This window comes from Solanum dulcamara, chromosome 2, assembly GCF_947179165.1.
Source record: "Solanum dulcamara chromosome 2, daSolDulc1.2, whole genome shotgun sequence".
Taxonomy (NCBI): Eukaryota; Viridiplantae; Streptophyta; class Magnoliopsida; order Solanales; family Solanaceae; genus Solanum; species Solanum dulcamara.
In genome coordinates, this window is record NC_077238.1 from 11,068,208 (window position 1) to 11,138,568 (window position 70,361).

Consider the following 70,361-nt stretch of genomic DNA (forward strand, 5'->3'; position numbering starts at 1 on the left):
CTATGATCAACTTCAAATAATAAAATGATAAATATTAAGTGAAACTCAATAAAAAATAAAATAAAGATTATATTATTAAACAAAAAATATTATATATTTTTAATAAATTAAAAAAAATGTCACGTAAATTAAAATAAATTCGAATCTAAGTAGAAATAATATGGCAGAACAGTAGAGAAAATAGACTAGCACTATAACTATTGTTTACATATGGCAAATGGGGTCCCAAATCTCAGTAAAATTGAATTTGGCTTCACGACATAGAGATTTTATATTGGCATTTAAAAAGAAAAATACATTGTCAGTTACTCTAGAAGGAAATTATAAGTAATCATTCATAAAAAAAAATATGATTAATAAAATATAAAAAAAATAATTAAAAGTACAATAATAGGTTACCCCCCCATGAGAAATGGTTTGAAGCCAGTAACCTATAATAACATGTAAAAATGATCCGATAATATTGTTAGTATATATAAATTAAATTTTAAAAAATATAAATAAATTATTTACTGTAATATGTCAAAATATACTGACACTAAAAAGCAGAGCTAGTGTTTTGGTTATGAATTCGTTCGAATTCGATAACTCTGATTCAAATATTATATTTTATATTAAGAATTTATCTTATAACTTATTAATTTAAAATTTATTAACTTTAAAAGTTTAATATTCCTAACTTATAAACTTTTAATGTTGATTTTGACTCAATTAACAATACAAATTTGTTTTTTCCATCGTTAGCACTATATGAATATAAATAAATCATTTTAAATAGATGGGATTTGAAGAGGAAAAAAAAAAGAGTATTGGAAACCGGGCAGGCAAAAGCGTGTGGCCTTGTGCACTTCATTTTGGTATAGTCTTGAAAAAAAAACTTCTCTCATATTATTAATCATTATTTAGGGGGCAGAACTTGGGCAAGTTATATATTTAATGGATTGCATGAAATAATTATATTTGATAATTAAATATATATTATTTTTATATTAAAATTATATATTTTATATATTAATTATAATACTATATATATATATATATATTAATTATTATTTTGAGTAGCGAATATACAGTGTAATTTTATTTTTTTTGAAAATAAGTGTCTCACATAAAAGTGAGTCTATTTTTTGTGAGATAAAAAGAATTTTCACACAATTAGTTTCAGTTGCGTGAGATTCATATATAATACTTTTTTTGTCCTAATTTATATAACAAAAAATCGTTTTAATTCATTCTAAATAGAATATCATATTTCTATAATTAGGAATAATTTTACTTTAAAATTTTACCTTTGCCTATTTTTTCCATTTCCAAAATAATGACCTACTTTTCTTTTTGGTCTTTTTCTAAAAGAATGGCTCTTTTTTTTTTTTGGCAACACTTTATTTCAGTTTTCCACGTGGCATGATCAAGATTAAATGACATTTTGGACGCATTTGACATAACTTTAATTCAAAACCAAAAGATTGATAAGTCTTCTTTATTTTCTGAAATTTTGTATCAAGTCAAACTATGTTATTTTTTTTAAAATGGAGGAATAATTTATTTCACACACAAAGTCAAGAAGAATTATAGATCATAAATTTCAAAATTCTTCATTTTTTTAAAAAAAAATTATATCAAATCAAAGATGACACGTAAAAAATTACATCAGAGAGAAGTTTTCTCTTTTCTATGAGAGAGAAGGAACATGTATAAATGTGATGGATACTATTTTCTTAGGTGGTGGCCTTATATAAAGCAACTAAAGGATGTTATGTCTTTGCTTCTTCTTATAAAAAACTAATTATAGAAGAGAAAGAAAAGAAAGAAAAAAACTATTGTGTGATATTCTTCTAACAATGGAAGAACAACTAAACTCTTTAGCTGTTACTCATCTTCTTCAACACTCTCTAAGAAGTTTATGTATTCATGAAAACTCTCAATGGGTTTATGCTGTCTTTTGGAGAATCTTGCCTAGAAATTACCCTCCTCCAAAGTAATTAAATCATATCGATATCTGAAATTTATTGGTCTGACTAATTTAGATTTTTGAGTAGACTAATTGTTTTTATCATATCGATATCTGAAATTTACTTGTGTGACTAATTCAGATTCGCGACGAGACTAATTGTTTTCCTTTTTTTTTTGTCAATTAGATGGGATAGTCAAGGAGGAGCATATGATAGGTCAAGAGGGAATAGAAGGAATTGGTAAATATTTTGTTCATATCATATGCCAAATATATTCTTTTTTCTTTTTTGGAAATTTTTGCTAGATGGAATTTTTTTTTATTTTAAATGATAGGATATTGGTATGGGAAGATGGTTTTTGCAATTTTGCAGCATCAACGGCTGAGATGAATGGAAATGAATGTCCAGGATCATCGTCTAATAATTATGGAGAATATCAACAATATCAAGGCCTTCAACCTGAACTTTTTTTCAAGATGTCACATGAAATTTACAACTATGAAGAAGGGTAATAAAAGAAAAACTTATGCAAACTTTTATTTCTCATCATGGGGTTGTTTTATTTTTTTATATAATATACTTTTTATAAATATTTTTTTGCAGTATAATTGGAAAAGTAGCAGCAGATCATAGTCATAAATGGATCTATAAAGAACCAAATGAACAAGAAATCAATTTCTTGTCTGCATGGCATAACTCTGCTGATTCTGTAAGCTTAATTAATTATTTCATTATTTTGTGTTTAATAATAATAATAACAAGGAAATATTTAGTGAAATCTCACAAGTGTAATCTGAGAAAGCAGTGCGTACGCAGCCTTACCTCTATCTTGTGATTAAAGGTAAAGAGTTGTTTCTGATACACCCTCGACTCGGAACAAGATGTTTTCTTATGCATTTTCTTTCTTTTTATAAACAGCACCCTAGAACTTGGGAAGCTCAATTCCGTTCTGGTATTAAGGTAATGTTTCTAAACTTAATTTTATATTATAGCCCAAAAAATTAACCATATATCTTCCATAACATTATATTATATTTCACTTGTATCAAATTAAAATATTGTTAGTATTCTTCAGACTATAGCCTTGATTGCTGTGAGAGAAGGTGTCATTCAATTAGGAGCTGTTCACAAGGTATAATATCTTTCATTCCCTTCTCTCCAAAATCCTTAAAGACCGATCAACGAGAACATAGAGTTTATATTTTGTACATTGACAGTATAAAAAAGAAAATATATTATTGAGTACTTATGTTGACTTATAACAACATGTGATTTTTGTGCATTGTTAGTGCAAAGGTCATTTAAATTATCAGTTTGTATAATTTAAAATCATGATATATAGCATACTTGAAAGATTATTTATATGTTCTTATTGTAATTATTTATATTTGAAGTTTATTGGCTCGACTAATTATGTAGGTTATTGAAGACCTAAGCTATGTGGTGCTACTAAGAAAGAAGTTTAGTTACATAGAAAGCATTCCAGGAGTGTTATTGCCACATCCATCTTCCTCACCATATCCTTTCAAGGCGGACGGATACGGCCCGTCCCCGGATGCGTGGCATTTTCAGACCAATTTACCAGCACCAACACCAACACCGGCTGAATTATACGAGCATTTCAATCAATATCAACATATGAAGATCACGCCTTCAATGAGTAGCTTGGAAGCACTTCTTTCCAAGCTACCCTCCGTCATTCCAGCAGATGCTGCTGGAATGACGGCGGGTTCAATACCTACTACCTATTGCGAGTACCAACAACAACCCCAATATAGACCTAATGTTGAAATGTTGGGGTTGGAGAAAGTTGCAAAAGAAGAGTATGAGGACGAGGAGGAGGAGAATAATAATAATAAAGAGAAAACTAGGAACAATAATAATAATAATCATAGTAATGAGAGATTAGATCATAATGGTGGTGAGAGTAGTAGTTCAATGTCATCTTATAGTCAACACCATCAACATTATCATCATTATGGTTATCATAATGATTTGAATGTAAGTAGTAGCATGCCTAATAATGGATATTAGAGGGACATGATGGTAAATTAATTAAGGGTATTGTTTTATGTAATGTACTATTTAGATTTGTGTTGGGAAGAATTTGATCTTCCCTTCGCTACGTACTTTCTTCTGCCTACACTAAACAACTTTTACCTACTTTTATTTTAACATCTCCAGCTTTACCAAAGTCTAATTATTATTTTTTATCCCGGTGACTCGAACTCAATTACCATCCGAGCAATATTTGGCACTTTTAATTGATTAACACTCATTAAAAAGAAAAAAGGAACCCAAGGGAAGAGAGAAAAATGAACACTCGATGGGAAAAATAAGGAAAATGATTACTCTTTTTAAAAGACAAAAGGAAAAGGGAGTGAATACGTGAGTATGGGGGTAGGTAAAAGAGCATCAACCGTACACAAAGGGGACCATTCGAAAAGATTCATTTGGAATTGAACCTTTTGAAGGAGTTGATTGTATTGCAATGGCAAAAATGAGTTCCCATATGATATGACCATAAATAGTAAAGTAAATAATCATTTCAATAAGAAGATGAAATAATGCAATTGAGTTGTAATTTATTTGCCTCACCAAATATAGGTGATATACATCCATTAACAAGGCTCTCTTTAGAAAGAGTTTTAAGATTGATATATCAAATATGAGGACTCCATATGATCTTAGATCTTTTCTTTTCTTTTTCCTGGAAAATGGTACCGCAAGACTGAAACCCCAACTAAGACAATCAAGTACAACGAAAACATTCATGGAGTACTGCTAACCTATTTTGGAAAAACAAGTAAACTCACAAATCAATACTTTAACTGTCAATTACAACGAAGACCAATTACCATCCAGATAGTGAAAAATGAAATAAGGGTACAGTACAAAAGTTCCCTGAATCTATATATTAGCAATGTAATACAAATGGCTTTTGATTGCTGAAGAACAAAATTGTGTTGGCATGCATCACATTCTCACACAATGTAAGACAATTGAACCTTGATTGTAGACGACATTTCTTCAGTGATATAATGCAAGAGAAACAATGACTTCTACTGAAATGTTGCGACCAGATCTTTGAAGTGAGTGAGGAGGCTGTCAACTGTCATGACTTCATGATCAGGCTTGCTTCTCACTCGAACGCTCACCTATGTGACATCATTTACATATAAGGAAGATCAGATTTTTTACAGCAAGAATAAAGCAGTTGAATGTTGGCTGCGAGATTTAAAATGAGAAATTATGGAGAATGCATGAAGAATTTACATAAAGAAACCAAGAAAACCGTGAATAGAGCATAAATGGTGAACTACATTACTCCCTGCAGCAAGAGCTATTGTACAGAAAGTAAAAAGGAAATTGCTGCAGAATATTTCAAATGAACACCCCCCACCCCCACCTTTTTCCACTTGAATACCAGAGGTTTGTTTGTGTCAAAGTTTGAACCCATAGCGCGTGCCTAACCCACACATCACGCGTTGACTGTTGAGGTCTTACCATTATACCAAAATTCTTTTTTCAAGCAAATCAATCAATGTCTCAGAAGAAGCATCTTGCCAAGGAAAATCAGAGAGTTGTCAAGCCAGGAGGCCAGCTGATTGGCCACCAAAATGTAAAATGTATTAAATACTTTAAAGTTCTCTACAAGCTCCTTCATGTTCAATTCGCAATTACTTTCAATTGTGTAATGGCTTCTGAAGATCTTTCTAGATGCCAGAAGTCCATGACCACTGTATGCTCTCCTTTCTAGCCTTAACTTTCTAGTTTTCAAATGGGGTTGGATAAAGACAAACCAGTAATTTATAGAAAGTTAAGCATATTATATAGGGGCAATTTCAAATATATACAATAAACTAATTAGTTTACAACAAATATAGCCATGTTTTATTTACATAAAAAATAGCCAAAATCATAGAAAATATACAGTGATTATACACTGACTATACAATATAGATTACTTATACATGAGCTATACACTAAATATACATTATGATACACTCAAAAACTGAATATAGCTTAACTATACATGAAATATACACCGACTATACATGCCTATACAGCGGAATGACCATTTTTTTGGTAATTAATTTGGCCGAATGGTCACTGGGTGTAATTTGCCCTATTATACATTAGAAAATAATAGGAGTTTGAAGAAGATAACAAGAAGAAAGAATACAAGTGAACCACAAAACATCCAGATCAATACCAATGTTACATAAAGGAAATGATGATGGCTTTTGACCAATTTATTTATCAGTACGAACTTAGAGAGATCACTAGTGTAATGGGGCCAGATAAAAGTGATTAGATACTTCTTGTTCTCATTTTGTTCAATTACAACAACATATCCAGGGTAATCCACAAGTGGAGCCTAGGGAGGGTGGTGTGTATGCAGGTTTACCCCTACCTACCTTGTGAAGGTAGAGAGGTTGTTTCCGATAGACCCTCAGCTCAAGTAAAGCATTTCAAAGCACTTTGTTCAGTTACACATTATAAAAAGATCACATAGCAAGTGCATGTTGCGGGATTTTTTATTTTTTTTTGCATGTTGTACAATATAGAAGTGCAAGTTGGGGAACAGTGTAGATACCTGCCCACTACCGGCTTCCGCTTCTCCAACAACTAGAATATAGTTATATTGTGCCATTTGAGCCTCTCGTACCTGCATATACATTAACAGCCATAAACAAGCATTTCTTTCTAGCAGGGCAAGAAGAATTTTGAATTTGAGATTAAACTTGTATTGCTTAAAGAGAAATTTATCAGATCTTCAACATATATAGCTTCAAAGCTGAAAGCATCACGTTGATTCAATCTCAGTCATGCATGCTTTCAGCAGTTCAGAGTACATTTCCACATTAAACTGTTACTCTGCGGTCATAATGTTACCACCTTCTTTCTATTTCTCAAACCAATAGTAAGCTTTTCTGAAACCAGATGTAGCTTTAGAAATTCAGGAGAATAGAAGTCTGTACCAATCCTTAATATGCCACCAGTCCAGTCACAAAAGTAGGTAACCATTATTGACTTTAGTTGATACATCAAAACAAGGACTTAAAAACATAATGTTTGTTATTGGAAAGATCTGCCTTTTATGCCCAAGTAAATCTCCAAATAAACTTAGCCTATGTCACACCCCATAGATGTAGGTAGATCCACTATAAAGAAGATGAATTGATAAAATTGACCATCATTGAATTTGCTAAAATTTGAAGGCCAGTATAGTCTTTTTTCAGTTACAAATTATAAGATCAAGTTGACCATCTTAATGATTTCAACGGTGCTTTGCACAGACCTGTGAAACCAAGGTCATAAACTCGCCAGGTTTTGTGGACTAGCTATGGCAATAGTGCCTTTATTTCCTTATAAACTTTCCCAACAAACAGGGGAAATCATTGCTACTTTGTCCTTAGGCCTAAATACCGCTGAGAATTCACGATATTTTCATATAAAAAATTGCTAAATGACCTTGAACTAGCGCGAATTAGACATGCATTCTACCTGATACACTACATTGCACAAACCTTTTTCTGGATTGTAGAATTAACGATAAGTTCATATAAAAATTGCCAATTGACTTTGAACTAGCATGAACCAGACATACATTCTACCTGACAAGCTACATTACACTTACCTTTTTCTGGATTGTCCTGTCACTGGTATCAACATCAACATAATAACCAGCATCATGTATCCGCTCCCGGAGCTGAATAAAAGACGAGCAAAAGGTTAACGCAATTTCATAATGGATGAACTACAGAGGAAACAATAATTCATGAAAATGCTATTCGTTAGATGAAGTACGTTAATGTAACTACCTCAAATGCATACGACAGAGATTTGTCCGAAACAGGGCAGACCATCGCTTGACGTGGACTAAGCCAGAAAGGCCATTTCCCCTTGAAATGCTCCAAGAGAATAGCGAACATGCGTTCAACTGATCCAAGTATAGCTCTATGTATCATAACTGGTCTCTCCCTCTTACTTTCATCTTCTGCTGAGTATGATAGGTTGAATCGTTGAGGAAGTTGGAAATCAAGCTGAAAAGGAAAGCATTCAGATGATATTTCCAACTTGGTGCAAAAGATCTTGCTAAGAGCATGGAGGTAAATGAAATTTCATAGGTGAATGGTCTTGCTTCTGGAAATGAAACAAGGAAATTAAGACCAAATCTAACCTGCAATGTTGCACACTGGAATTTCCTTTTCATTGCATCAGAAACAGTGATATCAATTTTTGGACCGTAAAATGCTCCATCTCCTTCATTGATCTGGTTGAATGGAATTCTTTTAGTAAAAGGGAATATTAAAGCAATCACAAAAAGAAACAGACAAAAATAGTGACACAACAGGGTGACTACCTCATTTTTTTCATACATAGACAGAAAAATTGTGCGCCCCACCCCACCCCATGCTTTTTCTGTTGTGTTACCCAAAAAACTAATCCATTATGTCTCATTTTATTAGACGCTATTTGATTGCACAAGAGTTTAAGATATTACTTTATATAGTAAAAGAGTAAATATAAGAAAATTAGAATTGCTAGAATTAGTGAAACTCTGTAAACTAATTTATAGTAGATGGTGTCAGTATTAAGTGGACTGACAAATAAATTAGAATGGAGCAAATACAAAAGAAGCACAAAATAATCACAATAAATGATGTCTAAAAGTGTCTTTTTAATGAAGTAATAAGAAATTTCATTGATGGCATCAAAAAGATGCAGAATAATACTAAAGTTAGAAAGATAACAAAACTTCGTTAGCTCAATCACACAAAAGACTAAACTAACTTTGTTAGCTCAGTCACAAAAAAGACTAAATTAGTACCAGGGACAAAACTCATTAACTCAACTTTTTACAATCCAAAAAATATTGATAACAAACCTCCCATGGCTTCCCGAACTCCTTCAATGCTTCTGCAAGAGCAGCTTCAGCCTTCTCCCAACTTTCCAAGTCTCCAAGATATTTTTCAGGCCTCTGCAAGTCAGAAATATGAGTGGGTATACACGGAGACAAAATGAATGCTCCATATGTGCAAAATGTGGAAACAATCATAAAATGCATCTTACATCACATCAAAAAACAGCCCAATATAAGATAAATGGAAAATACAACTGCACTTGCACTTCACTTTCCGGACAAGTACAAAACAGTGAAGAATGTTAGATAAGTGCAACTATCTCTAATCTAGGACCTATATTTAGCAGAAATCGCTAATAACAAATTTGATCAATGATTCAAAAGACAGAAATCGTACCGTTGATAACTTCAGGTCAAAAGTGAAACCAAATATCTTATACACATAGCTAATGAAATCTAAGACACCCTTGACTTCATCCTTAATCTGCATTGTGAAGAATATAGGTCAAGCTAGTATTCCGATAACGTAGGTTTACTGCATATATAAATCTTAACCAACCTGTGACTCCCTGCAAAAGATGTGGGCATCATCCTGCAAAGTAATTGTAACACCCCATAAATATTATTGATTCATGGATCCTTTCTTTCATGAAGTCCAAATAAATTATCAGAGTTTTCTATTTAATTCAAGCATGAAACTTTATGGATTTTTCATATCATAATTCCAAATGCATAGATTATTAAATATATGAAATTTAATTACCTATCTTATATTAACTTATATTGGCTTTTAAATGCATTAAATTGTTGATTTATCAAAAGTCCTTATATGAAGGCATGAAAAGATTTTGATCATGTTCTAAAGTATTTTGATCATGTTCTAAAGTATTTTGATCATGTTCTAAAAGTATTTTGATCATGTTCTCTCATGCCTAAAGATTTTGATCATGTTCTAAAGAATTTTGATCATGTTCTAAAGTATTTTGATCATGTTCTAAAAGTATTTTGATTATGTTCTCTCATGCCTAAAGTAATTTGGGCATAACTTTTTATAGGATGGTCCAAATTAGGTGATTCAAATTTCTGAGTAACCACAACATCATTACCTACAACTTTCATGAAGAACATATCTTAAGATTCGGAGTTTAAATAGATCAAATAAATTAATCTTTGTAAGACATAGTGCTGTGACGGAATGAAGTATTTGTAGAATAAAATTCATATCTCGATGTAGAATGCTCCAAATTAGATGATTCTTGAACTAATTGAAACTAGACTTCTATATCTACAATTCTTATGAAGACATCGAATCCTAATAAGGAATTTATCTTATTCAAACGCAGCTTCGAAAACGGATATTCCGTTAAAAGAGATTTCATCTCACCTACCATAGAAAGATCTAGAACCATTTGACATCATCCATGACATCAAAATTCTCCATTGAATTTTCAAGATCATCCTTTATGATTATGTTTATTTATTGTTAGGTCCCTCCTCCACACCTATAAATACCCACCTTATTTCCTCATTTTATTCACCAAGCTTTCTTAAGCAACTCTTCTCTCTATATACTTCTTTACTCCTTCTCAAATATAGTTTTAGTTTTAGTAGTATAAAAATACTACTCTGGTGATTTTTATACTCCGGGTAGTACACAAAACAAACCGGCGAGAAGAAAAGGCTAGGGGTCCAAGAGTGTTCCAATTCGAAGTAAAGCTTCCGATTTAAGGTATGTAAGGCTTTCATAGCATTGGATTGAGTTCGTCCATGCGCCCAATATTTAAATTTATTATAATTGAGTTATAGTTGAGTTTTATCCAAATCTTGAATTCTAAATGAAATAATTCTTCTTCTATTGAGTTTGATATATTTATGCATTAATATTATTATTATTATTGTTATCTCTCATATTATTGAAATTATTGTTCATGGCTACTTTCCCATGAATCCTAATTGATTTGATGTTCATAAATATTTTTACACATATTTTGAGTAAAGATGTTGGCTTTTTAATATTTTCATTGATAAAAAGAGTGATATAAATTAATACTATATATGTATTTTATTGAGTTTTGAAAGAGCAAAAGAATTGAGTTTAAATGATGTTTTGAGCAAGATGTTTTGATGAGATGTAAATGATGTTTTCGAAGTATAATAATTGATGAAGAGGTAATGAGATGAGTTTGATGATTTAAATTAAAGTCCAATGAGACTAGATGATGAGTTTAATATGAGTACATATTTTGGGAGTAGTATTGAGCACCGAGTTGGGTAAGAGTTTAATTGACTCAAACCCCAGAACTACGTAGCCAGCGTAGGATGGAGGCTATGCCTCTTAAGTCCCAAAAAGAGGACTTTGATGAGTGGATCCAAGATGGTGATGTCCTTTACCCTGGCAAGGTATTGGATGGATGTGGCAACGACATCGCTTCGTTGTATCATCGCTAGCTCATAAGTGATGGTTGTCGGTTAGAGAAACTCCCAATTGAGTAAGCATTGCTTGTTACTATTATTTTTATTATTATATTTTAAACTTGCATTACATATTGATGTTGAGATGATGTTGAGTTCTGAGCTGAGTTTTCTTGAGAGAAGTTTCTTGATATTTGTCCTTACCTTCCTGACATTTTACATACTCGTACATTCCACGTACTGACGTCATTCGACCTGCATCGTTTTATGATGCAGATACAGGTGTTAGAGATCCTCAACAGGCGCTTCGTTGAAGATCATTATTTTTCAGCTATTTGGTGAGTCCTTCTTATATTCGGAGGAACTCTTTATCCTTTAATTATTGTTGAGTATTATGTTTCTTTTAAGGTAGCCATGGATATGTCATTGGCACCATCTAAGAGTATTAGAGGCTTCATAGACAGAGTTTAATGATGTAATTGGAGTAGTTCTCCTTTGAAACTACTCCTTCTAAAAAAATTTCTTCTTTCATTAGATGTTGTTAATGGAGAGCCCATATAAGTATTCTTATTAAGTCTTCCGCTGATGAATGAATAAGTGATGAGACCAAGTGGTTCTCTCAGAGGCCAGAGATGGTTTCTGAGTGCCGGCCACGCCTAGGGTACCCTCTCGGGGCGTGACAGTAATAGGGATAAAATTAAAGGTTGCCTAGCAACAGAGTTGGTAATAAGGTTTTCATAGGCACAGATTCTTCAGGAAGACACGTGGCAAATTTCGTGTATGAAACAAACAATTATTGCTCCTTAAGAAAACACTTACATGATCTTCTATAAAAGATAAAAGGAAATAAAAGGATGCAACGATACCTGCTGGAATCTCCTGACGCGCGTTAAGCCAGTGAGTGCACCACTGGCCTCATTCCTGTGTAGAACTCCAAAGTCAGCCAGACGAAGTGGTAGCTCTGCATTGTTGAACTGCTGGTTAACCATTAAGGTGTTGCTTGCAGTTGTAACGACATCAACCAGAAAGACAGAAGTACTATAAATACTAACAAAAAGTCACCATTTGAATTATGGTGCAGAAGCTATAGGATTTTACTAATGAGTACTAATGAGAACCAATGGAGTTTAATGAAAGAAGAATATTTGAAGTGAGCATGTTGTACGTTTAAACAGCCATCCTTTAAGATAACAAAATTTCCATGAAATTACAGCCCTAAAGGTGCACTGAGATTCTTTGAAATTTGATAATCTGACTTAGCATGAATATCATAAGCAAGCCAACAGTTGCTTTAAAGTTACTAGTAGCACCAACACTTCACATGGTCAAGCATCCTCTACATTATCATGATAACATCAGATTAGGAATACCTTAGTTTCAACAAGCTGCAGGCCAGAACAATAGTAAATCAAAACCATACAAGTAGAGCAAGAATGGCAAAAAGTAACTCTTGGAAAAGCTCACCCCTGTAAGAACGAACTCTGTGATCAAATATCAAACAATGACCTGGGCAATTCATTGGCTTCAACCCAAATTCTTGCTTTTCAATCTGCAGCATGAAGAAGAAAGAAACATTACACAAAATATGGCTAGAAAAATCTGATCATCCAGAGGCAGCACTTCTTACAAGACGACAAACTACTGCTATGGCTAGAACCTATCCAATTTTAATGTAAACAATCCTCCAACAAAAAGGAAGAAGGTAAAAAAACAACACAGATCTGGATTATTTGTCTGAACTAAATATCTCAAACAAGTGAAGATTTTTTTTCTACTGTACAACCTGCCATTTTCTATACTAACCTACCCTTTGATCAGTTATCCAAAGTAAATAGCCTGCATGTCAATTTATGAGCACTGTAAGATATATGGAGACATACACGTCTTCTCTTCAGTTATCAAGTCAAGATTTGCAAGCACATTAACAGAACTACTAAAGTTTGTATGCAACACTTTAATATATGGAAAAGAATTGGAATTAATAGATATTTTGTAGTTAATTTATTATCCCTTTTTACCCCTATTTTAGGAATATATTCTTTTTTCCTAATTATACTATTACTCACTGATGTTTATTGAATTTAAACTAATTATCCTAGTCTCCTGGATAAACTATAACTCTTTTCAAGCCCTTTATTAATAAAACTGATTTCAAAATCTTATAAGCATGCGACATGGCCATAGATCTTCAACTAAATAGGGACTAATATGATGCCTATTAAGACAAAACTGAACAAGAGGAAACTTCAAAAAGCTATGTAATATAACTATCTTTGGCTACCCAAAAAGCACTTCTTCCATTCCAATTTATGTAAAACTTTTCCATTTTGAAATGTTCCAAAATGTTTTAAACCATTTGGGACTTTCACAACTTTCAAAAATTTAAATTCATTAGACTATTCACCTTTGACTTTCACGCAATGATTTCTCTTTTTTCAACCACTAGTAAATATTTGCTTCCAATTTAAATAATACTCTTTCCATTTTGAAATGTTTGATAATGTTTCATACCATTTGTAGCTTTCACAAATTTCAAGAAATTCATTAGACCATTCACATTTTAACCTTCACGCATAGTTTCCCTATTTTTAACTACTTCGATATTTTTTTCCATTATCACTAACATATTATATAAGTCAACTTAACAACTCACAGTCCATACCCAGTCAAACACAATCATATATAATGGAAAACTGTCACACAAAATGTAGTGAATGGAGAAAAAAACAGATTGAAGTTAAGCAGAAAGTGTTTCACAGTTCCGTTACTCCTTTTCAACAATTGAATACTTTCTGCAGTTTACAATACTCCATATGTGTTATACTAGAAATGAAGAAATTGGAATCAGTCGACAGAAGGAACAACATGTTTCAGCTTATCCAGAACAAATTACATCTGCCTGACATATAAGCTCTAGTGCAAAAACCACAGAGTTTTGTCACCACATATTTCACAACCAAGTATGATAACTATCTGCTTTGATATTTGTGCCTCACCATATGTCTTGAACCTGTAATAATTCATCTTCAGTAAATTGCTCACCAAATTGGACCATTTTCTTGGGAAATTATTTGAAGTGTTGTGCCCAGTGGAAACAGTTCTCTGTCGTATAGCACCCAACTTGATCCATCATATGCAGAAAAAACATCAGGAGTTTTTCATGTGTTTATTCATATGACTTTTGAGTTCAAATTCCAGCGATAGGATCCATTCTCCAAAAGCTTTTTTCCCAAAAAAACAAGGATGCCTATTCTTTCTCCGGTATGACCTTTAGAAGATTAGTTTACTCCATCTACTTAAATCAGAACCCAATTATAGAGTTCTATGATACTCATAATTATACCTCACTCATTTGTATATATATGGGTTGTACCCCTCTTACCAACATATTACTCCCTACTTCAAGTATCTATATTCCAGAAATTAGAGGTTTTCAAAAGAGTAGAAAACACATTGAAATGCACCGTAATATCAAAGCAGCTAGTAGTGTACAAAAAATTTACCTCAAACAAAAACATGTTCTCCTTGTAATTTGCAGCATGACCAGATGTTTCCCACAATTGCATATTGTACATATTTGGACTCCAAACCTGCATAACTCACGTATCAAGACAAGCACTCATAAACAGAATAACACATAACTCTATGGATTGAGGTTCAACAGTACCCTTTGCCCCAATTCCTACATCGAGGAGAGGGAGAAAGGAAAAAGGAGAAAACGAGGAGGCAACTCATAGGCCAAGAGGAGAAAAAAATTATCTTGTCATATGAACCATTGATGCAAAGACAACATTGCATGGATACAGGAGCGAGCATGTCAGGCACATTTTTTATTGTTCTGCATTTATTATTTAAGGTCACGTGAGTCCTCCAATTACAAGTGTCCCTTTATCAAGCAATGAGTATCTGATTTTCAGACACCAGTATGCCTAATCCCTGACAAGAAATATCGAAGCCCATGTAATTAAAAAGTTCGAAATAAAATTATTAAGGGCCAACACACTGCCAAAGCTTCCACATTCACCATCTTTGGAGCTCAATAATGATAGAAAACACAAAATTGAACTCAAAGAACAACCATGATTCATACTAGAAGTAGAAGAAGCAAAGAACCTGGCTCAATGAAGAAAAGAACTTCTTCCACCTTTATGGAACCCCTACTTCGCTTTGTTGTTTCCCAGAATTACAATGTCCTATTTAAGTTATGATTTTTTTTGCCCTCATTCTTTGCTTTGTTCTAACAGCTGCTCTATTTCCTTCCCTCTATAATATTTTGATTCCTACTACACTTCTTTCCAATATATTGGTTATTCGGTGCTATTAGGATATTCTTAAAGAAAAATTATCTGAATTTTTATTTTTTTTCGGAATTTTGCAGTTACTGATACTTTTTGCAACTTCCATTTAGGCCTACATAGTATTACAACCTTTATCTATAATAGTGTTTCATTCGAGTTGTGCCCCTTCCCCCTTTCTTTAAAACTAGTGTATTTGTGCAAAAATTTGTGCCCAACATTACCCACGTGTCTGCATCCTTGCTACATTTAAGGATGTATTGCAAGTTAATAACTTAGGAACCACATGAGGATCTCTTCGTCCAGAGGTCGGAAGGCATTCAGTCCACTAGCAATTAGGAGTGAACTATATCCCTCTCAAATGAAATCAAGAAATAAATGCAATTTTAAAAAAAGGAAACAGTTTCTGCAACTGTCAAGAGTGAACTCAACCAGCCAATAATCCGTGCAGTCCGAAACTAAACTTCCATTGTTCATGTCTGAATTTCAAAAAGTCCTTGCAACCAATATACTTAAGCACAAGTGAATTACCTCCTCGTAGCCTCTCTTCCAATACTGACTCTTTATGAATTCCAGCAGTTTGTTGCAAATTCGAGCACCATGTGGAAGAAAGAAGCAACTTCCAGGGCTGAAACACATAAATCTCATTTAAATATGATGAAATATTTTTCACCTATATTGGTAACTACAAGAAATTTCAAGGTTTACCTTAATGGGTGAAAAAAGAAAAGCTCCTGCTTCTTAGTCAGCTCTCTGTGATCGTATTTCTTTGCTTCCGCCAGCATTGCTAGGTATTCCTATAATAAAGATTGTTTCATTAAAAACTCCTCACAGGAAGCAGTTCTATAACCCTTTTCTCTTTCCTCAAGACAGCACTAACACTAGGCATCTTTTGCTTTTACTGATAGATCAAAATATTTGTTCACTAATTCATCAAGCTAGAAATCAAATAACTTACAATGTTATGTGAGCTACTCTTGATCTCCAATCAAGACTACTCAAACTCTCTATGAAAAAAGTTCTACGCTCACCAAAATACGGATGAAATAAAACGGATTTCTTTAAATTCCTTAGATTGTTCTAAAATATTCACCAATTACTCCCGTTTCATATAATCCAAAGAGAAAAGCATAATGCACTTGTTTTCCATGCTTGAAAGGCCTTGAATACATACAAGAAAAAGCATCAGAAAAAGACTAAAGACTTGGTAAACAAGCTAGACAAAACAAATTCTAAAGAGTTGGGGCAAAACGTAACAAGTTACGAGTCACAAGAGGTGACATCTGATGCATTTGGTGGATTCCACATTGCAACATTGGGCACTTTAAAAATGAGCAAGCCATTTGTCAAATATTATCACTCAAAAACAATTTTGAGAACATCTCACATTTAATAAGGGATTATTTCCTCTTTTTTCTCCATCTATTTTCCTTTCCTTTTTCTTTTGTCAAAAGGGAAGCAGATATGGAAGTATATGAAAATTAAGTGGTCTGCAGTTCCATAAGTAGTTTTTTAAAGTCACCTTCAACTGTTTCTGGTCTGGAAAAGATATTCCATAAACTCTTTGCAAGCTTTCACGGTCCTTATCTCCTCTCCAATATGCTGATGAAGCCTACATTCATTAGCTTGATCAGAAAATATGGAATCAACACATATAAGCTTACTCTTTCTTCTATGAGAATATGCAGCACCTCACCTTTGTACAGGCTAGTGCTTTAACAAAAGATGTATTCGGTATATGGGGACCACGGCACAGATCAACCAACGGTCCACATCTGTATACTGTGATTGTTTTATCTTCAGGTAAATCCTTAATGATTTCAACCTGATTAAAAGACAGAAAAATAAATTAAGATGTGAACTTCCTGAAAAATGTTGCACAGAGGAAAAGCCTGGGAGGATAAAGACTACAAATCGTAGCAACCCAACCTTAAACCTATTATCAGAGAACATATCAAGAGCTTGTTGCCGTGAAACTTCGATGCGTTCAAAAGGTTGTTTCTCCTGATAAATAAGGGAAAGTTAGCCTGTTGAATATAATGCAGGAAAATCAAACAAAATACTGCACCAACTGGAAGAGCGCCTTAGCAATTGCTTAGGAGCAGAAAGGAGAAAATAAACTGTAGAGGTGCTCACTAGGTGATGATAAAGATCTCTAAAAGCTCCTATCAGTCTTATATCTATATCCTACAATTTGCTACAACATTATGGTTGCATCCTTGATTAGGCATGTATGAAGGATCTTAAAAGAAAGAAGATTTCATTTAAGGTAGGGGTACATTCAAGACCAATCCAAATAATTGACCGTGTCTAGTTGTGTCCACCACATGTATAGATAGTGGTCCTGCTTTGGTTAATATCCTAATACTGGGTCGGACAGACTCCAATGACTATCTTAACTAAAGAGTTTCTCTTAATTCAGTAATTAGCAAAGCCTGTTCTTACATGAATTTATTTGAAAAGAGATCGGCATAAATCATTTGAATCTGCTGAATGTATTTTCCTTATTACCAACTTCCTAAACATACAGCAAGAAAAAAGAAACGATTCATGTAGCAATCAAGAGAAACGTTCTTGCCCTTACATAAAATTTATTTGAAATTTGAAAAGAGACCGGCACAAACCATTTTTTTGATGAAGAAAGAATATTATTAACAAAAGGGCATTAACTACCCCGTATACAAGAAGTATACCAAAATGTAGAAAATCTTACACAAATACATGATTTTCTACAAATGTCACCCAATCAGCTATACACAAAGTACCTCATGGGTGCACCAAAAAGAAATAAGGGAAAAGAGGCAATTTCTCAAGTGTACAAAATCTTTCTTTATTCCATCAAAAGCTCTCATATTACTCTCTCTCCATACAATCCACATCAATGCTAAAGGGGTAACTTCACATGCCCTGCATCCCCCCCTCCATCTTCTACGAGTCCAACTAAACAAAGTCTCTTTCACAATACTTGGCATTACAACAACAACAACAACATAACCAGTGAAATCCCACAAGTGGGGTCTGGGGATAGTAGAGTGTTCGCAGACCTTATCACTACCTCGTGAAAGTGGAGAGGTTGTTTCCGAAAGACACTCGGCTCAAGTGCAACAAAACCAAGTAAAAGAAGAAGAAAACAGTGAAGCAAGCATAACAATTGATAAGGAAACTAGTGCAAAGCCTACAAGAAAGGAACAATAACAACAATAAAATAATGTGATAATCGAAACACAATAAACAATATATGATAATAGATATCAAAAGTAAGAACTACAAGAATACGACTAGTACTACGACAGACGCCAACAATCCTAAACCTTCGAACAACAAGACATCACTCCACGACCTACTAATCTTCTACCTTAATACACGGCCTCCACATCTTCCTATCTAAAGTCATATCCTAGGTAATATGAAGTTGTTTCATGTCCTGTCTAATCATCTCTCCCCATTACTCTTTTGGTCTACCTTTACCTCTCATCGTACCCCTTATATTCAACCTCTAGCACCCCTCATCATGGCGTCTGCGCATTGCTTCTTCACATGCCCCAACCATCTCAATCTCACCTCCCTCATCTTGTCTACCACGGAGATCATTCCACGTTGTCGGGAATATCGTCATTCCTAATCTTATCGCTCCTAGTATGTCTGCACATCAATCTAAGCATCCTCATTTTCGCAACTTTCTCTTCTGAACATGGAAGTTCTTCATTGGCCAACACTATATCTCATACAACAAAGATGATCTAAACACCACTTTGTAAAACTTAAGTTTAAGTTTAGGTGGTACATTTTTATCACACAAGTCTCTGAAGGCAAGCCTCCACTTCATTCATGCCGCACAAATGCGATTTATGACATCATAATCATCGATGTCCCTACTTCCTTGGATCACAATCCCAAGATACCTAAATCTGTCATTTTTTGGAGATAGTCTGTGTGTCAAGCCTCACTTCCACGCCTACCTCATGGATATTTTGATCCTGCTCAACTGGACCCTATAGACTTTAGAGTTTGTCTCTAAAACCTCCAACCTAGCATTAGCTCTGTTGTGTGTCTCATCAATCAATCGTCGGTACTATATAAACTACTTATAACATACAATATGTCACCTCATCCTGAATATACCGCGTCAACTCATCCATCACCAAGGCAAATAGCAACGAGCTAAGAATTGATCCCTAGTGCAACCAAATCTCAAATAGGAAGTGCTCTGAGTCTCTTCCCATAGCTCTAACCCAAGTCGTGACTATATGTCCTTCATCACCTTATGTAAGCCACCGGTACATAAGCCTCCAACATCCTCCAAAGGACTTCCCTCACGACTTTGTCATAAGTCTTTTCAAGGTTAATGAACACCATATGTAAGTCCCTTTTTTTTTCTCTATATTTCTCCACAAGTCTCCTCACAAGATGGATAGATTTAGTAGTCGATCGCCTCGACATGAATCTAAACTGGTTCTCGAAAATGGACACCCTTCTCCTCACCCTTATCTCTACCACTCTCTCCAAACTCTCATAATGTGGCTTAGCAACTTGATACCCCAATAATTGTTACAGTTTTGGTTATCACCCTTGTTCTTGTACAATGGAACCATTGTACTACACCTCCATTCTTCGGGCATTTTTGTCGACATAAAAATAACATTAAACAACCCAATTAACTACTTAATACATGCGCTGCCTGTGCTCTTTCAAAATCTCATTTGGTCCGATCATTCTTCCCCTACTTATCCTACTAATAGCATGTTTAACCTCCTTAATCTTAATATACCTACAGTACCCAAAGTCTTAGTGTCTCTCAGAGTGCCCCAAATTACCCAACATAGTTCTTCGCATTACCCACTCAATATCAAACCATCTCAACAACTCACCCCATAACGAAGAAACTATCCAACAATGTAAGAGGAGATGATCCACATCTGCCCCTGATTCTTTGCACATGAAGGACCAATTTACACAAGTAATCTTCCTCTTACTCAAGTTCTCCATTGGCAAGATCACCCCCTCGTAGCTAGCAAAGTGAAGAAGTACACCTTTCATGGTACTCTAGGGATCCATATCAAGGTATGTGGGAAAACAGTCTCCTCTCTCACCAAAAGCTTCAGATAAGAAAAGACGTTTCCCAGCATTTCCCATTTCCAAGCATCCAGGCAATCCATAGTAATTTTTTTTGGCGAAGCAAACCAATCAAGCTTTGAAATTCTCCAACTTCCCAATCTTGTAAGTTTCTCCTAAATCTTAAATCCCACAACACTTCTCCCCCTTGTAAACTCCATAATTGGATAATCAACATCTTTTTTGGCAAGAAATTCTATACACATTAGGGAAAGTGAGTTTCAAAGAATTGTTTCCACACCACCTATGATCCCAAAACTCACCCTACTCCCCTCACAGGCATAAATCATTAGAATCTCTCGAATGTATTTTCCTTTTTACCAACTTCCTAATGATACAACAAGAAAACTGAAACTTTTTACAAGAGGAACGTGATACTCTACCATAAAAAATTCAATTGCTTTTTAAAAACAACCAGAAAGAGACTCCAAAAGTAAAAAAAGAGAAAAAAATAGTGGAAAATAAAATCAAAGTGGCAATAAGCATTTGCACTTTATGCTCATCAGATTGAAGGCAATTCTGACAGATAAATAAGTAATACCGAAACAGCTTTTTCTGCCTCCTGCTTAATCCGTATAAAATGATCCTCATTTAATCCCAGATCACCATAAAAGGCATCATAATAGAACCCCTGCAGTAGAAGTTTAGACATGTCATAACAGGTTGGAAGCAATATGAACTGGCGACAGAATAAACTATAATGACATAGAGCCCTGCCACCAAACTGTGGTCCAGGAGGAGAGAGGGAGTGCAACACTATTAATCTAATTTTGTTTCATTCAAGGAATATTGCTTCCTTAGAATTTGGTCCATCAGAAAAAATTTAAGTTCAAATGATAGTACTGAGGTTAAAGCTTCATGGCCTTTTCCTTATGATGGCTCTTTCATATGGAAAATCAACATATGGTGTGGCCGCAGTGAAGGCAATAACAAAAGGCGAGATTTAGAATTGTCCCAAGGTTCTGAGCAGGATATCAACTATTAGATAAAGTGGTCAGGCAATAAATAGCAACTGAAGTTAAATTATTTTTTGGGAAACTAGCAAATGTATCATTAGCTAGTTAGCTGGATGTTTTCACTTTAATCGATTCCCAAGGTAGAAAGTAATAACTTTGCCGAGCCAAAAGCCATGTAAGGAGACTAAAAAGTTCATGCCACGACTTAGACTGCAGAACTAATTAGTCAACCAATCAACTATGCCTCTAAGCCATTGACTATATTTATCCTCCATATTCAACTCGCTGTTCGGGCTCATTTCACTCCAATACTAAATAATTGTCTCACATTTCAGAATGCCTAAACTCTCCAAGAAAAACTTTGATATTTAATATATACCTCTCCTCTTGTTGTACATGGTCCAATACACAATTTGCATCCAAATGTCCTCTCCAACGACTAAGAAAACCACAAAAAAGAACATAAACAAAAGTAAATATGAGCATAGAAAATATTTCAGCAATAATAATTTCTGAAAATCACAAAATGATGAAGAAAGAACGACAATGCAGTAGAAAAAAGCTTGAAACCTCTCCAAGAATGTGAGCACTCGAGTGCCAAAATGTGTCACGGCCCTCATCACTGTCAAATTTAAAGATCTCTAGCTTACAATCGCCTTCCAACGGCCTCAACAAATCCCAAAGCACCCCGTTCACCTTCGCAATCAACGCATTTCCAGCCAAGCTCTTTGATATCTCCTTTGCTATATCCAATGGTGTAGTATTCCATTTCTTTCCCTCCTTCATTGTCCCATCAACTAACTCGATCCTAATTAAATAGGATCATAATCCACATTCAAAAACTTAACTTAGAAGAAAATACTATAGTTAACCCCAAAAAAAATGACTTTTTTCTATATTGAGTAACAATTTAACTTCAAACTTTCCATTTTACCCTAATAAGATGATTTATAGCCACATAAACTACAACATTCAAAGGTCTTACTTTTATTCTTAAAATTCATGTTCAGTCAACCACATTCACATAAATTGGGAGTATCAAATTGATTGTTCCCATTGTCAAAAGGAAATGTCGCACAAGGTACTAGTTTGCAGTGTAAATTCATACATCGACCCCAATTTCTATAAAAGATGCTTGATAAATACGCAATAAAAGCAGTTAAAACGACTCTCCAAGTAGTGATCATGTCCTTTTTCTTTTTAAGACAATTTAAGTAAGAAATAAACTTTACTTGATAGGATCAGGGGAGAGTGAAAGTCGTTGAAGTCGTTGCTGATTCTGGATAGATTCGAAGAGTGCGATACGTTTAGGAATAACATTCTGTAGATAACTTTCGTCTTTGGGGATTGATGTACTAGAGTTAGCTTCGGAACTTTTCGCAGCCTTTCCCATTGGTGGCGGAGATGAAAAGCAGCGGCGGAGGAGGGAAAAGTTCTTACACGGCGGAGGACGGCGGATAGATTGGGTGAAGAGGCGCCAACAGACTGGTGAAGCCAATAGCATATAGACGGAGTTTGAGGGGTTTGGGAACTTGTTTCAGGGTTTTAATTGGTAATTGTTCTTCACGACGTCGTTTTTAGTGTTACAAATATGTTTGTAATAACAATGCGGGGTTTCACCCTTAATTAAAAAATTTGGATTCGAACTCTGAATATAAAAAAAATTGTTGGAGTACTACCCTCGAATGAATCTTGCAGTGCGCAATCTGAATTTAGTTGGGACTCCAATATGAACGTTGAACACTAAGTGGAAAACCCAAAAAAAATACAGACTAGTCATTTTCAATTCTATAATTTAAAATGTTCATTTATGATAATATCATGAAGTTGCTCGGTAAAATGAGATGTTTCATAATAATGATTATTTTCAGTGACAATGAGCCCGTTTGAATTGGCTTTAAGTTGGTCAAAATCAACTTAAAGTCCCTTTTTAGCTTTTGGACGTGTTTGTCTAATGCTGACTTTAAGCCATAAAGTTCTTAAAGTCAGTCAAAAATGAAAAGTTAGGATTCCTAACTTTTTTTTCCAAAGTGCTTAAAGTCATTTTTTTTACCATGAAAATTATTTTTATATCCCTTATATTTTAACTAAATTCTCAAACTACCTTTTTTTATTCTTTTAACCCTAAAATTCACATCATAAGCACTTTTATCCAAACACTCAACTGCTTATTTATAAAAATAACTTTCAGCACTTCAAAGTTCTAAGAGCACTTCATACATAAAAGTTACTTTTTTTAAGCTCATCCAAACGGGCTCAATGACTAAAAAATAATTATTTGAAAATTGTGTCTCATATTTTTAGGAACTAAGATCTCTTGATCACTTATAAATAGACACAAGAAAATGGCATTTTTAAATCTCTTATGGTTGTTTTCAATTGAGTCGAGGGTCTCCAGGAAATAATCGTCCTATCTTGGTAGAAGTAAGTTCTGCGTACACTCTACCCTCCCCAGACCCCATGTTGTGGGATTTCACTGGGTTGTTATTGTTGTTGTTATTTTTATGATTGTTCTCAATGACATTTGTTCCCTCTTGAATTATTAGAAGTCATTTGGACCAACATAATTTGTATCTCTGCCACTCTCACATCTTGTGCTTCCATATGATCCATTTATGAACCTTTGCTGAGTGGCGAGAAGTATCAAAGCTTCTTTGAGCTCATCCAAATCAATTCGACCTTTATCTCTTCATGACTCCACTTCTTCGGGGAAAAAAAATTAAACTTTTTTTGCACATTAATTTTGATCAGGTTCAAATTCCAGCATCAAACTTTATTTCATCAATCAAAGGGTCCCACTCATCTCGAAGATCTACTAGATCTTCTATCTCATTAGGAGTTATGTCCTGATCACATTTTCGTTGTTTTGATTCTCGTTTGTCATGAGTGATTCAGGTAAAACAAATAGTATCTAAGCTAACAAGAAGGTAAATTAGTCACGAGTTAAGCCAACACAAAATTGTCTTGACCCCATAGTGGGTGCCAAACTATTTACCTGAAAAATGATACAGTTGAATTTGTAATGAGGGAAAGGATACACATCTTGATTTAATTCATTAAATTCAATTATTAACAGTTAAATATATCCATGAAGATAAGTAAAAATAAGACGAAGATAGTAAAACAAGTAAAGAAAGTCTTATGAAGCAGTTTAGCTCCGGTGACAAATGTTTGCACTGGATGCGGCGATGCTCGAGCAATTTTAGCTTCAATATGGAATCGTTTGAACAAGTAAATTCTATTAAGTAAAGACTCAATGAAATATAAAAAAATTGAAGCACAAGAATGTAAGTATTTTGCTCTCGTAATGTTTAGTATCGTATGTCTTCTAGTTTTGTTAAAACTATTATTTATAGATTAGAAAGGTAATACATTTATCAATAAAAAGTTTACTCGAGCCTCAAAGTACTATGGCTCATGGCTGCCATCCACGTGGAAATATCATTAGTTGTGACACCTAATATTCCTATATTGCGGACAATATAATTGTATATCATATCTAAGTGTATTCATCTTTTTGGCCACATTACCAGAACACGAATCCTTCCAGTAAATTTAGTAGTGTGCAGTCTGAAAAAGATAGCTATACTCACACATTACCCCTTAAATCACAAAAATTATGTGTGTTCTTGTGTGTGCTGGTGCGCATATCATATTGCAGATCGAAGCCAGTTGATTTTGTAATCTTTTATTGGGCCCCTGCTGTACTCATTTAGTCTTCCCACATCCAACAGCAATTTTCAATCTAGAAGAAGAAAAACACTCTGTAACCTCAAAAAAAACCTAATAAGCAGGAGGGTAAAATCGTATTTTCAAAAGAGATCTTTTGCTTCTCTGTGTTCTGTGTTCTTTGTTTTTTTTATTTATTTATTTTTGTTGGATGTTTGATATTCCCATTAGAATTTGACTAATTTAAATTCGTGCCGCCGCCGGAACCCCATTTCAGGGTAAGCACTCACTAAGGAGGATTTTTTGACATCCATTGTTTTCTTTGTTACTTATTAAAGTTAAAAAAAAATACGACTAAATGCCCTCAAAGGTCTAGGTTGTTCTTTTGACCTTTTTTCGGAACCTACTTAAATACTACTGCCAAGTGACTATTTGTTTGTTGCCATCATTTAGTCATTTTTGAAAAAGTTGAGAAATTTAGAATAAGGTAAGGTACAAATTACCCAAGATTTCTTTCTTTTCAACTTCCTGCTGAAAAAGGGCTTCTATCAAATCCAGCTCAAGATTTCATCTTTTTTCTTTCTTGAGTAATTTTGGGTTGAAGTTGAATTTGGGTTTCTTGTAAATGTAAAGAAAATGTGGGTCTATTTCTTGTACTCCTCAATATATATGAGCTGGCTTTGTCTTTGTATGCCACCAGCAGCAGAAGTGAAATTGCTGTATGATTCTTGAAAAGGTATGAGCAAAGTATTGTCTTTTTAGTGCCAAAAAAATGCCTTGGGTTCAATCTCAAATCAGGGAAAAATATGTTCTTTTGAATCATATTCATCTTCTTTCATCTCCCCAGAAAGAATCCTCTGCCCCATCATCATCATCTGGAAACAAAATTAGTCCAGCTGTTCTTTTTATCATAGTAATACTAGCTATCATTTTCTTTATTTCTGGTGTTTTACATTTGTTAGTTAGGTATTTGATGAAACATAGGTGGTCCTCTTCTTCATCTAATAGAGACCCTGAAATGTCTGATTCTGGTGCTTATCAAAGGCAGTTACAACAGCTTTTTCATCTTCATGACTCAGGTTTAGATCAGGCTTTTATTGATGCTCTCCCTGTGTTTCTTTACAAAGAAATTGTGGGTTTGAAGGAGCCTTTCGATTGTGCTGTTTGTCTTTGTGAGTTTTCAGAACAAGATGAATTGAGGCTTCTCCCTTTATGTAGTCATGCCTTTCATGTAACTTGTATAGATACATGGTTGTTGTCAAATTCAACTTGTCCACTTTGTAGAGGAATCCTTTTCACACCTGGTTTCTGTGTTGAAAATCCAATCTTTTGCTTTGATGATTCAATAAGAGATGAATGTGGTGGTGGTGGGGTTTCAGAACATGGAAGTGTTGTTGTTGGTGTTTCTCCTGGTGTAAAACCACATGAGGATTTAGATAGTACTATTAGTTCAAGAAGGGTGTTTTCTGTGAGACTTGGCAAATTCAAGAACACAAACAATGGTCTTCTGGAAAATGGGAAAAGGGAAATGGGAGAGACTAGTAACAGTAATTTGGACTCAAGGAGGTGTTTTTCAATGGGGTCTTTCCAATATGTGGTGGATGATTCAGAATTGCAAGTGGCATTGTGTCCCGATAGTGCTAAAAATCATGGTGTAGATGGTGGTGGACAATTGATGAGGGGAATTGTGAAAGGGAAAAGTGGACACAATGGAAATTCTGCAAATGATGGAGATAATTATGGGAAAAGGATTGGAAATAAAGGGGAGAGTTTTTCTGTTTCCAAGATTTGGCTGTGGTCTAAGAAGGATAAATTTCATAATTCTGTAGACAATGTAAGTTTGCCATGGACTGATGATCATAGAGCTCAACCTGTTTGAAGATAGTTATACAAATCTTTTGCTTTTTTTTTTTTTTGTCTTTCTTCAATTGCCTTGTAGTTTGGTTAATTAAAATTTGATTATTCAGTTGCCAAAGTTCTTTTGGAGCTTTTGCTTTTCACTTTCTCTTTATTGCTTTCTATGCACTATTCTTTAAATGATGCTTCTTTCCAATTTCCACTTTTGTGGAAGAAGGATAACATGTTCCACTTTAACTTTTTTTCAATTCAAAACCCATAAAATTCACCCAAGATTTGAGAAAGTTCTTTTTCCCGTCAACTCTGAAACTTAACAACAATGACAACAACATAAAATTAAGGAAGGATTGTGTCTAAGCAAATCTTACCCCTAACTTAAAACTCGTGGTTGAAAGTATAGTCTATAGACTTTTTACACTTAAAGGGACCACTTGGGGTTGCTGAAAAGTTTAAACCTTTGAATAATGTACTACAATTCTCCTGCTATGGCATTTTCAAACTCAAATGAGTGCTGCAATCTCAAGAAAAAGAACCTGTTGGGACTCTCTCTCTTCCTATTATAATAAACTTGTTTGTGGCTCCCAAAAGATTCTCCACACTTTCAAATCCAATTACCACTATTATCCTGTTTTGTCTCTTTTGAACTCTATGGTGTTTAATTAATCAATGCCACATGAACAACAAATTGCTGGTTATATCTGTACTTAGACTAACTAAACTCTACTTCATTTAACAACTGGCTGAAAAAGTGAAGATGATACTTTATTAATGTCAAGCTCCTCCTATTTAAACAAAGTTGAAGTGCATGATTCTTGATCTACAACAAATTGTTTTACACTCCTTAGTAGTCAATAGGTAAAACCTTATGCAAATAGGTACGCAAGTTGACTTGGACACAACAATTATAAAAAGAAATAAAAAAATACATGAACCCGATATCTTACTCTCCCCCTCCCCTCCACCAAAAGAAAAAGAAGAGGACAATGAAAACCGTAGCAGGACCTACTAATGTTCTACAAGCTGACAATTTCTCTCTTCCAACTGATTTCTTTTTCAGAAATGGGTTGGTAGTCCCACCAACTATTTTCTTCTACAAGGTCCATTGTGTGGAGCTTCTGATAATGGTGGGATCAGTGAAAAGTGGTGTGGGAGACTTTAGTGATGAAATGGATGGTTTCCTAGCTGTGGGGACATTGAAGTTTTACCTCTTGCTCATGTTGTTGATGCACTCAATTACAAATAACTATGTTGGGTGTAGAAATAATGAAAAAAAATGTATACCTTCTTAATTATTTTGTTGACTAAGCTACTCACTCCATTGGGCTTTAATGAATAGTTAATAAACAATCAGATTAATATATGTCATTGACAAGTTAACAATGTTTTGAAGGTATAACAGATCATGAACTACAACTGAATGGGTACTTACTTCCAAGCGCAAGTTTGTGGACAGTTCATTCTGGTTGTCACATAGGATATTTAATTAAAGAAAGAAGCTCAATGGAAAAAAAAACACTAAGGGGTCGTTTGGTTTGAATACAAATTATGATGAGATTAGTTATGATGGGATTAATTATGCTGATGTGATTTTTTATTGGTTATTTGATTTGTTGTATTCAAATAATATGCATGACATAATTTCTAAGAATGAGTTATTTGCTTACAACAATACCCTTCATTTCATTTAGTTTTTTTACACTTTCTTTGCAAACTTTAGTTATTCACTCTTAAAAATAATTTTTTCATCTTATTTAACTTAATTAATTTTCTGTGTGCATTTTCATAATTATGCCGTGTGTTTTTAAATATAAAACATCCATATTATTTAGATTAAAAATAAATTTTTCATTTTAAGTTTGTTAAAGTAAAAGAGATTTTATTGTTGATGTCACTTCATTTAAGCACATATCACTCATATATTGTAACATATTAAAATTATCTTTATTTTAATTGATATATAAGATACAAATTTTCAAGTGATGACAAGACTATTTAATTAAAAATATGTAATTTAATAGTGGAGTGAACATTTTAAGAGAAATCAAAATAGAAATAAATATAAGGATCAATTAGATAAATTCAATGTATAATATATTCATAAATAAAAAATATATTTATATAGTGTAATTTTTTAATGAAAAAATATATAATCATAAAATAACGAGTAGTGAAGATTGTGAATGTTGTTATAAATGGTATTAAATTTTTTAAAATATAAATGTATATAAAAGTGATGTATAAAAGAGGGTTCAAGGGGTACTTTTGTTATTTTATATTTTTATCCCGGGATAAGTTATCTCGGGATTAGTATTCCACCCACAAGTAGGGATAACTTATCCCAGTCATAATTATTAATCCTGGGATAAGTTATCCCACACTTTATAACCAAACAAGCTATTGAGGGGTACTAAAAATTTATCCCAAAATTATTTTGCCTTATCCACCACACCAAACTACCCCTAATACATTAAACAGTTCCAAGTAATGAAGAAAATTATTAGCATAAAATGGCACTATAATTTTTCTTAAGAGCGCAGTTTAGCGATTGAGAGACTACAATTTCTAATCGTATTGCACGTTTCGAATCCTAACCACTTTCTATTAACTTCATATGAATTCTCACTTCTCTATTTAAGCTCAACTCATGTCATCTAACTTCGTACTTCCATTAAATGCGAAACTCAGTTCACCAACAAGGATTTGTGATGTAGGTCTGCCACCAAATTTGTACTACTTTTACTGTTAAAACTAGTCCAACATAGTAAACGATAGAGTTCATTTTAATCTTTGATACTCCCATTTGACACATAAGTTGTTTGAATCCTCTAGAAATGCCACCGTATGTATGTCAGATCTTTTGAAACGCATAATATTTGGATAATTCGACACTTGTGCAACAATATTTTTAGAGAATCAGAGCAACATAGTTTTGCCACGTAGGATAAACCTGGCTCTTTAGGTCCCACTTTATAATAAGTAGGACTTAAGGAAAACCAAGAATGTAAAGAAGAAGAGCATAAAAGTATAAAAAAGTGAGAAGGCACACACCAAAATCAAAATGTATCCCAAATACATGTGGAACAATAGGTCTTTGATGGTGGATAAAATTAAAAACAGCACATTTTATATTACTTGAAAAAGAAATGTCTAAAATATAACCAGGGTCCCAACTCAACCTATATTACATTTCTTGAAATTGATTACTCCAAAATCTAGAACAAATGAGACTTACATATATCAAAACTTTTAACGAGGCGTCCAGCAAGGTCTCCTGTATGTGCCTCAAAGCCAAAATTTGACTTCCACAATGGCATACTTAGGTAGTATCAGATCATAATGTACACTGGCTATCTTTTTTGAAGGTAGAAAGAGGCAAGCAAGTTGAGGCATCCAAGCAATTCCCCAAGTAAAGCCACTTGAAAACCAACCAGCACATGCTACATCTCCCAGAACAATTTAGCAAATTGATTGCACTAGGAAGTACAAACAACGAGTTGAAGCTTCCTCACAGTGAATAACAGATAAAAGCTCTCACAAATCAAACTCTTTTAGGTTCATTCGACTTCACAAATCACGAGGAAAATTGTTGACTTGGCCTTCCTCCAATACATCCTTATTATTCACCTTATAAGCTATCCGTATGCGCATGACAAGGGATTTCTGGGGAATGAGGAAAAAAATTAGATAGCTGTCACTATAAACCAAAAATGCAGAGGTGACAAGGTTCAAGGGACATAAATACTTAGGTTGTCTATAAACTTGCACTCAGTAAGTATTACAATGCTCGAAAATTTGTGGATGATGGATGTGCACACATATTGCAATAATAAAAGAGGAAATGAAAAAGTACTTATTTTTATAGTCAGGTTCACAAAAGAGTGATCATGCAAAGTGCTAGAAGATGCTCAGTCATCAAATGGATAATTCACCTACCTTGCCATGTTGGCTGTTTATGAGTTTCAACTTTTGTGTGATTGATCCATTACTATTTGCAGGTAGCATATTACCACTTGCTGGATCCAAGTGCAATTGAAGAAACTGCACCAGAATGACGAAATAAGCATAGTTGAGAGCTGATGAACATGGTACATGACTTAAAATTAGATTGGTTAAAGTTATCCCAGAAAACAATTACAAACGACAGTTGCAGTCATTGAAGAAATAGGTAAGCAAAAACGAAAAAACTACTCTGAAAAAATTCTCTTAAAGAACCCCAAAGAAGTGATTGTAATTTCCTAGAAAAGCACCTAACCTATCTACTAAAACCTCCAGCCTCAGAAGTCTCCACCATGAAGATATCACTAAAGAAGATTGATCTGTCTTCACCTGGGTTTAGATGATTTCATGATTTTTATGCTTGGATGCAATTACTAATTTCTGAAAGATGGAAGAAAACTGACAGATCAAAAATGTTTTTTACCATAAAAATTGATTTAGGATCATCACAGACAAGGGTTAGTTATTGATCAGTTCATATCATAAAACCAATCATTATATGCCAACTCTTCTTCCCAAGTGAAAAATAAAAACAAAAAAGTACAATTACCTTTGGAACTGCAGCTTGGAAAATAAAGTTTGTGAGAACTTCTCCTGACTTGTTTGTAAAACTAGCTTCAATAAGTGTTGTCTGTGGGTTTTCAGGCTGCTTTGAAAAGTTGAATGTTAATTTTAACGAGCTGCTCTCAAATGCAACTATTGATGGATATGCGGGACCATTGCCTTCTGTAACTGAAAAAAGAAAAATGTGTCAACTTTGAAGAAGCATTAGACTGTAACCAAGGTTAAAGCACAGAAAGAGACTGCACCAGCAATTGGTGAGCTGGAAGGGAACCCATTCAGTAAATCCAACATAGGAGAACTTCCAGCTGTAGTAGACACTTGAACTGAAGGAGCAGAAGGTGAGGACAATCTATCTAATAGATCCCCCGGACTTTTAGCGTCAACATTGGAGGGTGACATCTGAGTTGTAGATGGGCTGCTACTAGCAGGTGGTGTTCCAATTGACAGAAGATCCAGTAAAACATTGGTGCCACTCATTTGGGCCGGATTTGTACCTGAAATTCAAGGAGCAGAATGAGAATAACTGCAAGCTCATGTTTCACCTTTCCCCTCTCCCCCTTTCTTTTCTTTTTTACTGGTGATGGCCTTGGTAAAACAAGTTGGTGGGGTTGCCTAACTCAATCTAGTTTTACAGTAGAATAAAAAGCTTAAAGTTTAAATAGAACTTCAATATTCCCCCAACTTTAATCAAAGATATCATGCAGGAAGCAGAGTTTTAGAGACAATACAGTTCTGAAACACAAATCACTCCATATCTTGGAATGTTCAATTAAGGGATTTAACTTATTGTGCTCCTATATTCCACAATTTACTTGCAAAACTTTTTCTCACACAAGTTTGACTTGAACAGTATAATTCAGGGATCTAAATTATTGTGCTTCCGTTCTACAATTTACTAACAAAACTTTTCCACACACAATTGGACTTAATGAACAGTCTCAATTAAAAAAAAAGAATAATTGGACTTAATAACGGTAATTCAAAGTGCTTGTTATCTTTTTGTTGCATCAAATGTTGATATCTTTGCGCTAACGATATTACATGAAAATCGCTTGTATATGAAGGACCATATTCATTATCTAGCTCCCAACAAAAACACTTTTCTAGTTCCCACAAACTCAACCAATCAATTCATAAGAAATGGAGGCTTGTTTTGTGTGATAAGAATATGTCACCAAGACTTAAAGGTAAAGTTTTATAGAGTGGTTGTTAGACCAACTATGTTGATGGAGCAGAGTGTTGGCCGGTCAAGAACTCGCACATCCAAAAGATGAAAGTAGTGGAAATAAGGATGTTGAGATGGATGTGTGGTCATACTAGGAGAGATATGATTAGGAACAATGACATTCGGAACAAGGTGGGAGTGACCTCCGTGGTGGACAATATGAGGGAAGCAATGCTGAGATGGTTCGGACATGTGATTGATGAGGTGTGAGCAGTTGGCTATGGTGGGTCTGAGGATAGGTAGAGATAGGCCGAAAAGTATTGAAAAAAGGTGATTAGACAGGACATGACACACCTGCAGCTTACTGGGGACATGCCCCTGGATAGGAGAATATGAACAGCTCGGTGCACTAAGCACCCGTTATGCGGGGTCCAGGGAAGGGCCGGACTACCAAGGTATATTATACGCAGTTTTACGCTGCATTTCTGCAAGCAGTTGTTTCCCCAGCTAGAACCCATAACCTCCTGGTCATATGACAACCATAGATATGAGATAGGAAGGTATGGAGGACGAGAATTAGGGTAGAAGGTTAGTAGGTAGTCATGTTGATTCAAGTGACTCCAAAAAGGAGGAAAGAGTACAAGAAAGATAAACCATAGGTATTAGATTTAATTAGAGGTGGTTCTTGTTTGTACTAAGAATGGTCAAAGGATGCATATTGAACATTTAAATATGGTACAGGAGAAGATATGAATATGAACAAAATCAGAATAATAAATGCAAACATAAGGAAGAACTCAAGCAATGGAACATAGCAACACTAACCTGATTGTGAAGACACTGGCACCAGATCAACACCAAGAAGATCCTGAAGAAAGTCTCCACCAGAAGAGCTAGGTGCAGGAACATCATCTGAACTAAGATCAAGTAAGTCAACAAGAGGGGCTGCACTGGGCTTGGCAATTCCATTTGGAAGATTAACTGATACTCCTTGAGATGTTGACACAGCTGCTGGCACAGAACCAGCCTTCCTTCCGCTGTGGGTTGCTTCATCAAGAACTGGCATTCTTTCTACAAGTGAAGACCTAAAAACATACATACATAATCAGAAACTACTATGAGTGAGCTACAACAAAAGTAGGCATCGAACAACCTTCAATCTGAAATCAAACAAACCTGATATTCTGATGCCTCACAATTATTGTGTTAAATTCAATAGCTCTCTGCTGCAGTTCAAGCACAAAGCTCCCTTTGTACTGAACAATGATGTCATTTATCCTCCTACACCAAATTGGATATTCACACATTACTCATTATCCTGAAGAACTCATTGAGCAGTTGTTTACTCTTTGAGAGGCTATTAGTGAGTTAATTTTAAAAGAAAGAAGATTTAAGCAGGGAAAAATGGAAAATACCATGAGTGGGACACATGGGACAGTGGGAGAACAAATAGTGGGCTGTGCATAGATTTTATTTATTTATAGAGGTATGCCAAACTTGGTGGCATGTACCATAATGGAAAGAGACTTCCATAAAATGCAACATGACAGAAAATAACTTAGAGACGACGGGCAAAATAGATATTAAATTAAACAATGTGGGGTTAATTTGGCAGTAGTTTGTCAGCTGTGTTTAAGTAACTGTAAGTGCATGGGACAAAAAGCCAAGCATCTCCTAAACAGAATGAAAAAGAGCACATACTGTGAACAAGATGGAAAGCGACTTGACAGCTTTAGCAAAGCAATCAAACACATTGCCCGAGTAGTGAGATCAAATGAATGGCTCTTAAAGGAAGTCTCCACAACATCCACAGCATCAGATTCTGTTACCTGCTCCAAAGAACTATATCAGAGAACCTAGAAGTAGACAGTTCCAATGCAGAAATGATTTAAAATGATGACGTGCATGCGTCAATATCCAATAATCTTCACGGTTTTTTAAAAATTAAACACAGTGAAAAGGAGCAAATTGGATAGTGAGGACTCAGGCAGCTGACCCCAACTAACATGAGAAAGAGGCACAGCTATTGTAGTATTAATTCAAGGTTCAAGTCAAACTATAAACTATTACGACTTGTTTATCAGCATCTATCATTTCATTTTCGAAATCACATCTGTACTTCATTGAGTGCATTTGAATCTGCATATAACAAAAATTGTTCTTCATAGTACATCATCCTCAACTTCATGTCAACATGCACAGAGTGTGGAGTAGAGACGGATCTAGGATTTGATGACTACGGGTACCACCACTACTAAAAAGCTGAGTTCTTCCGAGAGACAATTTATGGACGCCGTCAGTATACTATTTAGTTGAGACAAACTAAAGGACAACATCGAAAACTCAATGAAATTATTTTTAAATTTTTTCTTAATGAAACTGACAGAACCGACGAAAGTCTGTCGGTTAATGAAATTATCATTTTTTTCTAATAATTTCTTCTTTTTAATTAATAAACGATAGAGGGGGACTCCATCGGTTTTTTGTTCTGAGATAATGATTTTTGATAAATAACTATTTGTCGGTCCTGACCCTCGGGAAAGGTGTGTTCTTAGTAGTGCACTGTCTTTAATGCAAACTTACCACTAGTTAATAAGATTGAATTAAGGTCTACGTTCAGTCGGCTCGATCCATTTTGAATTAATTCGGTTCAATTTGAATTAATTTAGTTTGGTTTAAAACTTTTGGTGCATAAATAAAAACATGATCACCAAAGCGAATAAGTTTTGTCCAATTCGACTATTTTTCTCAATTCAAATTCTATTGAATTATGAGAGTAAAATATAAATAAAATTTCAAACAAGCAAATACATCCCTTCAATGTACATATCGCTAGATTAATATTATGTCTCTTGATATCACCACTCTAAATAATTTTGGAAATTAAGAAAAGAGTAACATTAGAGGGATAAATAGAAAAATGATTAAAGTCATATTTAAATAAGAATTTCAAAATTCAGAAAAAGAAAATGAAGAAATACATAATTTAAATAAAATAATAAGATACAGTTCAGAAAGACAAAAGAAAATGAAAAAAAATTAAGAAAAAGAGTTGAAAAAAACAGGGGAAAGGTAACACTAAAGAAAGGCCACAAAGATAATAAACCCAAAAAAAGGCTTTGGAGTGTCGATCCTAGAATCAATCGCTTCAAACTTGACACCTTAGCCATGACACCCACCATCAATTTTTGACTTCGGTGCCACTTTTTATTTCTGTTAATATTTATGTATAAAATATCAGCACGTGTATTAAATTATACCAGAACGTCCGGTTGTCATGCCACCCAGTGTTGTCAAAGGCGCGCTTAAGCCCTGAAGCAAGGCTCAAAACGTGTTTAGCGCTTCGCCTCGCTTTATGTGCGCTTCAGTGTGGTCATCAAGGTTCTAAGGCAAACTTTTCCTTGCCAATGAGCCTCTTTTGAAGAAGTGACACTAAACAATTGATATTTCACTTTATCATACCTTTGTTTCAATTTCTGGTCATATATTTGTCATTCATATTTATAATTATTGGTCTTGGACTAAACATCTATATTTGTATCTTTTCCTCCCTCTGCGCCTTTTTTCATTAAAGCCCATACTTTATTTGTGCTTTGCGCTTAGAGCTTTTTTGCGCTTTTCGCCTTTGATAACACTGATGCCACCCCCAACCCACTATATAGATCCGCCCCTGGTGTGGAGTTTCCCAAGGTTTATGATTGCATTAGTAGAACCACATTACATTGAAATATTATTAGACTTTATGTGCTATAGTTCATACAAAGAATTAAAAATGCTAAAATTTTGTGGAATTTGTAAAATCCAGAAGAAACAACTTAAACAATGTTGTTTTTGTCTGAGAGGGGGTTGACGCAGGGAGATCCTATATCACTTTTTTTGTTTATCTTAGCTATGGAGGGGCTCAACCACATGATCAGGAGGGTAAGTGCAAATGGTTGGTTAAAGGGTCTCCAAGCTCAGGTGCAGCGACGTAGAGAAGATGAAAGGGGAGTCAGACATCTGCTTTATGCAGATGACTCACTTATATTTTGTGAAGCTGAAGTATCACAGATCAGACATATAAGGGCTATCCTCACTATTTTAGATGGCATTTCTGGTCTTCATGTTAATTGCCAAAAGAGTTGTCTTTACCCAGTGAACAAAGTTGATAATATGGAGATATTAGCAAGTAATCTTGGGTGCCAGGTAGCTGCCTTACCCACAAAGTACCTAGGGATTCCCCTAGGTGAAAAGAACAAAAAGATGGAGGTCTGGGGAGAAGTGCTAGAGAGATGTGACAGGAGATTGGCAAGATGGACGAGTCAATATTTGTCCTTAAGAGTGAGATTAACACTAGTCAAATCTGTGTTGGATTCCCTTCCTTCATATATGATGAGCCTATTTCCTATACCAAAGAGTATTGAGAAGGGAATAAATTTGCTCAGAAGAACTTTTTTGTGGAATGGAAACAAAGAGCAGAAAGATTACAACCTTGTAAAATGGGATGCTGTAACACTTCACAAGAAGCAGGGGGGATTAGGTATTAAGAACCTCATTCTCCAAAACTCGTCTTCTGCAAAAATGGTTATGGAGGTTCTGTGCTGAGGATATGCCTATGCAAAAGAATCATCATTGAGAAATATGGACTTCAAAGCCCCTGGATCACTGAAGATGTTCTTGGAAATTTTGGTAGTAGTGTTTGGAAGACTATTCGGAGACTGTGGCCCCAGTTTCAAGAAAATATTCAAGTCAAGGTGGGTAATGGCCTGAAGATTGAGTTCTGGAATGAACTTTGGATAGGTGAAAGGAGCTTAAAATCTCTCTTCCTTGATCTGTTCCTCCTCAGTCAACAGACTAGGGCCACTATAGCTCAGATGTGGAGCACACGAGGTTGGAATTTCAACTTTAGAAGGGCCGTAAATGATTGGGAGGATTAAAGAGTTGCAAATTTGCTTATGGTGATAAATGATTTCAATGGAACTACCAATGCACCTGACAGACCAGTGTGGAAACTTCACAGAAAGGGTGCGTTCACTGTGAGGTTATGCTATTGGAGGAGAAATACTGGCCAACTACAGATTAGGAACTGGCCTTGGAAGCTAATCTGGAAAGCCAAAGTCCCCCTGAAAGTTTCTTGTTTTGTGTGGTTAGTTTGCAGAAAAGCTTGTTTGACTCATGAAGAACTACAGAGAAGAGGTAGACAGATTTGCTCAAGATGTTTTATGTGTGACCAGGATGCTGAAATAAATAGCCATCTATTTCTACATTGTAAAACAGCTGCAAATCTGTGGAACATGTTCATGTGTATACTTGGATTGAGTTGGGCTGTTCCCAAAACTACTAAAAGTATGATGGACTGCTGGAAAGAGATTGGAAGAAGAGTGTCACAATGGTGGGAGTTGATTCCTGCAAGCATCTGGTGGACATTGTGGAAGGAAAGAAATGCAAGAGGCTTTGAAGACAAAAGCAACAACATTCAAAAAATCAGAATGAATTGCCTTAGTCTTCTAAATTTTTGGTGTAAACAGGATATGGTGGGGGATATAGAACTTTTTGTTGATTTTATAGGAAAATTGTAAAGCTCCATAGACGAGTTCATATGGCCTTCTGGGTTTTGCCCTACGGGATGTAAGTGCTCACTCTCATCATTGTTTGGATGATAGAATTTTGTGAATATACAGTTACCGGTTCCTCAAAAAAACTTACAACAATGTTTGGTTGAGGGCTTGTCCATTTTTCTTCCTTTTTTTGAGTGAGGGATTTGTAGGAGATGGAAGCTTTGTATATTAATTTATTGTTTCTTTTCATAACTGAGAAATTTATTATTTCCAACTTCAGTGTGGTTCACCAATCATGATTTGAATTTGTGACACGTGCCTAGCACACATCTCATGTTGTACCGCCTTTGCCAATCGAACTAGAAGTCTATGGGAAGAAACTTGTATAATACATGAAATTTTCTTTTACACCAATTACCATAATCAATCCAATCCAATCCAATTGTAAGTTCATTAATAACAACCTCCCAATAAATCCAATTAGGAAAATCTGCACTACCCTACATGGTCCTTGTCAATGGTACATGGAGAATTGTGCTCAAGTGATAGAAAAAGTGAGACACTTCATTTAGAGTATGCTGGAAAATAAATAAGAGGCTATCTGAAAAAGTAATATGATGCATGTAAAGATATGGCACCTAGGCCTAACACAACCCCCAAAGCTAGCTCATGAGGGGAGGATTGCCCAAGTCTATATAAGGAGACCACTAGTCCATTCCCCAACCAATGTGGGACTTATTACCCACTCGAACACGCCCCTTCACGCCTAGGCCCAACTGAAGCGTGGACTGGGAGCCCAAACAGGAATGAACCTGGCTCTGATACCATGTAAAGATATGGCACCTGGGCCTAACTCAACCCCAAAATCTAGCTCATGAGGGGAGGATTACCCAAGTTCATTTAAGGAGACCACCGGTCCATTCCCAAACCAATGTGGAACTTTTTACCCACTCTAACAATGCAAAATCATTTAGGGAAAAAATGTGATGCAAAGAAAGATTAAAATTAGTAGAAGAGTAACTGTTCAAAAGCATGAACTCACAGTCAGTGGTTCTTCAATATCAAGCCTTCCAGCATTGTTTACTAACATGTCACCGTATTCTCCAATGCACCAAATCGCAACTCGAACCAGAGTTTCCTAACAAGAAAAAATAACCAAATTGTACAAACAATCAGGAACAAAAGGGCTAAAGGAACTAAGAGATCTAGGCAATTCTTGAAGTACCTGTTCCCCTGCTGCTTGCACTGCTCTGTATAGAGAACGTACTGCATAACCATGGAGGTTGGAAGCATTTGTAATCACCACAATCAGAGAATGCCACACCTCATCCTTCACATCATTTCCAGCCTATTGCAACAGTACACAGATCAGTACTCTTTAAGAAAGAACAAAAGGAAGAATATACCCATAACAACTTGAGTTTTTAGATGAGGCGGTCCACACTATTCAACGTGGTATTCAAGTAAGCATGGGTCTAAGTTTGAATCTAGCTTACTGCCACCCATGCAAAAGGTTTTCCCAGGTGCTTAAACTAAGAACAAGATTAGTCCCCTCGGGTAAGTAGGTGACTTACAACCCTAAAAGATAACTTACGTTCATTAATTAACAGAAAGACCGTATGGCCTACAAACAGTCTCAAATTCAAACAGAAAGATCATAAAAAGAAGGTTAGCCTGGTGCACTAAGCTCCCGCTATGCATGGGGTTCGGGGAAGGACGGGACCACAAAGATCTACTGTACGCAGTCTTAACCTACATTTCTACAAGAGGCTGTTTCCACATAATACAAAGAAATATATCCGTTTGTACATACCTCTGAGAGAACCTTGAGGATCTGATCAATGTACCAAATTTTCTCAGGTGAGAACCTAGAGCACCACATAAGCAGTTGTAAGTAGGAGATGCATTTGAAGATGTCTTCGAAGAGAATAAACAATGCAGTTGTTTGGGAAAGTTATCTAATCATACAACACATGAACCCCGCTTCTCCTGGGGACACAACCAGAAAAATCAAGAGAAACAAAAATATGAAAAGAACAAATGACGGAACAGAAAACACATATCCTCAATAATATTAAAAAGAAAGCACTCTGTGAATTCTAAGAATCAAAATCATAGTTCTCATAAACATTTTCAGTATTACTTACTTTTCCACAATGGAACAGATCTTCGCAGTGAGATCTCCCCTAAACTCCGGATCACTTGCTTCTAGATATTCTATTAACTCCTTCGTCATAGGCTTCACATTGCTTTCGTTTACTAAGAGATACACAAGTTCAACAGCTCTTTTACGAATTGATGGATCGGAATCCTGAAAATTAAAAAAAAACACAGGTTGCTGCATGTTTGATAAATGGAACACCAGGGAATAGTATGTCCAAATACGCTAGTTTAACCAAAAAAGTCGCATAATCTCACATGTAGAAATGACATTATCAATCTGTGAAGCACATGGGATACATGTTCTAGCTAGTCGGGTGTGATTTAAGATTGAACTGTAGATATATTGGACTCGAGGTACTTTACACATCAAAGGGAAAGAAGAATAAAAATGAAGAAGCAGAAAGACTATGAGGAAGAATAGACTGTAACGGTCAAATACCTTCACACATTCCAAAATTGTTGTCCGATGCCTCTGCACTGCTTGACTATCTACAGCTAAAGCTTTCATTAACATGTTCAGTGCAACATATCTGAAATAATTGGACCTGACTAGGATTAGAAAAGAACCCATGCTAACTAGACAAATAGCAATAAAAAATCATCCAATATATCTGACAGTGCAAAAATCATATAGAGAAAAGGAAAAAAAAAAAACTCCTATTCTATAGCCTCGAAAGAGAAAAGGTGAAAACCTAGAAATAAGCAGGCGACTGTAGTCAGTGTGTGGTGCAGACTCAGGGGCATGCCAAAGATCTGTCACAGGCTAAATTCTGTGGAGATAGGCAGTTAACAGCCGTGCATTTTTTCATTAAAAAAAAAGACACATGTATATCACACCAAACAAGAGTGCTCTAAGACAACGATAGAATTTCTGACCACCAATTAACACAGAACATTATAGTACAAGAATACCCTATACACCACTTAATTGCAAAATACATACAAGATCAATATGAGTTGGACACAGAAGTGCCACACATTGAATGCAGATAGCTTTTCCTGACAACTGAGTTTTGTTTTGGTTAAACAATTTCTCAAGTGCATGACAACACCGCCATCACACCAGGACCCAAAAGACAAAATCATTCAGATAAGATAACCCCAACATATTGCGGGTAGAATATGCAAAAAGAGAATGACCTGATATTGTTATCAGGGTTGGATAAAAATCTTCCCAAAATGTTAATAGCAAGCACCCTCAAACCGCCATTATCTTCGACACTCATGATAGCTGCAACACATTCATAAAGAATAGCATTGCCTGCATTTTTGTTTGATTCAGTTTTTGTTGCCACCTAGAGAAGATTTCAGACTTGTTAGAGAAATATATATATCATCATACAGTATAACCTTCTTAACGGTCGAAATATGACCAGAGAAACTGCTACTTACTCATAAAATACTTTTAAAATGACTATATACTTTGCTGTGGTCGTAAGCAGACAACAAGCACTTGGATGGAAAAAAAGAAAGAAAGGGATTCTCTTGCATAAGATTATAGACCCATTCAGGCACAATTTCATATCTTTGTGAATATTCTCACTTAGTTGCATACCTATCAAAAAGAATTTCTCATTTTTTTGCATGATTTTAATAGAAGCCTTTCCGATAAAACTTCATTACGTGTCCTCAACAAGCAAGAGAGCAATTGATTCAAAATTTGAAGAGTTTCAACTCAAAAAAATTCAATTTTTTTGCAAAAGTTGTTCTTAACCAAACACCAAAAAGAAAAGTTTATCAGTTCTTGCAAAAGCTGAAAAATTTATTTCCAGTGTTTGGTTGGAAAACAGCTTTTGCAAAAAAAATTAAAAGAAAAATTCAAAACAAGTTTTCCAAAATGTTGAAGCAAACGCCAAATGTATTCCAATATTTTGGGGGCAAGAATCTGCAAAAGCCTTTGCCGTAACAAAGTTCCAAAAGAGGAGAAGCTATGCCCAACCTAGAGGAAAATAACTCTGCCATTTGACATTGGTCATGGAGGAATGCGAAAGAAAACAAAAGATTCTAGATTTATGTTACTAAAAAGACAATGCCAAACATGTAATACACAGTACACAAACTAACCGTACTCTTCCTTCTCTATTCATAGAGTAATCTGTTAACAAAATTTCATCTATGCTAAGAAAAATTGCCAGACAAATATTTCTGTAAGGGCAAGATTTGACAGGCACTACCAAAACATTGACAAAGATGACTATCAGGAGACATTCGGGAAACTTAAAGACTTAACAACTCCGTGATATGATACACATTAAGATACAAAGAGGTGCAACAAACCTGAGCGAGAATATCATTCATAGCATCACTGGCATCGGCATCATCTTTCCCCAAAGCACGCAAGAGCCTAAGCAATCTTATTTGGAGGAAAGGATCTGTAATGCCAGAAATGTCATACTCAGGCGCATATGGACTGTTCGCGAGATCCCTCATAAGTTTGACTAAACCATCCGTGCATTTCTAGAACCACACATGAAAAAGAAAAATTATTGCCACATCAAATAGAAGATGAAGTTTTTTTCTTAATACCAAAATAGAAGATAAAGTTTTTGGCGCTTGAAGTTATCAAAATTCAAGTATCTGTACAGCGTGTAGGTGTGCTCACACTAACACTGTTTTGGTTAAAAGGAAGCTGGAAGAAGTATAATGGGGATGTAGCTCTTTGATTACATCCTTTGTCATTCACTTCCAGTTGTTATGGTATGATAGGAAGATAGTTTTGTCCTTTCCAGCCAATCCTTAAAAAGTGGGAAAAGCTGACGCAGAAAGCTTGAATAAACTCCCCCTAACCCCAACTTTAACCTCCTAAGAAACAAAGAATATGTTTCTCACACCTCCTCTTTTACTTCCCATCTTCCATACCTTCTTTCCAATACAATGAAACATAATGTTTTCAAGGCCCGGTTTTGCAGGTTTAGTCATTTCTCATATAGAACATCAGAAAATGTCTAGGTGCACTTCAGAAGGGTGGTAGACATCCTATAACAAGGACTCTTTAGAAGTAGTGGAGGTATAATTTCAACTCTAGTTTTAGTGTTCACATAATATCAAAATTTTTCTTAGGAAGAAGAGTAAAGTTCTCTGGGAAGCAGCAGTTTGAGCTGGCAATACTTCCTCAGGCACCTCCAAAATTATTTAAGATACAAAAGTTAAAAAGGAATGAATGCGATGAAGGAAATGAAGGGAGTACCAAGGACAGATGAGTTCCCGAACAACCACTCTAGTTGCAAATTAGGGAAACAGAAGATAAATGAAGAGAAATTAGAAAGAAAAAGAACATATATTAAAGAGGAACTGGAAAAATAAGACTAATAGAGCAAGTCCTTGGTTGGCAGAAAGAAAAATTTACCAATTTCAAATATTTTACTTTGTAAACAAAAACTACTTTTTTCAAATTTCACAATGAAACATGGCCTAATGCCCACTTGAACAAAAAAAACGCATCATTTTTTCCTTTTGAAATATTTTTGGGCCCAACAAAAGATATGGTCCTCTAACCCACTTTCCATTAGCTTTCCAATTTCCTGACCAAATGAAAGAAATTTTTCTAGAACTTCTTCTTCCATTCTTCTTTTTTTTTTTGAAACTGGCAACTTTAGTCTATATATCCACAGGTGTCTGTAGTTCCCCTTCAAAAGTGTTACAACTTACAGAGAAATACAGCCTTAATCTAAACTGCTACTTATAAACAATCTAGCACATCAAAGATGTCTTCATTCTTCCATTCTCCTTTCCCTTCATTTCTCTCCTTTTCTAGAAAAAGCGTTGGTCATGACACTCACACATCAATTCACCACCTGCATGTACTATTCAATGCCACCCTCTAGATAGAGCTCTTGACCCATGGATGATGAGGCACACGCCTTATCCTGTGGGATGGGTTTCAGGAAACTAGCTATGCTTTTCTGTGGATATCTATGATATCAACTAAATCATATCTATACTCCAGATGGGGGAAGCATAATCAGAGTAAATGACCAGCTATTTTTCTATGCAATCATAGTCCACACTTAGAATTGTAAACCAGTTTCTCAATATTAAGAAATATACTAAATTCTCGATCTGCATCACATCACAAAGTCATAAAAATAAAATGAGAATACAATTCACCTTTTTTATTTTGACTTGTCCAAAAATGGAAAAGGACGGGACTATCAAAGCAAGAAAATCCAGTGACTCAAAAGCATAATTAAGATATTCCTCTAGAAGTATCAACAGATAAAGTTATCAGTGGTTGACTTACCTTTCTGAAATGTTCAAGAGCCTCTGTACTAATTTTACATAGATCTATACAAAGCTGGACACCAGTAATGAGAACTCCATGGTGCTTCTCACTTAACAAGGCAGCTGCAGGGTTTATAAAATTTTCGGCAAGATCGGGGACCTTCTTTATAATTCTTATAGAGCAAAGCGCTGCCTACAGTAGACCAAAGTGGAGTAAATACAATGATAAGCAACCATTTGCAAGTTTAGCACAAAAGAAACATCAGATATCTACCGAGTTAAATACTCATGTCATGAGAAAAACTAAAAAACATTCAGTAGGTGGTTGGGCAATATTGGGCTGAAGTTGAAAACAGAGTATTTGATGTTAAAATTTGAAAAGAGTATTTTGAACAGGTTTCGCTGTTTTTTGTAAGCAACAACATACACAATTAAGTGAATCTTTTCAAAAAGGAGATCCAGAAGAAAAAAAGAAGTAAAAAAAAAAACAGAGCCAACGACAAGAATAAGGCCCCAAGTATAGGGTTCACACGTAAACTTTAAATGAGCTGATCATGGAAAGAAACACATAGATGCACAATGATAGAAGAAGAAATACTAACAGCAAACTCTTTTTTTTTTTTGGGGGGGGGGGGGTGTAAGTCAAAAAATTTCATTGATAAAAAGTTAAACACGGTCTGTAAAAAAAAAGGCACACAGTGTGTGTGACTCAACCTAAGTCAACCAAATTGTCTAGCTATCTATACAATATGGTATTCTCTCCTTACACCAAAAGTACAAACGTTAAGTTAAGGTGTTAACGCAGAAATCAGTAATTTGGAAAAATCTTCTGATCTTTCTTTCCAATGCTAACAGAAGCTGTTTAAAAAGACGTGTTCCATAAGGTTCCATCAAGTAAAAACAACTTTGAGTATTCCGTTTTCCAGAGTTATACTAAATCAGGGAGACAAATTTCCATTCAGTAATTCATGCCAAAATATAAAGAGTCATGGCTAGGATAATCAGCTGCTACCATCTCCCAATTCCTATTATGTAATTTCTGCAAAGGATAATACAAATTTCACCAACTAAGACACAAAGGTTGAAGGACTTAATTGTGAATCCTGATCTGAAAATCTACTAAACGAGCCACCCCTCATCCGAGAACAACGTCCTAACATTGAGTTAGCCCGCTTTCTTTGACACTATATCCTGAAACTCTCAAGTAACTTATAAGAGAATCATACACACATTCCTTCTCCTATATGGAAATATACTATCTCACTTCTCAAAGATGCCATGTTCAACATTGAGCTAATCACCAAGACCAAATTTTCCACATTTACCTACTCATGCTCTAACATATTCTCTTGTCCTTTTAATTAACCCTCCATCTCTACTGATGGACCTCGATTAAATATAGTTCTTCAAATGAATTCTTGTAGAAACAAGTTACTGTTGGCCAAAAATACCATAAGAATTCCAGTTTAAGTAATGGCAAAGAAATTTGATAATATAGACAATATTCAAAAACTCTAGCCATTAGGAAGTGATATGAGACTCACCTTCTTTCGGATATTAGGATCTCTAAACTTTAGCAACCTTTCAACTTCTGGTGCAAGGTCCCGAGCCATTTCTGCAGAACCAATATTCCCTAACGCACAAAGAGCAAGTCCAACAATATATTGATTGGTGTGGTTAAGATCTCTACTCAAAAGTTAAGGTATATGAGTGTAACTGTGAACTTGATCTTTATTCATAGAGCAACAGCAGCTGTTACATTTAAGAATTTTATAAATCAAAGAGCAATAGCCTAATCAACTCAAAGTGCTTTTGGGGCCAAAAAAAAGGAAAAAGGAAAAAAAAAGACCACCTCTAGTAATACCTCTCCATATATCCCTTATAATCTGGTTTGAATGCACATATAAAGAGACTTCTTTTGAAGAGGAAAAAATGAAACACAACAAAAGGATACTGCTTTATAGAATTGGTAACCAACATTAGAACTTCTTGTCTTTCATCAAGAAGCAACATTAGACCAAGATATCCTATTCTTTTCTCTGGAAATCCTGGAGAAGCAATCAGCTTCAAGCATTCCATTTGACCAAAGTGTGTAGGATAACCCAGCATGTGAATGAACATTAGTTTTGCAAGATTACGATGTCTGTAGTCTTGATCATTTTCACTGATTGCAGCTCTGATAGCAGCACACTCTTTTCTTACTACAGCACGCTCCTCGGCCGCAGTTTTGCTAGCACGGATAGCCCGAATCATGTCCCTGTATTCGACCAATAAGTGCATATTAATTTCTATAATAAGCTCTTATTATCTCATTATCAGTTAACCTAAATGAAATTTCTGACAGGGAAACTTGGGAACCACCCACATTTCTTTTTGTGATAGTGAGTTTAAAAGGGAGCAGAAATTCAGATGGGATTGTCCTTGACAAACAACAACAACAACAGACCCAGTGAAATTCCACAAGTGGGGTCTGGGAAGGTAGAGTATTCACAGATCTTACCACTACCTCTAGAAGTATAGAGACTACTTCCGGCAGACCCTCGGCTCGAGTACAACAAATCAAAGTAAGTATGAAAAAAAAATGATGGTGAAGAAAAAATAGCAATTCATACGGAAACAGTAACAACAACAAAATAGTGCAATAACTGAAATACCATAAAGACAGCTGGTGGTAGAAAGAAAAAGCAAGACACTACAAAAATAAAGCTAATACTACAACAGACACCACTAAGCCTAAACCCGTTGAGAAGAAAGAGAACACTCCACTACGTACTAACCTTCTACCTTAATCCACGACCTCCACACACTTCTATCTAAGGTCATGTCCTCCATAAATTGAAGTTACGCCATGTCCGGTCAAATAATCTCTCCCTGGTACTTTTTTGGCCTACCTGTACCTCTCCTCGTACCCACTATATCCAACCCCTCGCACCTCTTCACTGGAGCATCTGCACATGCCCAAACCATCTTGTATAGTCTCAAATGGGATTATCAGAAACAAAAAAATATCAAACTCCTCTACGCAAACAAATAGAGTAATCGAGGCAGTTCCCACCTCCCATCTTGTGAATGCTCTCTTTTTGAAGAAATTCGGAAGTTTTATTCTGATGTACCTCCTCGCCCATCCACAAAGTTTTATCGTATGCAACATAAAGTACTTAAAAACAAACAGATCTTCTGTTCTGGTAAAGATAAATTGAAAAGTAGTATGTTCCTTCTGAGGTATAAAGGTGTCACAAGGGTCACTCCTCAGTTGAGACTATACATGAACATAGCTCTACAAGTAATGAATAAACACTTAATTTGGGATAATTTATCTCCCAAAAAATAGCCATTCGGCGTTGTGGAAGACTGTAGCACTAGCAAACATGGTTATGGTTTAGAGATGGAGCGTCAAAGGTGGCAGCTAGAAGAAGACGCACTACTACGTCCCTACATGAAGCAATATGGACCCAAAAAATGGAATCTCATTTCTAAACGCATGGAAAAAATTCTTGACATGGACCCAAAATCTTGCCTTGAAAGATGGAAAAACTACTTAAAACCTACGATCATGAAGGTATCTTTAATCCCAAAAGAACAAAATCTTGTCACTCCCTTTGAGCAAAGTAAGACAACATACCCAATGAAATCCCACAAGTGGGGTCTGGGAAGGGTGGAATGTACGCAAACCTTACGAGCTAAAGAGGTTGTTTTTGAAAGAGCCTCGGCCCAGCTACAGCACTTCCAGATACAAAGAAGAAAATATAGCGAGTTATATGAAAACAGTGCAAAGTCTACCAGAAGGAAGCAACAACAACAACAAAAGAGTGCAATAATCGAAACACAATACACAATATACTAGAATAGAGTATTGAAAACAATAATAAATAATGATGGATATCAAAAACCAGAACTACATTAATGCAGCTAGTACAATGGAAAACATCAATCCCTCTAAGCACAACAACACCACACTACCTACTAACCTTTTACCCTCATACTTGTCCTCCACACCCTCCTATCTAAGGTCATGTTCTTTGTAATCTGAAGCTGAGTCATATCATGGTGTATCCCTCTCCCCAATGATTTTTTGATCTACCTCTGCCTCTCCCCGCACCCTCTATAACCAACCTCTCGCTCCTCTTCTCTAGTGCATCCACGCATCTCCTCTTCACATGACCAAACCATCTCAATCTCGCTTTTCTCATTTTGTCTACCACGGAGGCTACTCCCACCTTATTCCGAATATCATTATTTATAATCTTATCACTTCTAGTATGACTACACATCCACCTCAGCATCCTTATCTCTGCAACATGCATATGTCGGTCTAACACCACTTTATAGAAATTACCTTTGAGTGCCGGTGGTACTTTGTACTTACCTTTGAGTTTCGGTGGTACCTTCTTATCGCACAAGACTCTAGAGGCAAGCCTCCACTTCATCCACACCATACCAATACGATGTGTGATATCCTCGTCAATGTCTCCATTCCCTTGGATTATAGACCCAACGTACTTGAATATGTCTCTCTTAGGGATATTTTGACGCCTTCCTCATGCATCGCCTCACTGAATTTACACTCTGCATACTCTGTCTTGGCCCTACCCAACCTGAACCCTTTAGTCTCCAAAGTTTGTCTCCACACCTCTAGCTTAGCATTAACACCATTGTGTGTCTCATCAATCAGTACTATGTCATCCGCAAATAACATACACCAAGGCACCTCATCTGGAACGTCTCGTGTCAATTCATAGTGAAGTCTCTGGCCATACTGCTAACGATTAGGCAAGTGGTGGGAAGTTTTCAAAGAGAAACATCTTAAGCATCTTCAGAAATCCCAGCAAAATCGAGAATACGTTGACACCTTCTGTTCTGCCATCTCTGGTGGTGGGGGCAAGGAGGAATCGGAAGTACGAGCACATATTGGAGACCTTTGTAGAAAAGTACATGCAGCCAAAAATCTTTTCTTTTGGATCCCCCTTGCCTTTGCCAGCCATCAGTGTCATGCCAAATCTTGAATTGCCACCAGCTCTATCTTTAATCCAATGGCTATGAATGACCGGATGAGTTCCACCACTATTTTGCTACCTTCGACCGTTCTCCCCTGGTGGAAACATATTTAACTTTATCATCTTCTAATCTATCCCCTTTTGTTGGTCTCACACTTATACCATCTGAACCGCTGTTGCATATACATGAGCTGGCTCACCCCAATTTGGATTTGACAGGATACTTCTATCTGGTTCAGCATCTGGGTACCTTAATCAGTACTGAAAAGAGCTGGAAGAAGGAAGCCAGAACTAGGTACAGCACAACAAGGAGGCTTATCCGGCTGGAGCAACAACTAGTGTTAAAGAAGACTAGAAAAAGGAGGGAGAAAATGGAGGAAATGGAAGCAAAATCTGAGGTATTTACATGAAGAGGAAACAGCTTTTTTTTGGAAGGATGAAGGGAATACAGACATCAAATCAATGAATTAGAGAGAGATGCAGAGTTAAATGAAAGCTAGGAGTAGTAAGCAATTGAAGCTGGCTAAACTTATAGAACAAACAACAAGCTGCATTTCAGAGTCATGGCGGTGGGGTCGGAAATATTGTATCCAAAGATAAGCATTAGAATAGGTCAGCTTTTAGTAACTACTGCTAGTATTGTTGTTAGTATGCTGTGTTATGGCATTCACGTTTTGTAAATCCAGTTTGTATCTAACACAAAATTTGCTTCTATAGAAATCAGTTATTTTGGCTTCACTGTTGTTTTTTTGACGACTAATGACGAACTTGTTTTATGACAAAACAGCACTAAGATAGAGCAGAATCCATTGTAGTTTGCAAGAAGTTGAATAAAATCAACAAGTTTTACATGTCACAACAAAGCTGATTTTTTCTTATCAGCGCAACAAAACTAGCTTTAATTTTAAATCCTTCATAACCAAGATATTTCCCCAACATAGCCCTTAACTGAGAGACACCACCAAAACCAGAAATATCTTACAACAGACTATCTGTAATGCAAGTAAGTACTGAAATTCAAGAAAAACTCACACAAACCGCAACTACCCTCAATCCAAACTAGTGCAGATAAGCTATTCTAAGTTATCTGAATTTAGTGGTTCTCTATGTTTTCTACTGAGACACAAATATGTAAACAACCTGCTGGCTAAAATCAAATCTCATGTGATTCTACCAACAAAGCTGAGCCTTAATCTCAATTAAGAAAATAGTAACAACAACCAGGGGCGGAGCCATGTAGCGCCGAGAGGGTTCATTCGAACCCCCTTCGACAAAAAATTACACTTTTTATGCATGGTTAAAAGTATTTTTACGTATATATTGTACATGTTGAACCTCCTTTGGCCTCTTCGTATGTTTACTTCTTCATATTTTGAACCCCGAAAATTCTGGTTCCGCCACTAAGTCAACAACTACTACTACTACTTGTAAGCCTCAAACCCTTATTGAGGTGAGCTGAATGAATCTTCAATCCACCCATCCATTCCAAAATAGCAACAACTAAGTTGAACTTTCAAACTTAATTCCATAACAAAAGCAAAGCAATCAATCTTTAATGAGGTTTTAATTTTAAGCTTAAATCCAAGTAAACCATCACCCAAAAATATCTTTAGCTAACTGAGAGACCATCAAACCCAAAAAATATTTATTAACCATTATTAACAACAACTAAACCCAAATCCCACACTAGCTGAAATTTGACTATATGAATCCTCAATATCCGTTTCCCTCCATTGGAACCCGTTTCATTCCAATACTTTTAACGGCAAATTTTGAAAAAATTCAGTAAATCAAAAATGATAAACAGAGAATTCAGCAAAATATCAATGACCCAGATTGATCCAATCAATTGGGGGTACTAACCTAAGACGTGTACCGGACGAAAAGGGATTCATGATTGGTTCTGCTCTGAAACTGCGAGAAAGCTCTATCAGATCCAGCTGAACAGATTCTTCAAGTGTTTCCTCTCCAACTTGATCAACCCCACAAGCATAAAAAAAGTACTATTTAGGCTCCCATTAAAGCTTGAAAAAATTGTTTATATGACATGAAAGGAAGAATTTGGATTGGAGAAATGGGGAGAAATGAAAATTGAAGGATCTGAGAAGGAATCAGTGGGGTTCTTGGGAGAGGTTTGGATCTAGAAATGGAATGGAAAAAAAAAAAAGAAGAAGAAGAGAGAGAGAATGTAACAGAGTGGAAAATATATACATGTGCAAATTAATTTAGTAGTATAACATTATGTTTTTCTTTTAAGAAATGAACATTTTTTAAAAATAAAAAATAAAAATTGAAGCGCAAAAAAATTAGATATAATAATATACTAATAAATTTGTGCATAATTTATATATGAATTAATTTTGTGAATTTCTAAATTACAAATCGTATTAATTTTATATATAAGTAACATTCTTCCTAATTAGCTGTTAAATATTGTACAATTTATGCAAAAATTAATTTATATATAGTTATCTCTTTGCTAGCTATTAAGAAACTTCTTACTGCACTCGTGTTTTCAAACTACTCATAAATACTGGAGCATATGATAAGGGACGAGAAGAATTGGGTTATAAAATTGTTCCTGTTCCTCGAGTGTAGGTGTGCGATACGAGTTCGAATCTAGGCTTAAAAATGCATAGAATTTGTAGGTGGTTGATTTTGAATTGAAAATCTAACGTATGCAAAATAATGTCTGGAGTATTAGTTCACAAAGCAAGCTTCATTTAGTTATTCATATCATTTATATTTATACGTTAGGATATCTGTTTTATGAATGTTTAATAATAAAAAAATCACGAGATGATATTGTGTGGCATCACTTTCACTAACGTGCATCTATCTTAATGATCAAATTTCGAATTTGCCACTATATCTAATCAAATCATTTGTGCTCATACAGTCATACTAATAAATTCATTTTCCAAGGATCCAAAAATTTAGTACTCCATAGCTCTATTCATTATAATACTAAATCCAATATAAAATTACAAAACACAATGACAGGATGGCCTCGATGCTTGTTACATTTAGAAAATAATACATTTTAAGAAGTACATTATTAGAGGAATTGATATTGTTAATTGTTATGGGCTTGTGGCTTGCCTTAAAAAGGATCAAAATCAAACTGAAAAATCATACATAGCCAAACTGATTAATCCAAACGAAACTTGAAAAATTCAATTCAAGTTTATTTCTTTAATTCGAAAATTAAATATCCAAATCAAAATTTTCATATCCAATATGAACAATGTAAACACCCATTCCTACATATGATATGTGTTTGCAAATAAATTTTTAATATTTAATTATTATTAAGACTAAATACATTGATAACTTTTAAAAATTGTCAATAAATTTTAAGGATAATTTCATAAATTTTCCTCCAAATTTTGCTCCATCACATTTTCTTCTTTGATTTATGGTATCACACTTATTTTTCTGATTTTCTTGTAACAATTTCTTAAATTTATTATTAATAAAAATAAATATAACTGACAAATTTATACTTTCTTAATATTACTTTCTTCTAATTTAGTAAAAACTATCACAATATCTTAATAAATTCAACCAATTCTTTTTTCTCTAATTCTTCTAAAATCATAATTTTCACTAACACATTCCAAGATAAAGATCAATACTATCAAATGATTATGACACAAAAAGGGGGAAATAACACTTACGCCTCCAAAAGAAAAGTATTTACCCTAAGTGTTCAATTATTTTCATACTCCTTTTTCTTTTAAAATGGCATAAATTTATTTTAAAATTCGCGCGCTGACGTTATACTGGCATCTATGCCCATCCTACATGATACCGATAGGATATCAATATATTAACGGAGTGTCACAAAGGATTAAGCTCGGCCTTATATGATACCGAGCCTAACCCATCGTGGCCCCTTAAAGTTGGCACCAACTTTCACTTAGACACCTAAACCAAGAGATGTTCATTTTAGACACCTAATGTAAGGGTCTGATGTGTCATTTTGACACTTTTTAAATAATCTGAAGTTGGAGTCTAGAGCGTGTATTACACTTTCCTCCACATAGATTAGTTAACCAATTATATCCTGTCAATACTACCAACTTTACACGTCATATAACTTTAAGATTAAATGGTCAAAAGTTGATCTTCAACACTGACTCTCCATTGTCTCTTCAGTTCAAAGGCGAAACCCTCTTCAATTTCACCGATCAAAACCTAGGTAAGTGTATGAAAGTTCAATCTTTCTTGATTTTCATTCAATTCTTAGTTAGTACTAACTGTTATGTTAGTTTATGTTGCCAATTTCCAGGTTTAAAGGTTGAAATCAAGTGTTGGAGATTGCATTTTTTTGGGGAGTTTTGACATTTCTATCAACTACTTCTTGTGTTTGCATGCTTCATCCTTGAAGAAGAAGGTGTATGTTCTGGTTGTGTCCACTCTCTATTAGCATTTTGTAACTAGGTTTTTTTTAGAAATTACACTGATAAAGTAAGAGGCTTTGGGTATTTCCTTTTTGAGATATGGACGACTATATATTGACATGTTTTCATCATGGGGGTCATGTTATCGCAGACCCTAACCCTACTTACAGAGGAGAAGTAGATGTATTTGCCGTTGCCATTGATAAAGATCATTTTAGCCTTGTCGAGTTTCTTTCATACACTGAAGACCTTGGGTACACAAATGTGAAGGGTTTTTACTGTCAAAATGAAATTAACAATGAATTTGTCCAAGTTACTTCTGATATTCAGTTGTTAGACTATGTGAAAGACTTAATAGATGGTGATGACTTTCATGTTTATGTGGTCCATGAAATTGATGAGTTAGAGGAATTGCCAACTCCAGCTGGTCTTTTACCATGGCCAGACTCTGTTGATGTTAGAAATGTGGAGATTGAGGTTGTTTCAGATGTGAATGAGACTGAGGATATTTCAGATATGAATGAGTCAGATCTGCATAGTAGTGACTCAGATATAAATGTCATTCCTGATGAAGATGGTTCAGATGTTGATGAAGAATTGAGATCCTTTAGATCTGAAAGGAGGAACAAAAGAAATCCTAATCCTAAGAGAAAAAAGAAAGTACCTGAAGAAATACCATTAGGTGAAGCTGGTATTGATAGAGGCTTTGAAGATATTGGAAGAAATAAGAAGGATAGATATGTTGGCAGATTAGGAGGAGATGAAGAGTATATTGATAGCTCAGACTGTGATAGTGATAATAGCACAGATGTATTAGATGCAGAAACTGTTAGGGGTGTTGATCAACCAGGAAGAAGGAAGAGTAAAAATGTCAAGTATGATGCTGAATGTGAAGTCTCTATTTTTGAACTTGAAATGATTTTTGAAAATGCTAAATAATTTAGAAAGTCTTTGACAAATTATGCAGTAGAAAATAATTATCAGATTAAGTTAAGGCCTAATGAACTTCATAGAGTGAGGGCTAAATGTAAATTCAAAGAAAAATGCAAATGGTTGTGTTATGGTGCAATTGATAGAGATTCTGGTAACTTTTTGATCAAGAACTACCATCCTATACATAAGTGTTCTCCATCAAATAAGAATAAAATATGTACAAGTAAATTCCTAGCAAACAAATTCAGGGATGAAATAACTAAACAATCATCCATAAAGAATTGTGCAGGGAGAAGTTAGGATTGTATGTGGGTAGGACCATCTGTTACAAGGCAAAACTAATGATTCTTAGAGAATCCATGGGAGACTGGAATATGGAATTTGCAAGATTATGTGATTATGCTGAGGTTATAAAATAGACCAATCCTGGTAGTTCTATTTTTTTAAGAATGGATAGAGAAACTGCACCAGGAAAGAATTTATTTGTATACTTCTATGTGTGCTTGGATGCATTGAAAAGGGGGTGGAAGGAAGGATGTAGAAGAATAATAGGATTAATCAGATGTTTCCTATAGCCTGGGCAGTTGTAGATAAGGAAACTAAGCATAGTTGGAGTTTTTTTATCAATTACTTGAAAGAGGACCTGCAGTTGGGTACTGGATAGGGTCTTACTGTGATGGCAGATATGCAAAAGGTAATTACATATTACATTTGCTAAAGCTATTAGATTATCTATTAAGTATTGAATTGCATTTTATTTTCTTTGCAGGGTTTTCATACAGCTGTTGATGAACTGCTACCAAATGCTGAAGTTAGAAGGTTTGCTAAACATATTTGGTCTAATTGAAATCAAATCTGGAAGGGAGAGGAAAGGAGAAAATAATTCTAGAGATGTTCAAAGGCAAGTTTTGAAGTGAAGTTCAAGGATGAGCTTCATAAAATGAGCAAACTTGGTAAGGATATTTGTGCTGACTTATTGCATTATCCAAAGGTGTCATGGGTTAGGGCATTCTTTCAAGAGCATTCCAAATGTGATGTAGTTGAAAATAACTTGTGTGAGACCTTTAACTCACGGATCATATCATGTAGATACAAATATTTAATAACCATGTTGGAGAAAATTAGGAAAAAGATAATGACAAGAACTGTGGACATGATTAAGTTTGCCAACACCTGGATATCTGATATTGCACCTATGGCTAGACTTATCTTAGAGGAGAATAAGGACAAGTCTAAGACATGCAAGGTGCTTTAGAATGCTGATGTTGGGTTTGAGATTGGAGAAGGGGAGTACAGGCATACAATTAACTTGGCTGATAGAGTTTGTAGTTGTAGAACTTGGCAACTGAGAGGCATTCCATGCCAACATGCTATTGCTGTTTTGTGGCACATAGAACAGGAGCCTGAACCTTTTGTGGAGCATTAGTATAAAAAGGATACCTTCTTAAAGGCTTATAGTCATTTCATCCAACCAATTCCAAATATGAAGATGTGGCCTGAAACTAACAATCCAAAGATTGAACCTCTTGAACCTAAACCAATGTCTGGCAGACCTGCAAGAAATAGAAGAAAGGGCAAAGATGAACCAAGAAAGAAGTATGGAAAAATGTCCAAACAAGGGGTGAAATAGACTTGTTCCATATGTAAACAACAAGATCATAACAAGAGATATTGCAAGGTAACATAATTTATACTTGCTTGTGTCTTTATCAATCACTTGTTGAATTTTTAATGAACATATATTTTGTGCTTAAATATTCAGGTTGCTGGTCAAAGTTCAGAAGCAGCTATCCATAATTCATAATTTACTGGTCAAAGCTCACAAGGAAGTAGACAACCTGAACCAAAAAACTTCAGTCAACCTGAACCAAAAAACTTTAGCCAACCTGAACCAACAACATTCAGCCAACCTGCATCAACAACATCAAGCAAGCATGCTTCTTTAACAACAGTTTGTGTTGATACAAGTAGAGCTAAGAGGGTAAATGATACAAGCTCAAGCCAACCACCATCATATGTGGATACAAATATTCCTTTTAGAAGAGGAATAATAAGTCAACTACCTCGGAGGAGAAAAGAGACTATTGGACAAAAGAGAGGAGTTGCAGCAACTGAAGAAGACTCTACAAGAGGGGGGACAAAGAAGCCATCATATGGTGGATCAAGTAATGTTGGATTTGGCATATTCGCAAGTGCAAGTGGAACCTAAATACTCAATGTATGTTGTTTTCTCATTTGGTTACATACTAATCTTCACTAGTGCAACTTACTTACTAATTTTGGTTTCTCCTTTTTTGTAAAAACAGTCAGGGACTTCAAGTCAAAGAATTCTACCAACAGGTTCAAATTTTAAGGATACAAGCTCAACAGGCATGGACCTTGGTTTTAAGCCTAAGGGCTTGACATGGAAAAATAGCGATGCTGTCACTACCTCCAGTTGCAGCAAATGGCAAACAAAAAGAAGAAGTAACAGCAGCTTGAAGTTTTGAATACTTTTAGCTATGTAACGTAATCACTTTTGAGGATTGTAACCTTTTAAACCAGTCCATTGATCGTGGTATTTAGCATAATCCTAACTTCGAGTTCATTGTGGATTATGTTTTTGAGTTACATTGTGATATTGTTAAATATTTTTGGTATTAAATTGTCATGTCACATAATGCAATTGTCGCCTTGTTTCTCAAATAGAGATGTTGCAGACTATCATTGATGAATGCAATGAAAAGCTACCACAATATCCAACAATTTGTAGGATTTTAAATTTTTAATAAGTCAAATATGTATTCACTTCAACAAGATGTGAATTGTGAATTGTATACAACAATAACATCAAAATACATACAATTGTGGCCTAGCTAGAAATTTACAGCAACAACAACAACATGAAGATTCATTTCATCCAAAACATAGACAACTTTATAGCAACAAAAACATCAAAATAATACTACACCACCACCTATACCTAATGATAGACTACCCCCTATACCTGAACAATGCAACACATTTTAACAATTAGGCTTCAATCTCCATATTCCAAACATTACCAACCCAGTAGCGATCACACCAACAATAAATATATTTCTTGCTTGATTTATTTTTTCATCAAAAGCCTTGACTTTCTTCAACAAACCCCAGATCACCTTATTTGCTTGAGGAGGGTGTCGATCTTCATATTAGTAAAAAAAATCACACCCATCCATTTTCTACAAAATCAATCAGAAAAAAAATAAATTAAAAGCTCACAATTAACAGAAAATACTTATTCCTCTTTTATTGTACTTACCGGAAATAAATAGAGCTTTAAGATTCACATTGAATAAAAGTTGTAATATATGAATAAAAATATTAACATAAAGAATTACTTTATCTTTGAAAGTTTACAATAAAAAATCTAAGACCTGGATTTAGTTGGGTCCAAAAAATCTTTAATAGTGTTTCATTACCACATTTGCAATATCGACATTCATCCAAAGAGGCCATGGAAGAGTTGGAGAAGCTCGACATGGAAGTGTAGGAGAAGAGTGAAATGAAAGAGAGAAAAACAAAGAAGAAGAGAGAACTGATTTTTGCCTTTTTCTTTTTTCCAAATCAGAGAAACAAGCTAAGAAATTATGGCAAAAATAAAGAAGAAGGGGCATAAATATATAGATAAGAGAGATATGACCATTATAGGCCTTGTTTGATGCCACATCAGATGAAAAAATAGTTTCTACGCGCCTCAGAAACGTAGAAAACACGTGAGATTCCAGTTGTGTAAAAAGTGTCAAAATGACACATCAGACCCTTACATTAGGTGTCTAAAATGAACATCTCCTGCTTTAGGTGTATAAGTAAATGTTGGTGCCAATTTTAAGGGGTCATCGATGGGTTAGGCCTATAATACCGATATTGTATCAATATACCGACGGAGTATCACAAAGAACATATTTACTAATTTAGAATTTAATAAATAAGATTGTAATTTAAATAGTTTTCTTTTAATTGTTTTATTTTTGTATCTTAAAAAAGAGTTTAATCTTATATTATACCAATAGGGTATCAATATACCGACGGAGTATCACCAAAAATTAAGCTCAATCCTATAAGATACCGATATGGTATCAATATACCGATGGAGTATCACAGAAGATTATTTCACAGTAGTGATGTTGACGTCAACATGATTTTATGCGCGAAATTAAAAGGAAGAAAACAAGGTAAGATGATAAATAGTTTGGACCATTAGTCTATTAAGGGTAAATAGTTTGAGTTGGGTTCAATTTTGATAAATATTTTCACAATTTGACTTATTTTGTGTAATTTTTCCAAAAAAAAACCACAAAAACTAAGTGACCCCAACTCGTTTCTTTCAAAAGTTTTAAAATATTAAAAAAATCAAAAAATATGAAGGGAGGAAAATAAAATAGAGTGAAAAACAATATTAGAGGAATTGAAGAAAACACAATGACAATTTCATATTCTGATTTCAATAGAAATCTCTCACCATTTCTGAATTACTGAATGCTTTTATACTTTCTTTCATTTATTTCTTTATTTATTTTTAAATTTAAAGTAAGATATTTTGATAGTACTCATTAATTAAATAATAATAATTAAAAAAAAGAATAAATTTGTCAGTTTTGTTTTTATTTCTTTTAGTAACTGGTAATAAATAGGTTTATGTTCTAAAACTAATAATGGTGGATGTTCACTATTTTAGCAATAAATGTTTTATTATTATTTATTTGTTAGAGAATTAGTGGTTGTCCACTTTATACAAGTAAATGTCTTTTTCGTATATGGGGCCATTTCAAGTGGGCAAGTTGCCCAACTAGTTTTTTCTCTCTTCTTTCTAGCTTATTTTTGGCTATAAATTGCCAGTTTTTTTGGCATTGAAAAATATATACACAGATACGCTTTCACTCCTCTACTCCTTCTTTCTCTTATTCTCCTTTTCTTCTTATTTTGCTAAGTTAGTTTATTTTATAACACGTTATCAGTACGAACTTCCATCACTTTAAACTATTTTTAAGAAGATAACAAAAAAGGGTAAAAATTTTATTTTCTTAAAATGTCTAATATCTCAAAACTTGAATTTGTTGCTCTTGATATTTCTTAAAAATGCTACTCATCATGAACACTAGATGCCTAAATACATTTAGAATCGATGGGTATGACAGACACCATCAAAAATGACAATATGGCATCTAGTCAAGATCGTGCCAAAGACATGATATTTCTCTGCCACAATCTTGATAAGGGGCTAAAATTAAAATATTTCACATTAAAAGACCATCTTAAACTGTGGAAGAATCTTAAAAAAAGATATGACCACCTGAAGTTGGTCATCCTTCCACATGCACGTCATGATTGGCTAAATCTGACATTATTGAATTTTAAAAATATAACTAAATATAATTCTGTCTTATTTAGAATTATAGCTCAGTTAAATTTATGCGGAGAAGAAATCACTGAGCAAGATAAACTTGAAAAAATATACTCCCTATTTCCACCCGTGAATATGCTCTTGTAGCAATATTGTAAAAAGAGATTTAAAAAATATTTGGAATTACTTTCTCATCTTCTGATTGTTGAACGTCACAACGAACTGCTAATGAAAAATCATGATAGTCGCCCCGTTGGTTCTTTGTCACTCACTGAAGTGAATCAGACAAATTATAACCAACGAAAAAGAAGTCATTGCCCAGTCGTGGTCGTGGTCAAAGAAAAAATTATAATTATGATGCTTGGCTGACATTAAAAAATGATCAGCAGTACAAAAAGAAGAGTGAAAAGCCAGAAGCTTTACCTAAGAAAAATTCAGAAAATATATGTTATAGATGTGGAGGTATGGGGCACTGGTCGCGGACTTGCCGGTCGTCAAATCATCTGGTTCAGCTATATCAGGCATCCTTGAAGAGGGTAGAAAATAATCCGGAGACAAACTTTATCTATGAAGATAATATTGAGACTATGCATCTGGATGTAGCTGATTTCTTTAATTTCCAGAAGACAATATGAATATTGATAATTCTGATAATATTTAAATAATTTACTTTTTATTTATCTATACTAAATGATATGTTTGTATTTTTCTAGTCTATGTAAATAAATGAAATTTGTATAATGGACCATATTTTAATTATAATATTTACTTTATTTCTTTTTGAAGAAAAATATGAATATGCCTCAAATTTTGTTTGGATCAACGATCAATCACGAACGATCAATCACGAGGATATTTGTGTAATTGATAGTGGAACAACTCATGCCATTTTTAAAGATGAGAAATATTTTTTCAACTTACTTAGAAGAAAAGCAAATGTTACTATAATTTCTGGCAATTCAAAAATGATTGAAGGCTCTAAAAGAGCTACTATATTTCTGTCTAAGAGGACAAAGATTGTTATAGTAGATGCATTATTCTCTTCAAAATCCCCAAAAAACTTGTTAAGTTTTAAAGATATCCGCAGAAATAGATATTATGTTGAGACACTATATGAAATGAATATTAAATACCTTGGTATAACCAAAAGTGTTTCTGGCCAGAAATATATTTTGAAAAAATTACCAACTTTGTCGTCTGGCCTATATTATGCAAAAATTAGTAAAATTGAAGCATATATGATCGTAAACTAGAAGTTTATTGATCTAAATATATTTGAGTCATGACATGATCGAATAGGTCATCCTGGATCAATAATGATGAGATAAATTTTTGAAAATTCAACTGGATATCCGTTAAAGAACCTGAAAATTCTTACGAATGATGAATTTTCATGTGCTGCTTGTTATCAAGGCAAATTAATTGCTAGACCATCAACTCGGAAGGTTGGCATCGAATCTCCTGGCTTTTTAGAGCGTATATATGGGGATATATGTGGACCTATTCATCCACCTAATGGATTGTTTAAATATTTTATGGTCCTAATAGATGCATCATCTAGATGGTCTCATGTGTGCCTCTTATCATCTCGCAACCTGGCGCCTTGCAGAGTCATTTATTAAGCGCCTACAATTGATAGTCAGACCTCTACTAATGAAAACAAATTTGTCAATTACTGTTTGGGGTCATACTATCTTATATGCAGTAACACTTGTAAGTCTTAGACCGACACATTATAATAAATATTCTCCATCACAATTAGTATTTGGTCATGAACCAAATATAGCCCATCTACGAATTTTTGGTTGTGCGGTATACGTGCCTATGACACCATCACAACGTACAAAGATGGGCCCTTAATGAAGGTTGGACATATATGTTGGGTTTGACTCACCCTCCATAATTCGCTACCTTGAACTGTTAACAGGAGACTTATTTATTGCTTGATTTGCAGATTGTCAGTTTGATGAAACAATTTTCCCTCCATTAGGGAGAGAGAAAAAGAAACTCAAAAGAGAAATTGCATGGAAAGTTTCATCACTATCTTATTTTGATCCATGTACCCGCACATGTGAGCAGGAGGTCCAGAAGATCATCCACTTACAGAACATAGCAAATCAAATGCCATATGCATTTACTAATTTGAAATGGATAACTAAGTCACTTATCCCTGCAGTGAATGTGCCTATCCGGATTGATGTCCTAAAAGGACCATCTACTAGTATCATAGCTCCTGAATTCCAAACACGCTTGAAGTGTGGTAGACCATTGAGTTCAAAGGATAAAAATCCTAAAGAGAAGCATGAGAAATAATAAAGATGATACTACAAAAGAACCTCTTAAAGAAGATCAAGATTTGAGTAATTATGAAGAAATCAGTGAACCCGAGACTCAAGTAAATAAAGAACTTTCAATAAGTTCTACCGGTGATAAGATAAATTTAGATCGATCAAAAATTATGGTGGATAATATTTTTGCATATAATGTTGCAATTAACCTTATACAAGATAGTGAAAGTCTTGAGCCTAATTCCGTCGAAGAATATCGACGTAGATATGATTGACCAGAATGGTAAAAGGCAATTCAATCAGAATTAGACTCACTTGCTAAACGTGAGATTTTTGGACTTGTAGTCCAAACCCCTGAAGGTGTAAAACCAGTTGGCTATAAATAGATTTTTATGCGAAAACAAAATGAGAGAAATGAAATTGTAAGATACAAGGCACGCCTTGTTGCACAAGGATTCTCTCAAAGATCCGGGGTCAACTATGAAGAAACATATTCACCTGTTATGATGAAATAACTTTTCGATATCTCATCAGTTTAACTTTACATAACAATCTTGAAATACATCTAATGGATGTAGTTACAACTTACCTTTATGGTTCACTTGATAATGCAATTTACATGAAAATTCAGAAGGGTTAAAATTGCTTGAAGCATGTAATAAGTCTCGGGAGATGTACTCAATGAAATTGCAAAGATCATTATATGGTCTAAAATAATTAGGGCGTATGTGGTATATTCATCTTAGTGAGTACTTAATAAATGAAGGCTATATAAATGATGTCATTTGTCCATGTGTTTTTATTAAGAAAATGGAATCAGAGTTTGTTATATTTGCCATTTATGTTAATGACATAAATCTAATTGGAACCCCTGAAGAGGTCCAAATGGCGATTGAATATTTAAAGAAAGAATTTGAGATGAAAGACTTTGGAAAGACAAAACTTTGTCTAGGTCTGCAAATTGAACATTTAGCAGATTAGGTTTTTGTCCACCAATCTGCCTACACTGAGAAAATCTAAAAACGATTTTACATGACAAAGCACATCCATTAAGTACTCCAATGGTTGTTCGATCACTTGAAGTGGAAAAAAATCTATTTCAACCTCCAGAAGAGGATGAAGAACTTCTTGGTCCTGAAGTACCATATCTCAGTGCTATTGGTGCACTTATGTACCTCGCTAACACAACCAAGCCTGATATAATATTTTCTGTTAATTTGCTGGCAAGGTATAGTTCATCCCCAATGCGAAGGCATTGGAACGGTATCAAGTATATTTTGCGATACATATAGGGTACCATTGATATGGATTTGTTTTATACTAACAAAGGTTGTGCTGACCTTATTAGTTATGCAAATATAGGTTATTTATCATATCCACATAAAATTCAATCTCAAACAGGCTATTTATTTACACACGGAGGAACTACTATATCATGACGATCTACAAAGCAATCTATTGCCGCTACTTCTTCAAATTATGCTGAAATAATAGCAATTTATGAAGTAAGTAGAGAATGTGTGTGGTTGAGATTAATGATACAGTTTATCAAAGAAAGATGCGGCCTGGAAAATAATGTCAAAGTACCCACAGTTATATTCAAAGACAATGATGCGTGTATAGTTCAATTGAAACATGACTTTATAAAAGGAGATAGAACGAAATATATTTCACCAAAATTATACTTCACACATGATCTTCGGAAGAATGGTGATATTGATGTACAACAAGTTCGTTCAAGTGATAATCTTATAGATTTATTCACAAATGCATTACCAACATCAACTTTTGAGAAGCTAAGATATAAGATTGTATTGCGTCGTCTCCAAAATATCAAATGAAGTTTCCATCAGGGTAGTAAAATACGTGATGTACTCTTTTTCCCTTAACCATGATTTTGCCCCACTGGATTTTCCAAGTAAGATTTTTAATGCGGCAGCACTCAAGGCGTATTACAGATGTGTGTACTTTTTTTCCTTCACTAGGCTTTTTCATACTAGATTTTTTCTAGTAAGGTTTTAACGAGACACAATATTTATGGATGTTCTCGATAACTTTGTATATTATTTCTTGTAAAGTTTTTTGAGTCACATTTCACGTGGACATCCAAGGGGGAGTGTTAGAGAATTAGTGGTTGTCCACTTTATACAAATGGATGTCTTTTTCTTATGTGGGGCCCATTTAAAGTGGGCAAGTTGCCCACTAGTTTTTTCTCTTCTTTCTAGCTTCTTTCTGGCTATAAATTGCCTTTTTTGGGGCATTGAAAAATATATACACAGATACGTTTTCACTCCTCTATTCCTCCTTCTTTCCTTCTTATTTTGCTAAGTTAGTTTATTTTATAACATTAATATTATTATATTAATCCACACATTTTCATAACCTTCCTCCTTAATCTTGCTCCGTACTCTTCGTGGCTAATGGAATATCTTGACTAAACGGCCACTTTCAAAATTGATTTGACAAATAAGCACAAATTTTATAAAAATTTATGAAATAGATAATTTTTACAATATCATCAATTGAAGTATAAAAATTGTTAATTATAATGTTAATGTCTTAAATAATACAAAATAGTCCCTAATAGAATTTTGAAGTCTTAAAACATACAAAATAATTCTCATATCCAATACTTATCCGATTTAGTAATAAAAAAAAACTTTCCTTCAAAAACTAAAAAAGCTCTTGGTTTTTTTCCTCTTTCAATATTTTTTGGTCAAAACTTGACTTTCATCGAAAAATTACTCCATAACAAGTAAAATTTTATCCATTTCAGCTATTTGTATTCTTAATTTTTAATATTCATTGAATAAAGTTTGAATTAATTTTCTTCAATTATTGTAAAAATTTAGTTTTTAACATAAATTTTAGTTTTATTAGCTACATTAAAGATTATTTATGGACTATAAATTTATTTTTTTTCAATCAAGACTCCATTTGAGTGGCTCAACTCATTATTATTAAGAGATTTATATTAAAAATAATCAATAAATATTGAACATGATCAACCATCTATTGCAAAAGAAACCATTGATATAATTTTATTTATACTAATAAATATTGTCACAATTTTATTGATTATACAAATGTAGGACATTACGTGAAATTCTTTCTTCAAATAATTTACTTGTATGTGAGGATACTATCATATTATCAAATTTTACAAGACGGATAATTATTGATATTTATTCAAGTTAGGTCAAGATACTAGAAACTTATAAAGCAAGTAACTCAACGCATAGATATGTGATTTTCTTTTAAAAATAGGTTACAATATTACATGAAGATGTTTCTCCTTGCGTAGCTCAATCAAATGAGAAATATATCAGAGAAGATAAAATAGAATACATTTTTTCATAATTCTTTTTCATACACGAATTTCAATAGATTGTATACAAAATTCGAATGCGTCATCTCTGACAAATAATATGATATTTCATTTGAAAATAAAATACACATTATATACTTTTTTTTTTCTTAGTCAATTTTTTTTTCTCACTGAATTTTTCTGACAAAAATTTAATTTGAAAACAAACAATGCGTATTAAAAGATATGTATATGATCATAGGCGTATTTATATGCCTAAAACCCAAGAGGAACTCATGTTTTGAGCTATTTTTGAGAGCACAATTAAGAGGATTTGAGTTTTATTTATGTGTTTGAACTAATCAGTGTGATTAGGTGTTTCGCGGAGCTAGAGAATTGAAATTAGAAGAAGAAGAGACCTCAAACCAGTAAAGTCTATAGTGGCTCCGCATCACGGAGTTGGGGAGGTGAAATTGGCACGAGAAGAGATCTCGAACCAGTGAAGTCCGTAGTGGCTCCGATCGCGGAGAAGGCTAGAGTAAAAAACAGGTAAGGACGTAGCATCTTTGCGTTGCAGGCTAGCAGTGTAATTTTGGATCGCATTTTTTTCCAGCATTATAAATAGACCAACTTTTATTATTTTCAATATTTTTAAAATTTTTTGTGAAGGACGAGACTTGGATTACTTTCCTTCAGTAACATTAGGGTTTATTTCTATTTTTTTAATCTTTTGAATTCACTTATGTTTATGAAACATTCAGACGTTGTGAATCGAATTATGAGTAGCTAAACCCCTTTGTTATAGGGTTGTGGCTTCGAGTGATGGTGTAATATCAGTTCGTTAGATAAAGTTTGGTTATTGTTTAAAGTTGTTCTTGTGTTCTTGTTTTTACTATTTTAATGCATGATCATCATTAGAATATATATTTTTTGTCTACTCTTGAACTCTAGAGTGGAATAGAGCGATAGAACGTGTAATGCAAGAGCGTGTTCTTTCTAGGTCAGAACTTAGATTGATTCGTATCTAGTATAGAGATATATCTAGTAACCATATTTGGTTAGGAGACAAAATAATAGCTTAATGCTCCATGATTGGTTTAATCTATTCCCACTCAACGATGTAGTTATATTGTCAATTATGGTATGCGACTAGAGGTCGAGAGATCGTGATTGTAATATTAACCTTGTAAATCGACATCTTGATAACCTTCGAAACCTAAAATGAATGATATAATACTTGAACTCGTGTTTAAGCTGCAGCCTTGGAATATCTTAAGTTATTGATAAACCTCCACTTGAAATTGAATAATTGGTTAATTAGTTTAGTTAATTTAACCATTGAAGTTTTTAGTTGAATAGGCAATCCACCTTCATTTATACAAGTGCATTTAATTATGTTACAAATAAAATTACTAATTTACTGAGATAAAATTCTTTGGGTTCAATAATCTGGCTAGTAAGAGCCACTATATTAATTGGTTGACCGCACACACTTGCATGTATAATTGAAAGTAATAATTTTTTGACACCGTTGTTGGAGAATTTATAATTAACAAATATTTATTTTTTTGAGTTTTTTGATTATTTGCTCAAGTGTTGACAACTTAATCTTAGTTGTTATACTTTGCAGGTAACTCGGATCACTCCACTAAAAAGAGACAGAAATTGTAGAGCTGTTGGTTGAGCCGGAACGATTTTTGCATCATCAAAGAAGACAAGCGGATGTGAAATACACTATTCCTCAAATAGAGCGTGAACAAGAGTAACCTATAGAAATGACAGCCATTATCATTCGTGATGTGGCAGTCTTACTCACAATCAATGTTACTTTCAACATTCAGAAACCGGCAGCTGAAGTAGATTTGAGCTAAAACATAACATGGTGCAACTACTGCACACCAATAGGCAGTTTATCAGTCTCCATCACGAAGATTCCCAACTTCATATTCAGAATTTTTTAGACATATGTGACACTTACACACCAAGTAGGGTATCTACTGATTACACGAGGCTTACTTTGTTTTCCTTCTCTTTTTTAAGAGAAGCAAAATGGTGGTTGAAATTGGAGCCAGCAAATTCCATTACTTCATGGGATGATCTTGCTCGTAAGTTCTTAATACGATTCTTTCCTTCAGGAAAAATGGCTAAACTGAGGAGTGAGATACTGAGTTTCAACCTTAGAGGTCGAGAGATCATGATTGTAATATTAACCTTATAAATCGACAGCTTAATAACCCATCAGAGTCTAAAATGAATGATATTATACTTTAACTCGAGTTTAAGCTGCAACCCTATAATATCTTAGGTTATTTATAAACCTCCACTTGAAATTGAATCATTGACTAGTTAGTTTAGTTAATTGAACCATTGAAGTTGTTAGTTAAATACACCAATCCACCTTTCTTTATACACGTGCATTTAGTTATAGTTACAAATAAAATTACCTATTTGCTGAGATAAAGTCATCTGGGTTCGATAATCCGACTCGTAAGAGTCACTATATTACTTGATTGATCATGTACACTTGCGTGTGCAATTGTAAGCAATAATCAGGGGCGGAGCCACCTTATAGTCAGGGGGTTCATCCGAACCGTCTTCGACAAAAAAATATAATATTTATACATAGTTAAAATAATTTTTTTATCTATATATAGTACATGTCAAACCCCCTTCGGCTAGTTCATTAGTCAACTTTTTTAGATTTTGAACCCCCTTACTAAAAATTCTGGCTCCACCACTAGCAACAATATATTTTTTTCTTCTTCACTTTTTTTTCAAAGAATCTTTCTAGTAGTAAAGATTTAATGAAGTCCATTATCTATCAAGGCATGGACATCCAAGGGGGAGCGTTATGCAACTAATAATTATGAATGTCTATTACTCTAGAAATAAATCTCCATTACTTTTTACTAATATCATGATATTAACTTCGACACCACCATAACCTCTCCCATATTACTCATGGTTAATGTCATGCATATGACTATCCTTTTATATGCTTCTGTGAAACACCATAAATAAAGGTATCAGAGTTCACACTTGTGATACACTTGGAGGACTTGGAAAATACTTCAAGGAAATATGAAATAACCTTGTATCTTGTCTTTATATATTTTTTTGTCTACATTTCCCACTTATTTTAATTTTACAATAGTTTAAAGAATTGTTACGAGAAAATCAAACTAAAAGAGTAAGTGTAAACTAAAAGAGAGATCAGTGTAATAGAGTGAAACCTAAGCAAGATCCTTGAAATTATTACTAAATTTTATTTAACTACTCATATTATGATTTTTTCAAATGAACACCTGAACATATGATAAGTGTCTCAATTAGATACTTTTGACTCATGTTTTGAATATTATTTTGAAAAAATTATTGAACTAGTCAAAATTTCTAATTTTTTTTATTGAAAACAACTACAATCTAAAAGTATTATTAAAGAAGAAAAATATTTTACTTATATAACAAATTAAAGGTATCCTAAGCTAATTCCTAATTTTTCTCAAATGATACCCATGTTTTAAGCTAAAATTAAAACAAAAAAATTAGACTCATGTTCTCTCACTTTCCATTCCCAACATGTTTGTAACGACTTGTCCCCGTCGTTAGAAATAGGCCAATGGGAAAAGATTTTCAGCCAAAAAACTTTGGATAGTAATTTCGAAAAAACTTAGTCTAGGTCAGATTTGGATAAATTTTGAGTCAGATAAAGTCTAGGGTGATCAGGTGAATGATGGAAGGTCAAACATCTAATATGATTAGATAGGCTGATATCCAGGATGATACAGAGCATTTACGGCTTCGTGAAGTTAGCGTGAAGGGTATATTTTAATACTTCTTTGAAAGGGGGTGTGTTGTGAAATGAGGGCTTGGGAGCACAAACTACAAGCTTACTGTTTCTGCATATCCTGCTAGAGCGGGGCCACCAGAGCGGGATGAGTCCTGCTAGAGCGGGGCCACCAGAGCGGGATGAGTCCCGCTAGAGTGGGACAGTCGTGACTTAAATCGTGACAAAGTTCAAAAATAGTCTTTTTTTGCAAAATTAGTTTCTTGGGCTTTGAGAGGCAACCTAGGGCAAATTCTATCAAGTTTCCATGGGTTTCCACACTTAAGGTAAGGATTTTACTCCCTAAATTCATATACTTTGATTCCTAAAACCTAGAAAGTATGGTGGGTAATCATTGGGAGAGGGTTTGAACTGAAAACCTATGGCAAAAAATAGTCCTAGGGTGAGGTTAGGATCATAGGTTTGCTCTATGGTGTGAGTTGTGTTATATTTGATGATAGTTAGGCCATTG

At 34.6% G+C, this 70,361-nt stretch overlaps 4 protein-coding genes across 4 annotated transcripts; 2 read left to right on the forward strand and 2 right to left on the reverse strand.

The window, feature by feature from the left end:
- The first annotated feature begins 1,782 nt into the window (after window positions 1–1,782).
- On the forward strand, window positions 1,783–4,081 carry LOC129875390 (protein RICE SALT SENSITIVE 3). Its single transcript, XM_055950757.1, has 7 exons — window positions 1,783–1,978; window positions 2,139–2,192; window positions 2,287–2,460; window positions 2,556–2,661; window positions 2,871–2,912; window positions 3,028–3,084; window positions 3,372–4,081. Exons 1-7 carry the CDS (start codon window positions 1,842–1,844, stop codon window positions 3,984–3,986), a joined length of 1,185 nt encoding a protein of 394 aa, XP_055806732.1. The 5' UTR covers window positions 1,783–1,841; the 3' UTR covers window positions 3,987–4,081.
- A 678-nt stretch (window positions 4,082–4,759) lies between these two features.
- Window positions 4,760–23,144, reverse strand: LOC129880315 (threonine--tRNA ligase, mitochondrial 1-like). Its single transcript, XM_055954290.1, has 20 exons — window positions 22,831–23,144; window positions 22,169–22,406; window positions 21,978–22,037; window positions 21,184–21,273; window positions 17,460–17,534; window positions 17,227–17,355; window positions 17,053–17,142; window positions 16,239–16,327; window positions 16,062–16,158; window positions 14,739–14,825; window positions 12,700–12,784; window positions 12,102–12,196; window positions 9,383–9,415; window positions 9,221–9,307; window positions 8,848–8,940; window positions 8,140–8,232; window positions 7,781–8,002; window positions 7,597–7,668; window positions 6,553–6,624; window positions 4,760–5,110 (listed from the first exon to the last, which is right to left on the reverse strand). The coding sequence occupies exons 1-20, from the start codon at window positions 23,100–23,102 to the stop codon at window positions 5,015–5,017; spliced, it is 2,175 nt and encodes a 724-aa protein (XP_055810265.1). The 5' UTR covers window positions 23,103–23,144; the 3' UTR covers window positions 4,760–5,014.
- A 2,852-nt stretch (window positions 23,145–25,996) lies between these two features.
- Window positions 25,997–27,242, forward strand: LOC129875406 (RING-H2 finger protein ATL46-like). The gene has a single exon (XM_055950758.1). It carries the CDS (start codon window positions 26,040–26,042, stop codon window positions 27,144–27,146), a length of 1,107 nt encoding a protein of 368 aa, XP_055806733.1. The 5' UTR covers window positions 25,997–26,039; the 3' UTR covers window positions 27,147–27,242.
- Window positions 27,243–30,147: 2,905 nt separating this feature from the next.
- Window positions 30,148–51,945, reverse strand: LOC129880316 (AP-1 complex subunit gamma-2-like). Its single transcript, XM_055954291.1, has 18 exons — window positions 51,628–51,945; window positions 46,725–47,027; window positions 46,315–46,456; window positions 44,790–44,963; window positions 42,827–43,006; window positions 41,690–41,844; window positions 40,989–41,079; window positions 40,534–40,697; window positions 40,200–40,254; window positions 39,612–39,734; window positions 39,429–39,524; window positions 34,551–34,678; window positions 34,026–34,130; window positions 33,675–33,934; window positions 31,930–32,178; window positions 31,671–31,852; window positions 31,058–31,162; window positions 30,148–30,784 (listed from the first exon to the last, which is right to left on the reverse strand). Exons 1-18 carry the CDS (start codon window positions 51,657–51,659, stop codon window positions 30,689–30,691), a joined length of 2,640 nt encoding a protein of 879 aa, XP_055810266.1. The 5' UTR covers window positions 51,660–51,945; the 3' UTR covers window positions 30,148–30,688.
- Window positions 51,946–70,361: the final 18,416 nt, after the last annotated feature.

What these genes read in the sequence shown, in the direction of transcription:
- LOC129875390 (XM_055950757.1), top strand. Translation starts at nt 1,842, where the DNA reads ATGGAAGAACAACTAAACTCTTTAGCTGTTACTCATCTTCTTCAACAC. An exon ending in AATTCCGTTCTGGTATTAAG is followed by an intron (nt 2,913 to 3,027) that starts GTAATGTTTCTA and finishes AGTATTCTTCAG; the next exon opens with ACTATAGCCTTGATTGCTGT. An exon ending in AATTAGGAGCTGTTCACAAG is followed by an intron (nt 3,085 to 3,371) that starts GTATAATATCTT and finishes CTAATTATGTAG; the next exon opens with GTTATTGAAGACCTAAGCTA.
- LOC129880315 (XM_055954290.1), bottom strand. Translation starts at nt 23,102, where the DNA reads ATGCTATTGGCTTCACCAGTCTGTTGGCGCCTCTTCACCCAATCTATC. An exon ending in AAGCACTAGCCTGTACAAAG is followed by an intron (nt 17,143 to 17,226) that starts GTGAGGTGCTGC and finishes TAATGAATGTAG; the next exon opens with GCTTCATCAGCATATTGGAG. An exon ending in GGAAGAGAGGCTACGAGGAG is followed by an intron (nt 14,826 to 16,061) that starts GTAATTCACTTG and finishes TGAGTTATGCAG; the next exon opens with GTTTGGAGTCCAAATATGTA.
- LOC129880316 (XM_055954291.1), bottom strand. Translation starts at nt 51,659, where the DNA reads ATGAATCCCTTTTCGTCCGGTACACGTCTTAG. An exon ending in TCCTCAAGGTTCTCTCAGAG is followed by an intron (nt 39,735 to 40,199) that starts GTATGTACAAAC and finishes CTGTTGCAATAG; the next exon opens with GCTGGAAATGATGTGAAGGA. An exon ending in TAAACAGCCAACATGGCAAG is followed by an intron (nt 30,785 to 31,057) that starts GTAGGTGAATTA and finishes CTCATTCCCCAG; the next exon opens with AAATCCCTTGTCATGCGCAT.
- LOC129875406 (XM_055950758.1), top strand. Translation starts at nt 26,040, where the DNA reads ATGCCTTGGGTTCAATCTCAAATCAGGGAAAAATATGTTCTTTTGAAT.